Consider the following 72,089-nt stretch of genomic DNA (forward strand, 5'->3'; position numbering starts at 1 on the left):
ACAAATTCCCACCTTAGTCACATCCAAAAATATATGTCTTACCATGCATATAATTCAATCATCTCTCTGTCATAATATGGACAGAGTTTTCATTACAGGTACTCTGGAATCAGGGTTAGGTCTTCTTAAACTGTTTCTTTTTTACAATAGTGGAGTTATTGTCTGAACTTTTCTCCTCCTTTTGTTTATATAAATCTTAAGTTTCTCTAAAGCTTTCCTCTCATTTCTTATAATAGTATTCCATTACATTAACATATCATCACTTGTTCATCTATTCCCTAATTAATGAGTGTCCTCCTTAATTTCCAGTTCTTTAACACTATGAAAAGCTTCTGTAAATATATATCTATATCTATCTATCTATCTATCTATCTATCTATCTATCTAATCACCTTATATGGACTTTTCAGGGCCTAGTTACGCCATTACCAGGTAAAATAAGAGTATGCACACTTTAGTAACTTTTTGGCCATAGTTCCAAATTAATTTCCAGAATGACTAGACCAATTTACCATTTCAATAACAATGAATTAATGTGTCTTTTCCCATTGGTCCTTCAATATATATCACTTTTCTTTTTTGGCGGGCGGGGAGTGTTCATATTTTCCTTGTCTGATAGGTTTAAGACCTATCAGTAATTTTAATTTACAATTTTCCAGTTATTAGTGATTTGGAGAATTTTCTCATCACACGACTCTAGAGAACTTGGATTTTTTGCCCTTGAAATCCACTTATTCATATAAAACCCTGGGAATGGAGTTAGAGTTCAAATTCAGTCTCAGACACTTATCAGGTGTGTGGCCCTGCATAAGTCATTTCACCTCTGTTTGCCTCAGTTTCATCATCTATTAAATGGAGATCATCATACCACCTCCCTCCCAGATCATTGTGAGGATCAAATTGTTGCAAAATGAGATGACTGGAAAGCATTTAGTGCCTGGTATATATTGGGTGCTTAATAAATGCTTGCTTCCTTTCTTCTTCCCTTATGTTCATAGAATTAAAAGGTGAGTTCTTCCTTTTTTCTTTTAATTTATTTATGATGTGACCTTTTATATTTAGATTTGTCCATTGGGAGTTTATCTTATGATGGAAGTGGGTCATGTAATAATAATTTCGGACAGAATGCTGTCTAATTTTCTCTACAATTTTTGCCAAATATTACATTCTTATTCTGGTAGCTGAGGTCTTTAGACTTATCAAATATTATGTTTGTTTTTGTACCTAATGTGTTTCACTGATCATTGTAACTCCTACCAACCTGGTTTAATCATTACTGCTTTATAGTATAGTTTGAGATCTGCTCCTGCTTGGCTTTTTTTACACCCCTTAGTATTCCTAAATTGAGAATCCCAAGCAAACCAAGCCCATTACACACACATATATTTAATCAAGGCAAATTTTCACATTGGTCATGTACTAAAAATATTTGTCTCATTCCTCATTCTGAATCCTTCACCAGCCCATCAGGAAGTGAGGAGAATGTATAATCTGAGCTACTTTGGGCATGTCTAGTTCTAACATGGAGATCCCCAAAGAGGTCTTTTGAGCAAGCCCAATTTGTCTAACATAAAAGCCCCTGGTCCCTGACCATGTGTGTGTGTGTGTGGGGTGCCCTCCATTGATTGGCTGCCTGCATCTAATACTGGCAAGACTGAGTCAGTCTGGCTTTCTGTACCACTCTTTTCAACTGCTTTCTTTTTGGACACTATTATCTGTTATGTCCAGAGTGGGAAAGATCTCAATTCACCTACATGAACTGAGCGCTTTAACCCTGCTCCAAGAAATGACCTCAGAGCCTCTGCCCTATTTTATTTGCCCTTCTCAGTGTCAGGTGCTGGAAGTGATTCCTCATGGGACCTAGGATTTCAGGTCATGGAGACCTTGGAATTGGCATTCCAGGCAGTATGGTGTAGCCAGACAGCCCAGTATGGAATCCTGGAGCTTGAGTCTAAGAAGGGTTTTTAGACTTGGAACTGAGATTATGTTCTATGGGAACTGAGCTAAGCTATGAACCTAATCCCTTTTCCCTCCTAGGAAACTGAGGTGGCCTCCCACAGGTCAGGAGAGTAAATTTGTACATTTTTTATTACACTTTTTGAAGTAATTATTCCTTTGTAAATGCTGTTGTGTTACAAAATAGTATTCCATCATATTCTTATACTTTAACAGTTAGCTATTCCACAATGATATGTATCCTCTCAATTTCTAATGCTTTGCCACCACAAAAAAGCTGCTGTAAATAATTTTTATACATTCTTGGAATTTGTTTTGCTTAGGAATAAGTCCTTCCTTGACCTTAACTCCCTCTAATTCCCCCTTCTCCCTCTTTCCGCTCTCCTTTTTGTGCATTTCTGTACTTAACTCTTCCCTCTTTTGACCAGGTTAGATGAGAGTGAGGTCCAAGTGTCAGCCACTCTGCCCCTCATCTATTCCTCCTTGTTCGAATAGTTGCTTACTTGCATACCTCAATTAGGTGGAATAATTCTCCCTTATCTTCCTTTCCCTCCTCTCTCTTCATGTATTCCTCTTTCAATTCTTTTCTTAAGATCCTCAAGACACAACACAACGAGTTTCAAGTTTTGTGTAATGAGATTCCCTCTCTGAACCCTGATGATGATAGGATTCAGAGGGGACAGTATCACCTCTCCACATTTGAAGGTGAGCAATTTATCTTTGTATGATACTTTGTCATTGGTCATTGGTGTTTACCTACTTATATTTCTTTTCTCTTGTGTTTGAATTTGGAAGTCCTCAACTCTGGTCTTTTCATTCGGAATGCTTAAGAGTCCTCGATTTGGGGGCTCTGCAACATTTCTGTAGGGAAGGTCTGGACAGTTCCTGTTGCTGCTTTGTTACTGAGTGCTATATTACTTCAGGATGTCAAGGAGAGGTTGGGAACCTGCAAGCTTTCAGTGCTCCCAAAGTTAGCTTATCCAGGGCAAAGTCCGATTGCTTCCACACTACTGCAAATTCTTACTTTGAACTTGAGTCTAGGCAAGAGTAGACTGCCCATGTACTCAGGCCCCATCAATCAACTGGTTGGTTCATAATAGCAGAATTGTAGGCTCCCCTTTGGCCTGAGATTCCTGGCCTGGTTATTCCTTTGCAGAGTGTGCTACATGCTGCCAGTGAGATCCTGTTTCACAGCTGTAGTCTGAGCTCCACCACTGTTGCTGTTGCTACCACTGGCGTCTGAAATTCCTTCTTTCTTCACACATCACCAGGACATCCTTGTTCCATGTCTTCATTGACTGACTGACCGATAATGGTTTGCTTTGTTTGGGATTCTCAATTTACGGACAGGGAGGGGTGTAAAAAAGGCCAATCTTGTCTGATTAAAAGAAAGTATCAGGAGCAGATCTCAAACTATATACTAAAGCAGCAATGATTAAACCGGGTTTGTAGGAGTTACAATGATCAGTGAAACACATTACGTACAAAAACAAACATAATTTTTGATAATTTCAAAGACGTCAGCTACGAGAATAAGAACTTAAATTTGACAAAATTGCAAGGAAGATCAGCTTCTGTAAATATATATATATATATATATATGTATATATATATACATACACACACACACATACACACACACACACACACATACACATGGCACTTTTGTTCTCCTAATCCTGACTTTTTCTCTGTTTTCTCCACATCTCTCCACTGAGCCTAGCACAGTGCTGAACAAGCAGGAGGAGGTAGTCACCAAATGCTGTATGCTTGCTGTTTTCCTAAATAAAATTGATTTGAAATCCAGTAATCCAGAAATATTGAACTCAGTTTTTGTTCATCACCTCCTCAACAATGCCTTAAACGTTTTGAGCGTAAAAATATCTTTCCTCATGATCTGCAGATACCAATGTCTTTATGATTTTGCTTCTTCTCTGACTCATGCACAAACCCTTCAATCCTTACAGGCAACTGTAGCTTTTCTTTGGACAGTGTTCCTCTAGAGATGTCTGTGAGCACAGAATTGACATTAGAAAGCAGTGCTTTGGTGAAATTCACATAAGTTCTTTGTAAGCATAGTAGGTTCACTGTCAATGGGTTTTTTGAGGTTTGAGACTGGAAACATGCCCCATCAATGGCATCTTGGCCCATGTTCTTCCTTATTCTCTCCACATAGATCATATGAAGAATGAGTTTTTCTGGAAGATGAACACCCCGAACCCAGTCTCTGTCCTTTTGCTCTTTTCTGATGGGACTTGCTACCCTGATGCTTATACCTGTCCTCAGTTTTGTGGTACTTGGAAAGAAAAAGAAATTACATTTAAGCCAGATAGCATTTTCTATCCCCTCTAAGATCTATTTGAATATCATTAAAATGTGGATATTGTATCCAAGAGAAGAAAGAAACTATAGGATGATAACTGAATCAATGAGAATTGAATTTTAATGTTTAACGTTCTGTTATGTTCATATTGTGTTAGTTGAGTACCATTTCTAACCTCAAAAGGAGCAAAACCTCCCGCCTTCCCAGTGTAGACCATCTCTTAAGCTGAACTGCGCCTTCTCAAAGATAGATTCCCAGTTCATGTGACAGGACACCCACAGAGCCTTTCCATCTTCTTTGGTGCAGAAATTGTGACTCTTAGTTAACCTGCGGATATAGAAAGCTGTCATGAAAATCCTTTCAAATCTCTCATTTCCCCAAAAGGCAACGCAAGAGCCAAGGCATTTGTTCATTCAAGATAGACTATCACGTAATAGGCAGGAAGTCAAAGAACTCAAGTCAGCCCAACAAGTGTATCACCACCTGAGAGACTGAATTATATTCAGTGCTTACTACATGGGACTCTGTATTTAGGGAAGGAGATGGGATGGAATGGTAGGTAGGGGGAAGGTAGAAGGGTAGATTTGTCTCTCCCCGTGAGATAGGAATGAAGGAGATGATAGTAAAAGGCATCTGTGTGATAGCTGATGGAAGAGAGGAGAAGGTGGAGCTTATGTCAAACAGCTTCTATTTTTTCTGTAAAATATGAAGTAAGATTCTGAGCTGAGAGGGTTGAAGAGGGGAAGCCATGGGAAATTTTAGGAGGGATTCTTTAAAAAGTCACTGTGGAGAGGGGGAGAGTGAGTTGATAAAGGAGATGTCAAAGGATCACCCAGCAGCAGGGAGGGTTTAGTTGACATTGGGTAACACATTTGTAATAGACCCAGTCAAAACAATTTCCTGATTTTCCCAACCCACATTCGGCAGCAAGGGATGATGGAATGATCCAAGGGCCATCCGGGCTAGGCACACAAGAGAAAAACAGTGTAGAGTTGAACTGGTTCCCCAAGGTGCAAAACAGAGAGAGTGTAGCTAGTGCAGGGGAAATGATCTGGGAGAGAATGAAGGAATTAGAGATAATGGTCTGGAATAAGCATAGGGATTTGTAAGGGAAGTCAGAGGGAGAAGCGAAAAATAGGGAGATTTCAAAATTCTTGAATATGGAGGTGGTGTATTTGTGGGTGATGGCAAGATCATGGGTAAGACCATATTTGTGTATTACTGAGGTGGGGTGGGTCACGGAAACCGAGTAAGTTCAGGAAATGGGTGGTTCAAATGTTTGAGAGAAATATATACATATATATGTATTACACACACACGTACATATATGTGTGTACATGTGTGTGCATATATAATATACATGTATGTGTATAGGTATGCATATATACATATGTATAAATGTATGCATATGTGTATGTATGAATGTATGTATGCGTGTATGGAAGTCACAAAGTATGGGGGAGGAATTGAGGAGGAGAGTAAGACTGTGAATCAGATAACGAACTGAGCTGAGCAAGGAAGGGCAGTGACAGAGTTGGGGGTGGGGCAGGAGGAGGATGGAGGTTTGTAGATAACAGGTACCAAGATTTTGACTAGGTGGTAGGGATAAATTTCATTAACCTTAAAGGAGGTGAGGTTGCTGCCTGATGGAGGTAGGGGGAGAACCTGACCATCCAGAGACAAAGATTTCACAGTTCTCGCCAAGTATACAGAGCAGAGCATACCACTTTGTGCATTAAGGACAAACTTGAACTCCAACGGGGTAATCACAGCGTTCAGATCCAAACAGGAGCTAAACTCCAAGAAAGGCTTTGTGATACTCCAGGAATCATTCTCTCAAACTAATTGTATTTCTTTTATGATGCTTTCCAAAATTATAATGGAAGAAATCAAGCATAATATTGTCATAATAATATCGATTTAAAACATCGCCCACAAACAAAACTTATTGCCAGGCAAACGACATTATTTCATTTGAATGAATTTCTGAATTACCTTAGAGGAAAAAAAAAAACCAACCAAAAGTAAAACCCCCAAAATGTTTGTCTCTTCTATACTAGGCATGCTTGGAGACTTGCATAGATTAATGGAAACCCAGTTGCATGTATAGATACAAAATGGCTCTTATTCTTGATGTCTATAAACATTTGTCTGAGCTATAGGGGTGCAGTGTCTTCTTACCAAAGCAGGATTGTCAGGAGGAAAAGGCAGAAGATAAGTGTTAGAACAAAGGAAGAAATGTGTGTCCCTGTTAGCCCAGTCATTGACAGGAAGCTCCCACTGTAACTCTTCTTTGTCAGTCTTTATTCAGATCCGATGAGGAGAGGGGGAGGGACTTTTCTAAGTCTTCTCGCGTCTTCCAACCTGGCTCATCTCAGCTGATGCCCTCCAGGATTGGCATGGACGAGTTGGGGTTCCTAATTTTGACCTTTGGAAGCAGTCCAATACCTTATTCTCCAGCCTTCTCTGACAATTGCTGTTTTGTTTTTCCTTTTGGTCCTCCTGTGATTGCTCATAGTCTGGATTCTATGGTGGCTATAGGATACTATTGAGTGGAATGCCTGGTACCAAGCGGGCTCTTCAGGGACGTGTGTATTGGCAAGAACCCCTCCCCCACACCCACAATCTCTGTTAGCACAGGTTCTTTGATTTACTTTTGTGAAGGAAAGACAGCTTCAAAGGGTCAACAATCTTACTTTAATTGCAGATAAATAGAAAGAAGTGAATATAGAAAATGCAAGCAGAGAAATTACCCCAGAGATTCAACAGACAGGGTTCCGATTGTCTGGGCAAAGTAATACAATCGCCTGCATACAGCGGCACACCAGAGAGCACCAACATCCAAGGACCGGGGCTCTTAGCAGACGACTTCCCAGAGTTCAGTCTAGGGAATCAAAAGGTCCTTCTCCTGAGGGAGCCTCCAAAGCAAAATGCCAACCTCCTACAATACATGACAAGGACTCGGCTCCTGATTGGCTCAGAGCCCGTAGGCACAAAACCTAGGTGACTCAGCACAGCTGTGAATTATAAGGATTCGAAGGCGATCAGTCTTTCAGATGTTCACAATTTAGCCTGAGCCGAGGAAACTGAACTCCAGGGAGCAACAACAACAAATCCCACTTTGCTTGGGCTTAAAACGACCACGATGCCTGTGCAGGCTGTGCACTGGTCAGGACTGGCCTCTGGTCCTACCCTGTTGAATGGCACCAGTGGGTGGCGGGGACACCCCTAGAGCACCCTCTGTTTTAGAGAGCACGACTGGGATGTATTTCCTGCCTGCTTTTGCATTCGGAGAGGGCATCAACAAGTTCAGTACGTCTCTCCGTCTGACGCTAAAGCGGGACAGAGTGGCCCCGGGAAAAGCCCCTGTCTCCAAACTGGTGGGTTCTCTAAGCCCCTCTGCGCCTGCGAACAGCCGACTTGCCCCGTGAGGCCGGGCTCCTCCAAAATAGAAGCCCTCCCCGTAGGGAGACTCTCTGGAGACTCAGGGACTCAAACTTGAGGCGGCTTGCCAGCCAGCCTTTCCGAGGGCTGATCGGGAATCCAGAGATCCAACCAGCACTCTGCCTTCCCCTTGCCCCGCCCCCGCGCCCCGCGATTGCCATAGCGACCACCTGAGGAGGAGAGATTGGTGGATTCAATGTTCCAGACCTGACGCAGACAAAGGGACTCCTGCCTCGCCCCGCCCCCGCCCTCCCCGTCACCATGGTTACCACGACACTTCCATGCTTGACTTGGCTGGCCTGGCCTCTGCCAGTCTCCTTCCCAGGTTCTCGCGGGCCAAGGAGGCAAACTTCTCGGAATTTTTGTAGAGTGCGGTGAGTTGGACAATTGGCCAGGTGGCCGCCAGCCCCGCTGTGGTTGGGAGGAGGTCCCGGGAACTCACGTCCCTCCCGTCAGTTTCGGAAAGGCTAGTTTGAGCCCCTCCTTGTCTCTCCGCAAGGGGGCGACACTTCCCCCCTCCCCCAGCCCCAGCCCCCTTGTTCCACCCTACTCCCTGGCCTACGGACTTTCCCTGGGCTCTCCCCACGCCCCAGACCTGACCTCTGCCCGGGGTCTCGGATCTAGTTTGGGGCCGAGGGGAGCTGGGTAGGGAGCCCAGACGGGGCGGAGGGGGGCCGCCAACCCCAATCCTGGTTTGCCTGAGGGAAGGGAGACTGGGGTGCGTGTAACGATCATCCTGCCAATGCCGAGGTCGAGGAGGAGGGTGTTGGGAAGGTCCAGTCAGCCTCGGCCGAGCCTGGAAATGAGGATGACTAAGGCCACTGGTCAGCCAGACGATTCGCTCCTAGGCTTACCAGTCCAGGTTCACTACGGGCCCGGGGAGGCTCGTGGCAGCGGGGGCCATGCTGAGGGCCAGGTCTGGGCTTGGGAGGGAACTTTGAGTGCTCCACGGGTGACCAGGGCTGGGGCCCTCTCTGCTGGGGTATTTCAGACTGCCTGCTGAACCATGGGGCGGACAAACACTCGGGAACGACCTTGGACCGGACCGGGCCACACAAATTAACGATTGGATGGGGTTGAGACGGTTCCGATGATCTCACTCCTGGCGCTGTCCCTCGATTAGTGTCTGTTTCCCGGGATCCTGCCTGCTGGGGAGGGATGGGCGGGGTTGGACCGCTGGGCTGGTGTTCTGCTGGGACTATGGACACCAAGATTCTGCCCGAAATCCTTAGGGAAATTCATCCGATTGTCAGTTAAACCGTCTTTGGTGCCAAGAGGGCGAATTATGATCAATGCAAACTTTTTGTGGTGCGTGGGTACGCGTGTGTTTGCTGTAAAAACCTGCTTATGGCCCAGAATGATAATAAAGCTCTTGTATGTATCCCTTTTTCCCCAATATCAATTTTGTTCAAGTTCCTCAAAGCAGGTCTTTGCTTCAACCTGGACCTCCAGGTCCAATAAATCCCTCGGGCATTTCATGCCCCTGGGATTTTGAGAGACTCACTTAAGCTGTCTGGGTCTCACTTTCTTCCTTGGTGAAAAGAGGGAATTGGATTAGCTGGCCTCTAGGGTCCCTTACAGCTTTAAATCTGTGATCCAAAGATCCCCCTTCCTGCCACCTGTGTGCTGTGGACTGCTTAATCTTAATGACCATCTTTAAGGATGTAGCCTTCTAGCTTAAAAGCCTTCAGTGACTGCCTGTTGAGAGAAATACAAATGCCAGTTGAGTAGACTTTTAATAGAAAGGAACTTCACTCTTTTTTACCAAATTGCCTTAGAACTTAAAAAAGATATAACATGCAAATAAGCTTTGGTCCCTTCTCTCAGGGAATTTACACATCTCCTATGCAGATATGACATGCAAAAATAACTATAATATCCAATAACGTAAGAGAAGCATTCGAGGAAGGCAAAGATTCCTCTGTGAGATCCCAGGATGGAAGGTCTTTAGTGATGACATGTTAGGGAAAGATTTCTGGAGAAGGTAGACTTCTACTTGGGTTTGAAAAGATGAATAGAAATTTGAAAAATGGCATGTGATTCCACGGTCCAGAATTCCATAATGGGGAAGGGAGGCCTAGACAGCATACTGCACATGCAGAGCATTTTCATCTTCTTGGAATGTACAGTTGGCTGTGTGTGTGAGATCGAGATAATAAGGACGCTATTCTGTAGGACTCCCATGCCAGGCAGAAAGGGACCTTCACTCAGTAGGTAGCAGGGTACCATTGTATGTCTTGGAACAAAGTAGTGCCACGACCCAAAGAATGCCTAACCCTAACCCTAATTCTGGCAATAACATGAAATATAGATTGGAGGAGAAAGAGAATAAGACAGAAGATTCTGGTATGAGACAATTATTGCAGTAGTGAGGGCATATAATTTACGATTGACTTTGGGAGATTGATGATGGGGTGGGAAAGAGACTGATGTAAAAGGACTTGGATATTGACATACAGTAGGCACTTAATACAGGAGGTAATGGATGATTTGGGAGAGAACAGTTTGATTAGGGTCATAGGATTGGGAGCCAACTTGCAAAGAGATGAGAGACCCTGGTTATTGCCGAAGCAGAGTCCTCAGGCACAGACAAAGTTTCCTTGAATTTGGCTGGTTCAGGGTAGAAGGGAAGGGTTGTTTGTTGTTGTTGTTGTTGTTGTTGTTGTTGTTGTTGTTGTTGTTGTTTTAAAACGTGCGACAGTTGAGACTACAGACAAGAAAGGGAAAGACTGAGGATGATTGTAACGTCCATGGAAGTCTAAAGTTTGATAAAGTTGTCCTTTTCATAACCTGATCTCATGGAAGCACCACAGCCACCCTGTCAAGTAGGAACTTCTTGCATTCTTACATACCAAATTTTACAGATGAGGAAACTGAGCCCCAGAGAGGTTCCCTTCGCTCTCCATTTGTGAACAAGAGACAGTATAAGGCAGAGGGAAGACTGAGGATTTGTGGACAGAACACTTGATCTTAAACTTGGGCTCTGCTAAGTAACCCCTGTATTGTTACATTAAAAGTAGCATGAATAACTCCATTTTATTTTTGAACCACCACTTAGTGAAGTTAAGTTTCCTCTACATGTAAGTCACCTGGTTTTGGAAATGACACAAATTTATTCCCCCTCCTTACTGTCACCCAGCCCTGGGTGTCTCCAGATCTCCCCTACCAATAAGAAACCAGGTGGTTTAGACCTTAATCCTGTTAATCACTCTCCAAATTGTATATTAGCCCCATAGAAACATGGATTCAGCACCTCTTGTATTACTGAGAGCAGTGGGCCCAATTTGTTTCTGCAACTACATGCCTTGCTGAATAAGTTACTTGTCTGGATGATATTCAAGTCCTTTATCTCAGTTCAACAGGATGTCCTTGAACACATCATGGAGACTTTTCTTTGTATGCATTTCCTACTTTGCAAGAAAGGTTAGGGAATTTAAAAACATAAATGCCTGGGACAGAGGCATTACACCGGTGAAATTTGTCCAAGGTATTGAGTAAATGAACAGTGAGCTGCTAAGAGATGCTTGGGAAGATGGGTAGCAGATTGTGGGGAGACTTGAGGAGCAGATCTCCTGGGTCATTTCCCCTGATGACTGTTTCAAACTTTTCCCTGTCTCCTCAAGCCCTCAGTCAGAGCACTGGACACCGTACACATGCTCCCACTTGTAGACTTAGCCCCCTCCTTCACTAAGGGGATTGAGGGCCCCTAACTGGACTTTCCTTGATTCCCTTTTTCCACCGCTCAAAATGTCTCATTACTTACAACCATTTTCTCCCCTCTCCTGCTTGTCTCATGACTCCTCACTAAAGCAACCCCTCCCACCTGTGCCAGGTGAATTCTCACACTTTTGGTTGGTCCAAATACCCTCTCCCCGCTTTCGGAGTGCTGAACTTGTCAGAGGCAGGAAGGATTGGGCTCACATCCCAGCTCCAGGGCTTACTAGTTATAGAGACCACAGGTGGGTCTCTGAGGTTTTCTCTTCTGTGAAATGAGGCAGGTAACCACACCAGGAGTTTCCACTGAAGGGGGTGATTGTGAGGATCCTGTGATATCAGGTATGGAAAGGATAGATTGCCAGCCTTGGGGTTCCAGCAGTGGCAGCTGCTATTATTATGATCATTTTCAGTCTTTCCATCCATCTACAGCCTCATCTCTCTCGTCTGCTTGCCTCGTGGACCCTGCCAGGGACCTCAGTTCCACCTCCTTCTCCTCCTGTGTCCTGGGTGGGGGAGGGGGAGTGGTGCTGGTGATGCTGATTGGAGGATGGATGAGGCACTGCAGTGGAGGCTGCTGCAGGGCGCATGCTCTCCAGGGTGGGGGCAGAGAGAAGCCAGGACCGTCAGAAAGACGATGGATGGGTGAGACAGGTGCCCATCTGTTCCGGGTATTGTGAAGCTGGTGAGTGAGAAGTCGGGGGACTGGAGGCTGGGATCCGTGAATCCACCTCCTCCCCCTTTCCCCTCCCCTCTGCCCTTTCCCCTTCCCTCCTCTTTTCCCCTTCTTCCCTCCTGCTTTCTCTTTCCCCTCCCTGCTCCTCTCCCCATTCCTCCTCTTTCTCTTCTCTCCTCCTCCCTCTGTCCTTTATTTTATTTCCTCTCTACCTTTCCTCTTCCTCCTCTCTACTCCTTCCTCCCTTCCTTCTCTGTCCCCTCTCTTCTCTCCCTTTTCCCCTGCTCCTCCACCTTCTTCTCATTTCACCGTCCTCTTTCTTTTACTACTTCCCCCTCATCTGCCCCTTTCTGTTCCTCTCCTCTCCTCAGACCCCTTCCTTTCCTCTCCTATTCTCAGTACTCTTCCTTGAACGAATCTCTTCTACCCTCTCCCTCTCCCTTCCTTAGCTTCTCCCCTTCTCCTTTTTCTCTGACCTCCACTGTTTTCCTCGTTCCGTCCTCCTTTCTCTTGCGCCTTATCTCCCCTCATCCAACTCTCTACTCCTTTTCTGTCCCCTTCCTCTTCTCCCATTCCCCCATCCTCCACTCTCTCTCTTTTACTTCCCCTCCTTTTCTCTTACCTCCTCACCCCTCCTTCTTTCTCTAAACTTCTCTCACCTCTTCCCCCTATTCTTCTTCCTCCTTCCCTCTCTCTCTATTCCTCCCATTATCCCTGCTCATGCCCCTACTCCTTTTCCTTCCTCCTAACTTCTTCGCTCTTTTATCTCCACCTCCTCCCTTCTATTTTCCCTCATCCTCTTTCTCACTCCTCTTCTCTCCTCCCCTCTTCTCTGCCCTCCTTCCTGCTCTCCTCTCTTTCTGCCTCCCTTCCTCTTCCCATTCTTTCCTTTACCTCCTCCCCCGCCTTCTCTTTATTTTTACCTCAGACCCCCTCCTCTTCCTCGTCCTTCCTGCTCCCCACTTCTCCTTGTTCCTCCCCTAACTCCTTTTTCTCTTGCCTTCTCCCCCTCCTAATGTCTCTTTTGTTTCTCCCCTCTCCTTCCTCTCTGGTACTCCTCCTCCCCCTCTTTCTCATTTGTTCTCCTTCCTCCTTCTCTTCTCCCTTCTTTTTCTCTTTTCTTCTCTCCCCATCCTCTTATTTTAGCTCATACTCCTTCATCCTCCCCCTCCTCATCTCCAGGCTCCTCCCCTTCCTCCTCCTCTCCCTTCCTCATATCTCTCCCATGTTTTCTTTTCTCTAGCTCTTCTTTATTTTTTCTTCTCCCTCTTCTCCCTGCTCTTTTTCCTTTTCCTCTTTATTTGCGGTCCCTCCTCCCCTTCCTCTTTCTCTTACCTTATTCAACAGCCCTCTTCCCACCTTCCACCTCCCTTTCTCTCTCTCCTCCTTTCTCTTATCTACTCTCTTCCTCCCTTCCCTTTCATCCTAGAATTTCTAGCTTCATTAAGGCTGCCTTCTACATGAAGCCTTTCCTTATCTTGGGCAACCAATGAAATTGGCTGGAATTAAGGTCAAGGTGTTGGAATTAGGGTTAGATTGGACCTGGAGTCGGAAGATTCCAGATCAGCTATTATCTCAGACACTAGATAATTTACTTCACCTTCTAGGTAATTTATTTCACCTCTGTGTGCCTCAGTTTCCTTATTTGCAAAATCAGGATAATAATACCTCCCTCTAAGGGTGGTTGTGAGGATCAAATAGATAATGATTTGTAGAAGTAATGGCATTCTGATGTGATGAAGTGTTTTGAATGCTTTCCCAATGCTGAGCCATCCTTGCATCCCTGGTATAAACCCAACCTTGTCATAATGAATGACTTCTTAAGTGATTGACTGTAGTGTGCTTGACAGGATTTCATTTATTTGTTTGTTTGTTTGTTTATTTATTGGATCAGTTTTCATGAATGATACTGACATCTAGTTTTTCTGTTTCATCATTCCGTGGCTTAGGTATTAGGAGTCTATTTGTCTCATAGAAGAATTCTTGTATGGTACTTTCTTTCTCAGTTTTGGAGAATAATTTACATAGTACTAATTCTTCTTTTAAACATTTGGTAGAATTCTTTTGTCAAACCAGAAGAACCAGGAGGTTCGCCTCCCCCCGCCACCCTTGTTAATTCCTTTAAAGTAAGTTCTGTTCCTTTTCCTTAGAAATGGTTTTCAATATCTTTAATTGGTCTCTGTCAGCTTGGCATTTTTGAAAGTGTTCCTGTTTGTCTATTCTCAGTTTCGTTTCGTTTTTTGGGTTTTTTGTTTGTTTGTTTGTTTGGTGTTAGGGTATACGTGTGACTGCTTATTCAATAATTTTTTTTTCTGGTTTTGTTGTGAGTTTCCCTTGCTCTTTGACTAATTTGTTTCTTTGATTTTTCTGCTTTTTTAACCAGATTGGTGAATCAGTTCATAAGTTTTGATTAAGCACCTATTTTGCACCAGGTACTGTGTTAAGCGCTGGGGATGTGAAGAAAAAGAAAAAGAGTTCCTTGCCTCAAGGAGTTTACAATGTATTGCGAGATAATAACTTGGAAAAGGAAGCTGAAAACCTGGGGTTGGGGGTTAAGGGGGCTAGGGAAGTCAGTACAGAGTCCACAGAATGCAAGCTGGTGAGAAATAAAGAGATGGCTGGTCTGGGAGAGTCTTTAAATGGAGGAGTTCCTTGCTCCATCCTGTAGCCCTCCACTCACAGCGTACTATGGCAGTGGGAGTACCAAAGCTGCTGAAGTCTCCCTGATCGGAAGTTTCTTGGGGCCTGGTGGTGTCCAAACATTGCAGGATGGTGGGAAATTTTAGTAGTCTTTTCAAAGAGCAAATGTTTAGTTATCATTTCTTTTTTTTTCCCTCGCATTTCTCAGTATGGCCCTGAGATTTTATTAGGGAACATCATAGTAATTGATTTTGTGATTCACCAAGAGATCACTTTCAACCAGTTGTGGCAGATAATGGGGCTTCACAGCTGCAGAATACAAAACAATACACCTATCGGTTTGTAGTTGTACTTCTTGCTTTCTGTGTAGGGAAAAATGAAGAACCTTCTTTTCTAATAATCAGGTTTTATAAGAATAACTCCCTCTCCTTATTGGAAGCCAGATTGGTCAGCTAGTATCTCCCGCTGACATAACCATCAGTTTTTCAATGGCATTTCCAACATTCCTGCAAAGGGATTCTACAAGGTCCTTTCCAAGAAAATCATGATCTTTTTTTACAGCTTCGATGTTATTGGGAAATTGAGAATCCTCATAGAGGTGAGCATATTGGGGAAATCCAGCAACCCTCAACCAGTCACAAGCCTCCTTTGCTTAAATTTCTTGTTTTATTTTAGTCACTAGTTGTTGGCGCGTGAGGCTTCTGGTCATCCTGTATCGAGAGAGCCTCATCTTCTGATCAGGGGCAAATACATGTCCTGTCCCTCGGGTGTCATGGGATTAAGATAGAAGCAGCCAGAGTGCTGGGGACCTGCCTGGACATCTCCACTGCTCGCTCTCTTTCCTTCCTTCCTTCCTTCCTTCCTTCCTTCCTTCCTTCCTTCCTTCCTTCCTTCCTTCCTTCCTTCCTTCCTTCCTCCCTCTCTCCCTTCCTCCCTCCCTCCCTCCCTCCCTCCCTCCCTCCCTCCCTTCCTTCCTTCCTTCCTTCCTTCCTTCCTCTCCTTCCTTCCTTCTTTCCCTCTTTCTTTCTTTTCTTCTCTTATTTTTTTTATCTGCCACCCCCAGTCCCTTGCATGGCTGCTTCCATCTTTACTCACAGTAGTACAAAGGCAACAAGCCCGGGAGAGATGCACAGAACAAGCCTTTTTTTATTTTTTCAGGAAAGAATAATAAAAACTAATTATCATTTTTGTAGAGATTTCTCTTTTTTTTTTCAGTTTGCTTCCAATTTTTCACCTCTCTAATTTTAGTATCTCTTCTTATGTGATTATTTTAAGGTTTCATGTTTACTTTCTAATTTCCTAAACTTATATTCAGTTCATTAATCTTCTCTTTTTCTGTGTTCGTGGGTTTATGATTCCCCACCCTGGCTAAACAGAGAGGGAAATTGCAATGTCCTGTCACCATTGTGTAACTCTCTGTGTGTTCTTATGGCTCTGTTCATTTTTCCTTTGTTAATTTGGATGTTGGGAGTTGGAGTATGTAACTTAAACAGTGATATTTGTTTATTGTCTATGATTCCTTTCAGCATATTATATTTTCTTTGTTTTTCTTTTTTTATGTTTCTTTTTTCTTTTTACTTTGATAGCGTGACTGCTCTATTGCCATTTTGGATTCACTGAACACATAGTAAAAAAAAAAAATCTAAGCCCTCAGTTTTCTTCGATGTATCTCTCTTTTATACTGATATGTTCTGTTTGTCACATCACCCCAATTTTCTATGTATACTTTCCACATATACTCCCAGAGAGCCATCCCACATGACAAATACTATTTTTTGGAGAGGAAAAAAGAGTGGGGAGAAGAATAACTGATGGAGACATTGAAAAAGTTTGAAAACGTGTGGGAGTAGGTCGACTGTCTTCCCATCTCCCGTTTTCTGAGTCCTCCTTGACATTATAATTTTGTTACATTTACATTTTGTGTGTGTGGGGGGGGGAGTTGGTGTGTCATTTTGCTTTCCATTTACATTGTTGTAGTTACTGTGTAGATTGTTTTCTTGGCTCTGCTACCTTTCCATGCTTCTCTGTATGCATCATGCACTTCTTTTCTTACAGCGGAGGCAATCTCCCATTACATTCCCCTATAACATTCCCCCCATAACATCCCCTTAAATATATTCCCCAATGTATTCAGCCAGAAAATAAACTGCTGCTATGGACCTTTTGGAATACGTGGGTTTTCTTTTTTTTTTTTTTCATTGATGCCTGCTTTGTGTATGAGCCCACCAATGGAGTCTTTGATTCAAAGGATATAGACATTCCAGATTACTTCTCAAAATGCAAAGCTCTACCCACAGTGTATTAGTGTGCCTCTTTTCCCGTAACTCCTCCAACACAGACCGTTGCCATGTTTTTTGTCAATTTGTAAGGTGAAACCTCAACTTTCTTTTGCTTTGAATTTCTCTTACTATTCGTGATTTGGAATATTTTATTGTGAATACTTTGCAGTTCTTCTTTTAGAACTGTTGCTTTATAATCTTAAGTCATTTACCTATTGGTGAATGGATATTAGTCTTAATTATATGTATTAATTTCATATATATCTTGGTTATCAAATTCTTTTTCGGGAAATTTGATAGAATTCTTTTCCTTTAGTTGACCACTTCCTTTCTTATCCTATCTTAATTACTGTTGTCTGTGTTGAAGCTTTTCATTTTCAAGTAATCAGAGTTATTCATCTAAAACTTTTGTATTCTCCTGTATTTCTTGTTTAGTTATTAATGCTTTCCCTGCTCATTGCTGGAAGAGGTATATAATCCATTTCCCTTGTAATTATTTTTATAGTGTGATCTTTAACATTAAGGTCGGGTATCCATTTTGAACGAATTGTGCAGTGTATTCTAAGGTATTGCCCTAAGCCTAGTTTCTGCCAGACTGCTTTCCAGTTTCTCTAACAATTCTAATGGAATGGGGATTTTTTCCCTGGATGAATTATGCTGTCCAGTTTGCCAAACATTGGACTGAGTTCTGTTCTTTCTGATCCTTCCTTATTTAGGTTGTTCCAATGAGATACATACATACATACATACATACATATATGTGTGTGTGCGTATATATATGTGTATGTGTGTGTGTGCATACATACATATATATACATATATATATTTATAAAGATTTTTGATGACTACTACTTTATGATACAATTTGAAGTCTTGGAAGTGTTATTCCCTCTTTGTTCAAACCTTTTTTCAATAATTTACCAAGATACTTGATGCATTTTTTTTCAAATGAACTTTGTTATTATTTTCTCAAGGTTCATAAAGTATCCACTGGGTAATTCAATTTGCATAACATTGAAAGTGTAAGTAAATATGGATGATGTTGTCGCATTTTTGATGAGATAGTTTTATCTCCTCTTTTCCTATATTTTTTCCTTTAATTGCTATCTCTTATTACTGTTGCTAGCATTTCCAAATACTTGGGGAAGTAGACATCCTCATTTTATTCCCATATTTGTTGGAGATGGTGCTAGTGTATTCTTCTTGCATATGATGCTTGTTTTTGATTTTCCACAGATACAAGTTTAAGATGCCGCTACTTTGCAGAGGTTTTAGAATAAAAAAATGTTTTATTTTCTCAGAGACTTTTTCTACAAGTTTGGACATGATCATACGGTTTTGGGTGTTTTGCCTTTTATTAGGATTTGTTGTACTTTTTTTAGCTTTCCTAATGTTGAACTACCCTTGCATTTCCGGTATAAATACTATTTTGTCATAATGAGCTATTTCTTAGATAAATTTCTGCAATCTGCTTAATGTAATTTTTGTTTGAAATTTTTGAATCAATGATGGTTAGTCTTCTTTCTGTGTTTTATCTCTCTTAAGTTTAGGTATTAGGACAATCGTTGTCTCATGAAACAACTCTGATAAGATGCTTTCTTTCTCCTTTTTGAGAATAGTTTGTCAAATATGTGTATCTACTTTTCTTTAAATTTTGATCGAATTCTCCTGTGAATCATATCAGGTTCAGGAGTTTTATTTCTTGGCAGTGCTTTGGCCCTGCTTGTTGCTTCAATTGTTTTGTGACAGTTCTCTGACATAAGAGAGTCCCTCCTGGAAGGATATGTGATCCTCCTGTCAACCCTTGCTTTCCACAACTGGCCTCATAGTGTCCTACTCCCCCATTGTAGCTGCAGCTCTCAACAAGTTAAGTCCTTGTCCAGGGAGCACATTTATGTCTAAGGAGAGGCCCATGGGACAACCAGCAATGTCGGGAAAATGACCCCTTAATGAATTCTTGTGCTGAGAATAACATGTAAAGCAAGAGGAGTCAGTTCAATGGCAAGCTTATTGTAAACGACGTGGATGAGAGGGAATGAGAGAGAGAAAATAGGGACCAACATGCAACTCAGGCATGAACTCTAACAGAGTCCATGACTTACATATGGGCAATGCTGCATTGGGAAGTATAGCTACATGGGGCCAGTCAGCCAAAAGGGAGTACTCCAGCATGGAGAGGTGCTCCTACTGGAGGGCAGTGGGAGTGGCTGCTTCAGCAGGAAGGGATGCTCCCATTGAAGTGGAAGGGATGCTCCAAAGTACTCTTCTGAGAGTGAGGTTCTTATACTATGATTTTGAATGGCTTCTCTGTTGCTGCCTGAATTGTGTATCAGGGATCTGGGCAAAGTAATATTTTGGGGCATTTCTTACCAGGGAGAATTATAATTTGGGGGGCCTTCTGTATCAGGGGAAAAATGATCTCTTTGTAGCAAGAATATTATTTGTGGACTACAGCTATAACAACTTTGAAAAATATTATTGAGAGTATTTTATTCTTTTAACAACGGTTTCCATGCACTTAAGGTGAGACTGTCATGGTGGTCTGAGGACCATTTCGCTTAATTTTATAACGATGAGTGACACCTACAGTGGAAAAACCCGTTGTGGCAATGCCTGTTGGTAAGTAGGACTTACAGAGGCAGTGGTGCGTAGGGAAGCAAAGAAGAGGGTCTCACTCTCAACCCTTTATTTTCATGACATAATGCCCTGTCCAATGACCTAGAAGGGCCTCTGATTCAAGTTGGTTTGTTGGTTGGTTGTTGTCCTTCGTCTTCGAAGAGGACCAAAATGACATCACCATGATAAAGTGAAATTTCAGTGTGTCTGATCAAACCAATACGAGCTTGGAATGTTCTACCACAGGTTGGGCACAGATGGTCTTTGTGAATATTTGGGGTGGATATCCCAAATTTGCACGTCCTGTGTTTACTTTGTGCTGTCTCAATTCTCCTTTGCTCAAAGAGCACAGCACCCTTTCTGATTAAAGTTACCTGCAAACACAATAAAGAGAAAGCAATTTGGGCCCACGTTCTCCAGTTCCTGGAGAGGTACTAGGAGAACAGTTTATTCAGTTGGCCTGGGAATATGAAATGAGTTGGAGTTGACCAATTTCCCTGGCAATGTTCTTTTGCTTCTGTGCGTTCATCAACCATATGAGAGATATGTATCCACATGGGACAAGAGAAGTTAAGGAGGGTGCATATACCCCATTAGTCTGCACACAGGTAATCTAGGACTAATGATGTGAATTTTCTCAGAAAGATTCCACATTTGTCCCGATAATTCTTTGTTCTTTGTTTTCCACCTGCAGGCTTTCCTTTATATGGTCACTGGACAAGATCCTTGTCAGAACTGGAATTTGCTAATGTTTGACCTTGCTAATATATGAGGGGGTCCCCTCCTAACACGGCAGAGTACATGTATTTTGAGCTTGAAATCTTGGATTGATCTGATGTCCAAAGAATTTGAAGCCCAGGAGAATGAGGGGCAATAACTTAATACATGTTCTGGCAGAGCAGTTTATCCCATGAAGTGGAATTGAAGCCCAATTACTGCCATTCAAGTTATTTTACTTTCAGGATAATGGAGAGGTTCACTGAAAGTCAAAGGTAAGGTCAAGGAATTAGGATGTGCTGAGGACATCCAGAGTATCCCTATGATGTTAGGAAACAAAGTTGCTTTGCAGCTCTTGGTCTGCATCCTTCAAAATGCAAGGAAGCAACTCCGCATTATGTGAGGAGTCCTAATGTCGGCCAACCACACATTTGAGGATCTTCTGAGTGGAAAATGATTCAACCGCTCCTTTGATATCCCTAAGGCATGAGAGGTATGCATTGGAAAGTCAGCAAGTTTGTATCAGTAGCAAAGACAGAGCCCCTCTGGGCTCCAAGTACGGTAATGTGTGATTGGATTTTCTTTGCACAGTGGCATTTCTACAGTTACCAGGTAGCCTGCAATCTGACAGTGTTTCCAGTATTAAATAATGTTTGAAGACAGCTCTTTATTTTCTATTTGAAAGTATTCAAGTATCCGTTTCAGCTTTAACTTCCATAAAATTTTGAATTCTAAATTTTCTGCTCCTCAGTCCCCCACTTGAAAATGGCAAACCATTTGATATTGTCTCCACAAATAACTTCGTAAGAAACATATTGGCACATCAATCATACCGAAATGAAAAATTAGAAGCAATGGAAGGAATCACAAGAAGGAAGAAAGAAAGAAAACTGAAGAGAGCCAATAGTATGCTTCAACCTGCATTCCACCTCCATAGATCTTTTGCTTGATGAGGAAGGCATTTTTCATCAGGAGACTTGGTGAGTTCTCTTAGATCCTTGCATTGGTAAGAAAAGGGAAGCCTATGAAAGCTAATGGTCACACTGTGTTGCTGTCACAGTGTACGGTGTTCTCCTGTTTCAGCTCATGTCACTCGTCCTCATGTCACTTGGTGCCATTAGAGTTCCCTTCCACACTGCCGTATACTTTTGGTGGTTTCTAAGCGTGAGGTAACTGGATGGAGAACAATTGACATGCAAGAGGATCGAAACATGAGCATGCAAGGCCGTGTCATTTTTCTCCAGTAAGAGATACTATTTGCTGTTTATCCTTCTGTGCCCCACAGGTTCTCAAACACCTTGTTGAGAAGATGACTCCAGTTTCCATTTACTGAGAGCAGGAGCCCATGAAAGAGGGTGGGTTCACCCATTTCAATCAATATGGGAGGTGGATCAACAGATCGGTATGTTCTTCTCTTCCAGCAATGCCACACTGACCTGTTGTACATTCCTGCAGGCTTTCCAGGAGCGTTCACTGATGTGGAATGGGACCTGCTTGTCCAGTGGAGGCTGCCTCCCTGAAGAAGGTAAGCATAAGATGGAATGGAGTTTCACAACCATGTCTACCTGCTAACGTTGAGTCTGCTTGGATGGTGAGGCCCAAGAGATAGACAAATTAGAGTGGTACAACCCTCTTGGGTGCAGAGTGTTGATTGCAATTCTCCTTTCAAACTTTTCTCCCATCTTCCTGTGTGCGCCTTGAGTGAGCACGTACTCGTTGACATCTCCTTGGGTTCCAATAGGCAAGCTTTTCCTTCTTATGTGAGGAGAAAGTCTCCCGTTCCTCGATGGGAAGCCAAATGAGTGCCCTTGAATTGATTGGTGGGGACGAGGTCTCTATGGCCATGCAATCGAAATGCAGCAAATCTGAGTTATTTGACCAGGCTTCTCATTTGAATGTGAAGGTGTCTGAGAGTAGAATACTTGGAGGGAGGACTAGGACCTGGGGACTGGCCATTAACTCTAGGATATCCACACGAGACAGAGACCCATGCATGCTTCGGGTACCCACTCTGGACTTTTTAAATACTGCGATGTGGAAGATGGAGAGTAATCACTCCTGCATTAGATGGAAGAATATGGATTGGGAAGGGCTGTGGATTGAATCCTCTGGGACTTCCTCTGGGCTGGATTTCCTGCCAGAGGCCTTGCTTCAGGATATAACTTCTGGAAGTTCAGGATGTGGTGATCTGGGAGAGATGGAAAGATATGTGTATTTGCAGTTGGGCTCTCTGTGAAGGATAGGCACAGAAATGATATCAATTATAGGAAGTGCATATCCTCTGGAACATGGGCCATTGGCCCTGCTAATCCTTTCTTCCTTTCTTTTCCACCCGCAGGCTTTTCGCGGTAATGTACAAATCCTACATTTTGGTCACACTTGGAATTGAGTAACGGTTGACAGAGGATGCTCCCCCTGGTTAAATGAAAGGGGGCCCTTCATAAGATGGCAGAGAAGATGTAGTTGGAGTTCTAAATTGTGGGTCGCTGTGGTGTCCACAGCGTCTTAAGGTAAGACGAAAGAGGGGTGATCGCCTGATGCATATTCTGGCCAAGCAGCTTCTCCCATGCAATGGCACTGGAGGCCAATTTCTGCCATTCCAAAACTTTTGCTTCCCCAAACACAGAAAAGTTCTTTGCAATGTGCAGAAGGTACAGGCCAGGTCAAGGAAATGGGCTTGATCTCAGAGCACGCAGATACTTCCTGTGACATGAGGAAACACCAATCAGCTTTGCAGCTCTCTCTCTGCATCCTTCAAATTGCGTGGAAGCAAGTCCATGTCATCTGAGCGTTCTTCACTTCCATCAGCCTCCCAGTCGGTAACCTTCTAAATGGCAACATATTCCACTACTCCACTGACAGCAGTTAGGTATGAGAGGCATGCGTTGTCAAGGCCTCATGTGTGTATCAGTGGCAAAGAGAGAGTCCAACTATCCTCCTTATTTGGTCACGTGCGATCGAGTTCTCTTTGCACAGTGGCCTATGTACATTCCACAGACACGTACAATCTGACAGCACTTCCATTAGCAAACCTTGTGTTGAAGACAGCTCGTTGATTTGTTTTGTTTTTGACGATATTCATTTTGCCTTTCCAACTTTAACTTGCATGAAATTTTGAGTTCTAAATTTTGTGCAAACCGCTCCTACACATCAAGATGATGGGCCATGTGATATCGTCCATAACTTCAGAAGAAACATATTGGCACATCGGTCATGCTGCGAAGAATAATTTGAACCAGTGGGAGGAAAGGCAATAAGGAAGGGAGAAAGAAAGCGAAGGAGAGAACCAACAGGCTACTTCAATCTGCATTCCCCCTCGAGATCTTTGGCTTGATGTGGATTACATTTTCAGTCATGAGTTTCTGTGAGGTGCTTTAAATCATTGTATCAGCAAGAAGAGGTAAGCCTGTAAAAATTAGTCTACACAGAATATTGCCCTTATTGTGTCCAGCGTTCTACTGTTTCTACTCACGTCACTTGGCATGACTTCACATAATTTGTGGTAGTTTTTCTCAGATCTCAAGTATGCTCTGCCACCATTTGGTGCATTTCTTCTTCTGCTCCCCACTCGCATATTACTGTGGTGGATTCTACACGTGAGGCGACTGGATAGAGAACACTTGCCGTTGATGAGGTTCCAAGCATGTGAAGTCAAGAACTTGCCCTTTCATCCAGTAAGTTATGCTCTTTGCAGTTTGTCCTTCTTTAGCCCATGGGTTGTCAAATGTCCTGTTGACATAACGGCTCGGGTCTCTCCTCCTCCAAGCCCCTATCAGGCTTTTGACTTCTTCTTCACCTCGAGTCATTTAGCGAGAGAAGGTTACCATGAAAGCGCAGGTTCTCCATTTGTAATTAATATGGATTATGGCTCACGAGATGAGATTTCGCTGCCCTTCAAGCAGTACCCCACTGGTGAGATATACTTTCCTCCAGGCGTGCTGAAAGCGTTCTCTGATGTTGAATCGGACCTGCTTTCCCAATGGAGGCTGCCTCCGTGAAGAAGGTAAGCATAAGATGGAAGGAGCTTTCAGAACCTTATCTACCTGCTAAGGTTGAGTCTGCTTGGATGGTGAGGCCCAAGAGATAGTCAAATTACAGTGGTACAACCCTCTTGGGTGCAGAGTGTTGATTGCAATTCTCCTTTCAAGCTTTTCTCCCATCTTCCTGTGTGTGCCTTGAGTGAGCACGTACTCGTTGACATCTCCTTGGGTTCCAATAGGCAAGCTTTTCCTTCTTATGTGAAGAGAAGGTCTCCCGTTCCTCGATGGGAAGCCAAATGCGTGCCCTTGAATTGATTGGTGGGGACGAGGTCTCTATGGCCATGCAATCGAAATGCAGCAAATCTGAGTTATTTGACCAGGCTTCTCATTTGGATGTGAAGGTGTCTGAGAGTCGAATACGTGGAGGGAGGACTAGGACCTGGGGACTGGCCATGAACTCTAGGATATCCACACGAGACAGAGAGCCATGCGTGCTTCGGGTACCCACTCTGGACTTTTTAAATACTGCGATGTGGAAGATGGAGAGTAATCACTACGGCATTGGATGGAAGAATATGGATTGGGAAGGGCTGTGGACTGAATCCTCTGGGACTTCCTCCGGGCTTGACTTCCTGCCAGAGGCCTTGCTTCAGGATACAACTTTTGGAAGTTCGGGATGTGGTGATCTGTGAGAGATGGACAGATATGGGTATTTGCAGTTGGGCTCTCTGTGAAGGATAGGCACAGAAATGATATCAATTATAGGAAGTGCATATGCTCTGGAACATGGGCCATTGGCCCTGCTAATCCTTTCTTCCTTCCTTTTCCACCCACAGGCTTTTCGCGGTAATGTCCAAATCCTACATTTTGGTCACACTTGCAATTGACTAACGGTTGACAGAGGATGCTCCCCCTGGTTAAATGAATGGGGGCCCTTCGTAAGATGGCAGAGAAGATGTAGTTGGAGTTCTAAATTGTGGGTCGCTGTGGTGTCCACAGCGTCTTAAGGTAAGACGAAAGAGGGGTGATCGCCTGATGCATATTCTGGCCAAGCAGCTTCTCCCATGCAATGGCACTGGAGGCCAATTTCTGCCATTCCAAAACTTTTGCTTCCCCAAACACAGAAAAGATGTTTGCAATGTGCAGAAGGCGCAGGCCAGGTCAAGGAAATGGGCTTGATCTCAGAGCACGCAGATACTTCCTGTGACATGAGGAAACACCAATCAGCTTTGCAGCTCTCTCTCTGCATCCTTCAAATTGCGTGGAAGCAAGTCCATGTCATCTGAGCAGTCTTCACTTCCGTCAGCCTCCCAGTCGGTAACCTTCTAAATGGCAACATGTTCCACCACTCCACTGACAGCAGTTAGGTATGAGAGGCATGCGTAGTCAAGGCCTCATGTGTGTATCAGTGGCAAAGAGAGAGTACCACTGTCCTCCTTATTTGGTCACGTGTGATCGACTTTTTTCTTTCCACAGTGGCCTATGTACATTCCACAGACACGTGCAATCTGACAGCACTTCCATTAGCAAACCTTGTGTTGAAGACAGCTCGTTGATTTATTTTTTTTTTTTGACGATATTCATTTTGCCTTTCCAACTTTAACTTACACGAAATTTTGAGTTCTAAATTTTGTGCAAACCGCTCCTACACATCACGATGATGGGCCATGTGATATCGTCCATAACTTCAGAAGAAACATATTGGCACATCGGTCATGCTGCGAAGAATAATTTGAACCAGTGAGAGGAATGGCAATAAGGAAGGGAGAAACAAAGTGAAGGAGAGAACCAACAGGCTACTTCAATCTGCATTCCCCCTCGAGATCTTTGGCTTGATGTGGATTACATTTTCAGTCATGAGTTTCTGTGAGGTGCTTTAAATCATTGTATCAGCAGGAAGAGTTAAGCCTGTAAAAAGTAGTCTACACAGAATATTGCCCTTATTGTGTTCAGCGTTCTACTGTTTCTACTCACGTCATTTGGCATGACTTCACATAATTTGTGGTAGTTTTCCTCAGATCTCAAGTATGCTCTGCCACCATTTGGTGCATTTCTTCTTCTGCTCCCCACTCGCATATTACTGTGGTGGATTCTACACGTGAGGCGACTGGATAGAGAACACTTGCCGTTGATGAGGTTCCAAGCATGTGAAGTCAAGAACTTGCCCTTTCATCCAGTAAGTTATGCTCTTTGCAGTTTGTCCTTCTTTAGCCCATGGGTTGTCAAATGTCCTGTTGACATAACGGCTCGGGTCTCTCCTCCTCCAAGCCACTATCAGGCTTTTGACTTCTTCTTCACCTCGAGTCATTTAGCGAGAGAAGGTTACCATGAAAGCGCAGGTTCTCCATTTGTAATTAATATGGATTATGGCCCACGAGATGAGATTTCGCTGCCCTTCAAGCAGTGCCCCACTGGTGAGATATACTTTCCTCCAGGCTTGTCGAAAGCGTTCTCTGATGTGGAATCGGACCTGCTTTCCCAATGGAGGCTGCCTCCGTGAAGAAGGTAAGCATAAGATGGAATGAACTTTCAGAACCTTATCTACCTGGTAAGGTTGAATCTGCTTGGATGGTGAGGCCCAAGAGATAGTCAAATTAGAGTGGTACAACCCTCTTGGGTGCAGAGTGTTGATTGCAATTCTCCTTTCAAACTTTTCTCCCATCTTCCTGTGTGTGCCTTGAGTGAGCACGTACTCGTTGACATCTCCTTGGGTTACAATAGGCAAGCTTTTCCTTCTTATGTGAGGAGAAGGTCTCCCGTTCCTCCATGGGAAGCCAAATGCGTGCCCTTGAATTGATTGGTGGGGACGAGGTCTCTATGGCCATGCAATCGAAATGCAGCAAATCTGAGTTATTTGACCAGGCTTCTCATTTGGATGTGAAGGTGTCTGAGAGTCGAATACGTGGAGGGAGGACTAGGACCTGGGGACTGGCCATGAACTCTAGGATATCCACACGAGACAGAGAGCCATGCGTGCTTCGGGTACCCACTCTGGACTTTTTAAATACTGCGATGTGGAAGATGGAGAGTAATCACTACTGCATTGGATGGAAGAATATGGATTGGGAAGGGCTGTGGACTGAATCCTCTGGGACTTCCTCCGGGCTTGACTTCCTGCCAGAGGCCTTGCTTCAGGATACAACTTTTGGAAGTTCGGGATGTGGTGATCTGTGAGAGATGGACAGATATGGGTATTTGCAGTTGGGCTCTCTGTGAAGGATAGGCACAGAAATGATATCAATTATAGGAAGTGCATATGCTCTGGAACATGGGCCATTGGCCCTGCTAATCCTTTCTTCCTTCCTTTTCCACCCACAGGCTTTTCGCGGTAATGTCCAAATCGTACATTTTGGTCACACTTGGAATTGACTAACGGTTGACAGAGGATGCTACCCCTGGTTAAATGAATGGGGGCCCTTCGTAAGATGGCAGAGAAGATGTAGTTGGAGTTCTAAATTGTGGGTCGCTGTGGTGTCCACAGCGTCTTAAGGTAAGACGAAAGAGGGGTGATCGCCTGATGCATATTCTGGCCAAGCAGCTTCTCCCATGCAATGGCACTGGAGGCCAATTTCTGCCATTCCAAAACTTTTGCTTCCCCAAACACAGAAAAGATGTTTGCAATGTGCAGAAGGCGCAGGCCAGGTCAAGGAAATGGGCTTGATCTCAGAGCACGCAGATACTTCCTGTGACATGAGGAAACACCAATCAGCTTTGAAGCTCTCTCTCTACATCCTTCAAATTGCGTGGAAGCAAGTCCATGTCATCTGAGCAGTCTTCACTTCCGTCAGCCTCCCAGTCGGTAACCTTCTAAATGGCAACATGTTCCACCACTCCACTGATAGCAGTTAGGTATGAGAGGCATGCGTTGTCAAGGCCTCATGTGTGTATCAGTGGCAAAGAGAGAGTCCCACTGTCCTCCTTATTTGGTCACGTGCGATCGAGTTGTCTTTGCACAGTGGCCTATGTACATTCCACAGACACGTGCAATCTGACAGCACTTCCATTAGCAAACCTTGTGTTGAAGACAGCTCGTTGATTTGTTTTTTTTTTTTGAGGATATTCATTTTGCCTTTCCAACTTTAACTTGCACGAAATTTTGAGTTCTAAATTTTGTGCAAACTGCTCCTACACATCAAGATGATGGGCCATGTGATATCGTCCATAACTTCAGAAGAAACATATTGGCACATCGGTCATGCTGCGAAGAATAATTTGAACCATTGGGAGGAATGGCAGTAAGGAAGGGAGAAACAAAGTGAAGGAGAGAACCAACAGGGTACTTCAATCTGCATTCCCCCTCGAGATCTTTGGCTTGATGTGGATTACATTTTCAGTCATGAGTTTCTGTGAGGTGCTTTAAATCATTGTATCAGCAAGAAGAGGTAAGCCTGTAAAAATAAGTCTACACAGAATATTGCCCTTATTGTGTCCAGCGTTCTACTGTTTCTACTCACGTCACTTGGCATGACTTCACATAATTTGTGATAGTTTTTCTCAGATCTCAAGTATGCTCTGCCACCATTTGGTGCATTTCTTCTTCTGCTCCCCACTCGCATATTACTGTGGTGGATTCTACATGTGAGGCAACTGGATAGAGAACAATTGCCGTTAATGAGGTTCCAAGCATGTGAAGTCAAGGCCTTGCCCTTTCATCCAGTAAGTTATGCTCTTTGCAGTTTGTCCTTCTTTAGCCCATGGGTTGTCAAATGTCCTGTTGACATAACGGCTCGGGTCTCTCCTCCTCCAAGCCAATATCAGGCTTTTGACTTCTTCTTCACCTCGAGTCATTTAGCGAGAGAAGGTTACCATGAAATCACAGGTTCTCCATTTGTAATTAATATGGATTTTGGCCCACGAGATGAGATTTCGCTTCCCTTCAAGCAGTGCCCCACTGGTGAGATATACTTTCCTCCAGGCTTGCCGAAAGCGTTCTCTGATGGGGAATCGGACCTGCTTTCCCAGTGGAGGCTGCCTCCGTGAAGAAGGTAAGCATAAGATGGAATGAACTTTCAGAACCTTATCTACCTGCTAAGGTTGAGTCTGCTTGGATGGTGAGGCCCAAGAGATAGTCAAATTAGAGTGGTACAACCCTCTTGGGTGCAGAGTGTTGATTGCAATTCTCCTTTCAAACTTGTCTCCCATCTTCCTGTGTGTGCCTTGAGTGAGCTTGTACTCGTTGACATCTCCTTGGGTTCCAATAGGCAAGCTTTTCCTTCTTATGTGAGGAGAAGGTCTCCCGTTCCTCGATGGGAAGCCAAATGAGTGCCCTTGAATTGATTGGTGGGGACGAGGTCTCTATGGCCATGCAATCGAAATGCAGCAAATCTGAGTTATTTGACCAGGCTTCTCATTTGGATGTGAAGGTGTCTGAGAGTCGAATACGTGGAGGGAGGACTAGGACCTGGGGACTGGCCATTAACTCTAGGATATCCACACGAGACAGAGGCCCATGCGTGCTTCGGGTACCCACTCTGGACTTTTTAAATACTGCGATGTGGAAGGTGGAGAGTAATCACTGCTGCATTGAATGGAAGAATATGGATTGGGAATGGCTGTGGACTGAATTCTCTGGGACTTCCTCTGGGCTTGATTTCCTGCCAGAGGCCTTGCTTCAGGATACAACTTTTAGAAGTTCGGGATGTGGTGATCTGGGAGAGATGGACAGATATGGGTATTTGCAGTTGGGCTCTCTGTGAAGGATAGGCATAGAAATGATATCAATTATAGGAAGTGCATATCCTCTGGAACATGGGCCATTGGCCCTGCTAATCCTTTCTTCCTTCCTTTTCCACCCACAGGCTTTTCGCGGTAATGTCCAAATCCTACATTTTTGTCACACTTGGAATTGACTAACGGTTGACAGAGGATGCTCCCCCTGGTTAAATGAAAGGGGGCCCTTCATAAGATGGCAGAGAAGATGTAGTTGGAGTTCTAAATTGTGGGTCGCTGTGGTGTCCACAGCGTCTTAAGGTAAGACGAAAGAGGGGTGATCGCCTGATGCATATTCTGGCCAAGCAGCTTCTCCCATGCAATGGCACTGGAGGCCAATTTCTGCCATTCCAAAACTTTTGCTTCCCCAAACACAGAAAAGATGTTTGCAATGTGCAGAAGGCTCAGGCCAGGTCAAGGAAATGGCTTGATCTCAGAGCATGCAGAGACTTCCTGTGACATGAGGAAACACCAATCAGCTTTGCAGCTCTCTCTCTGCATCCTTCAAATTGCGTGGAAGCAAGTCCATGTCATCTGAGCAGTCTTCACTTCCGTCAGCCTCCCAGTCGGTAACCTTCTAAATGGCAACATATTCCACCACTCCACTGACAACAGTTAGGTATGAGAGGTATGCGTTGTCAAGGCCTCATGTGTGTATCAGTGGCAAAGAGAGAGTCCCACCGTCCTCCATATTTGGTCACGTGCGATTGAATTTTCTTTGCACAGTGGCCTATCTACATTCCACAGAGGCACGGAATCTGACACCGCTTCCTGTAGTAAACACTCTGTTGAAGACAGTTCGTTGATTTCTTTTTTTTTTTAAGGGTATTCATTTTCCCTTTCCAACTTTAACTTCCATACAATTTTGGTTTCTAAATATTGTGCTCCCTCCTCCCACACCTCAAAATGATGTACCATGTGATATCATCCATAAGTTCATAAGAAACATATTGGCACGTCAGTCATGGTGCAACGAAAAATTAGAAGCAATGGGAAGAATGTGAATTAGGAAGGGAGATACAAAATGAAAGAGAGAACCAACAGTCTATTTCAATGTTCATTGCACCTCCAGATCTTTGGCTTGATATGAATTGCATTTTCAGTCATGAGACTTTGTGCGTTGCTTTAAATCCTTGTATTGGTAAGAAGAGTTAAGCCTATCAAAATTAGTTGACACGCAATGTTGCTGTTATTGTGTCCCGTGTTCTCCTGTTTCTACTCACGTTACTCGACATGACCTCACATAATTTGTGGTAGTTTTTCTCAGATCTGAAGGAACCTCTTCCACCATTTGATGCATTTATTCTTCTGTTCCTCTGTCTCCTATTATTGTGGTGAATTCTAGCTGTCAGGCAGCTGGGTGGAGAACAATTGCTGTAGAAGAGGTTCCAAGCATGTGAAGCCAAATTCTTGTCCTTTTATCCAGTAAGGTATGCTCTTTGCAGTTTGTCCTTCTCTGCCCCATGGGTTGTCAAACGTCTTGTTTAGATGACGGCTCCGTTCTTCTCCTCCTACAGCCACTATCAAGCTTTTGACTTGTTCTTCAATTTGAGTCATTTAGTGAGAGCACAATATCATGCAAGTGTAGGTTCTTCATTTTTGAAGTAATTTGGATTATGAGCCAAGGGATCAGTTTTCACTTCCCTTGAAGCAATTCCCCACTGATCAGTTGTACTTTCCTGCAGGCTTTCCAGGAGCTTTCTCTGATGGGAAGTGGGACTTGGTATTCCAACGGAGTCTGCCTTCCTGAAGAAGGTAAGCATCAGATGCAATGAAGTTTCATAATCTTGTCTACCTGCTAGCTTTGAGTCTGCTTGGATGGTGATGACGAAGAGATAGACACAGCCCCCCGGTACAGAGAACTATGGAAAACATGCTTGTCATATGTGTTTGTTGACAGGAATTGAGGGGTTTTCTGAAGGAAATGCCACATCAGGTCGTTGTCAGGAGATTTTATAAACTCAGCTTCAGGGGCCCAGATTTTGCAGTCAGCAGAGACTGTGGAGGGAAGTGTTAGAAACTGAGCATCTCTTCATTGAAGTGTGAAAGGCATTAGTACTTAATGAACACTTAGCAAGACATGAACTGGTGGTTGGAATTATCTATCAGAAGCCTTATATTTTTCACAAGTGAAATATGACAAGTGGAGAACTCAGGATATCCTTGGGAATTCCAAAATTCATTGTACTCTAACTGTTACATTGTCTTGGAACAAATCTATCGTCCCCATTTCCTAGTCTTATCTGTGATATGTAAACATCCATGAACGGTATTTTTAATAGCATACTAAGTGTTACTATTGTCCAAGCAGCCTGGATGTAAAGCTTGACATGTACATAGACCTAGGGGAAGACCTGCAAACCACATGCGAACACCACGAGGAATATGGGACACCACAGTCTTGTCTCCTAGAGTATTCTTAAAGATATATTCTTGGAGCCTGCAGCAGGTGAGTTCCCATTCCAGTACTTTGATTGAGGTAGAATAGACAGTAATTTTGTGCAGTTATCTGAAGAACATTAAGTGGAAAAGAATCAGTAGCATGAAATGTAAACTCCATCAAAAAGACTAAGAGATGAATGGGAGTGATAATAATGACAGTAACGATGAACACTTCTATGTGGTGTCGTGGGTTGAAAAGTCCTTTGGAAACATCACCTTTGGACGGTGCAACCACACTGTAATTCACTTACCCTAGGTATTATTATCACCACTGTTTTACAGATATGAGAATTGTGGTTTACAGAGTTTAAGTAGTTTGCCTGTGGTGATGCAGTGGGTAGCGTAGACCTTTAGTGTAAGTCTGGGGTGGGGAACCTACAGCCTCTCTTGAGGCCACATGTGGCCTTCTAGGTCCTCAAGTGTGACCCTTTCACTTAATCGAAACTTCACAGAACAAATCCTGTAATAAAAGGATTTATTCTGTAAAACGTGAACTCAGTCCAAAGGCTACATGTGACTTTGAGGCCAGCGAGTCCTCTAGTCTACGTCTTGTGACTCAAATTCCAGGTGTCTCTCCACTATGCTAATTCACTCGGGGATGCTATGTGTCATTCCTCAGTCCATGTGTCGCCTGTCCTCTTCTGTGGGTGGCCATGTCCGCCAATTCAGCAGTGGCAGGAGGCCTGGTGTTGGATAGAGTAAAGCCCCAAATCTGAAATAGTTTCAGAAAGAAATGTATGAAGTCCTGTGGTACAGGAGACTGAGGCAGAAAGGAGAGGGTGGCTGCCTCTTGTCCAGTTTATATGACATAGGATTTAGACTGGGGCACCCACACACAAACAGGGGGAGCAGAGTCGCTTCTTCCCTGGGTGCTGCGCTGTCCCTCCCAGTCTGGCCTGATTTTGGTCTCCTCCTGCCTGGAGAAAAGAGGCTGTGCCTGGCCCCTTCCCCAGGCCCCGCCCCCCTTTCTTCTTCTGCTCTGGGGGATAGGAGGAATCCATGCCTCATTCAGGGGCTGCTAATTTGGGGAGACTCCTGCAGCTCCCGTGCTTTCTTCCCTTTTGTGGAGCCCAGGACAGCCCTTCCTCGACCTCCCCTTTCCCTCTTTGTCCTCCCTCTCCCAGTTTCTGTAAAGGAAGTCACCCTCCACAACCCCAAGCTGAGTTCAGCTGCTGCCCCTTGCCCCCAGCCCCAGCAGCCTGCCCTCAGGAACCTGGGAGCCCGGTCAGCTTGAGTCCCACCTCCAAGTGAAAGATGCAGTTGAGGTCCCCTCTCTCAGCCAGTGTGTCTCCAGGCCGGCCACATGATGTCCTGACCAGAACTGAGAGGAAGAGAAGGCAGGGTACAGACATGTGGAGGCTGGACATGGACACCCACAGAAGAGGAGAGGCGACGCATGGACTTAAGAAAGACACATTGTACCCTCGAGTGGATGGACAGAAGACAGACGCCTGGATGCCAGACATGGGGATAAATGGGCAGAGGAGCCAAAACTGTGCTCTCAGCACGGGAGATCTCAAGCCAAGCCCCGATCCTCAGGCTGCAGTGGTGGAAGGAATCACTCTGCAAGTCCAAAACCCTTTCTTTTCCCTTCTCACCTCTCCATCAATACAATGTAGACCACTGACCTCATTTAAAATCTTTTTTTTTTTTTTGGTGTTTTCTGTGTCTTATGTCATGATGTCCCATGTATCTCTCCTTCTCCCTCTCCTCCTTCCTGAGAGCCATGCCATGTGACAAATGGTATTTTTTTGGGGGGGGGGGAGGGAAACAGTCAGCATTAGTACGCGAAGGAAAAGATAATTGTGGCAGGAGACGCTCTGTCTAGGAACATTCCAGTTATGACAGGCTTACTCTCTGGGGAAACACATCAGTGGAAAAAAATGGATATTTAATGAAATAGAAGCCTTTAAAGTATTCCTGATGAACAGACAAGAGCTGAAGAGAAAATGTGACTTTCAAATACAAGACTCAAAACAGGCATTAATATATAAATTTGAAAGAAAAATCATAAGCAACTCAATAAGTTTAAACCGTACTTTTTTATAAGGGAAGTTGATACTCTTGTCTTTTAAGAATATTATCCTTCTTAGAGCAGGTACACTGAAAGAGGTTTAGGAAGTGAATCAGTTAATTTGGGATAATGTGCAATAAATGGATAGGGGAGAAATATGGACGTCCAGAGAGAAGGCAGAAAGGAGAGAAAGAATGAGGGGAGCGATTTCACATAAAATCCGTGTGCAAGGAAAAGTTTTCATCCTGGAGCGAAAATGGTAGGGGGGAGTGGCCAGTGCTTGAATCTCAGTCACATCTAAATTGTTTCAAAACGGGAAAATATCCATATCTTTGTTTATATCTGTATCGATATATACTTAATCAATTGGTCATAAAAATCTATTTTACTTTAGAAGTAAGTAAGTGAATGAGAAAAAGAAAGAAAAAGTGGCGATAAGAGGATAGGTTGATAAACGAATACAGTGTTCATCTGCAAAACAGAAAATACATTAGGGACAAAATAAAATGAGAGAGAGAGAGAGTAGGAGAGAATGAAGGAAGTGGGATGGAGGGAAATTCATAATCAGCAATCCTAATTGTGTAATTGGAATGAACTCACTCATAAAATGGAAGCAGATAGCAAAATGGATTAGAAACCAGTATCCAAAAATATATTTGTTTTTTTAAACAAGAGACACACTTGAAACCAAGAGATAATTAGAGCGTTAAAATAGGGGGCTGGAGCAGAAACTCTTATACCTCAGTGGAAGTAAAAATTGGAGGGGTAGCAACCATGACATCAGAAAAAGGAAAAGCACAAATATCCCTATTAAAAGGAGCAAGCAGGGAAACCACCTCTTGTTCAAAGAAACGACAGACAATGAAGTAATATCAATAGTGAGCATATATTTGGCTAATGGCATAAGATTCAGATTCTTAAGGGAAAAGTTAAATGAATTATAGGAAGAAATAGTCAAACTTTAGTACTGGGGAGCTCACCTTTCCCTCTGAGAACTAGATAAAGCTAACGATAAAATGATTAAGAAAGAAGTTAAGAAGAGTAATAGAATTGTAGAAAGCTTAGATATGAAAGACCTCTGGAGAAAACTGAATGGGAATAGAAAAGAGTACAGACACATGTCGCTTTCTGTAAATTCACATTACACAAATTGGACTTTATCAGTATTCCCCCCCAAAAAACCCATGTAAACTTTACCATAATATATTGGGATATCCTTCTGCTCCTGTCCCTCAACTTGGTGCTCTGTGGCCACCTACCACACACCCCACTCCCAAAAGAAAAGCTGAAAAAACCATCCTCCAAGTGAAAGCAGAAGAACAGACCTGCAAAGAGATGGCCACCACCACTGCAGAATTGGGACTTGGCTTGAGATCACCAGTGGTGAGAGAGGAGACCTTATTTTCAGCCTGCCCACCCTCCCGAGAGTCTGGTCACTGCATTGTAGCACTTTTTATTTGTTTCTGTCCATTCCCGTTGGGGTATTATGTGTCTTTCCCCCGCTCTCCACTGCCTGTGACCTCTCCTCTACTTTGGGGGGGGGGGGGGGGTGTTCTTTTCAGTTCCAGCCAGGTCCTCATGTGGCTGATCCCACCAGCCATGTGTTTCTCCTCCTGCACTTGCTTCTGTGAGCCCAACCCCCATGTGTCCTTGAACCATGTACAGATCCCCTCTCCACAGGAGTGCAGTCCCCTCCTGCCTCTCTCCTGTCCTTTTCCACATCCCTGAGTAAATTCACATTACGTAAAGTGTCTGTGGAATGATCCACGTATGTTCTTGGTGTTGTTTTAATATTTATTTAGCAATTTATATTTCACCAATTACATGTAAAAAGAATTTTTAACATTCATTTTTAAAACTTTGAGTTCCAAGTTCTCTCCTTTCATCCCTCTCAACCCCCACCCCACAACTGAGCAGGCGAGCGACTGAATATGGGTAATACATGTTTAGTCGTACAAAGCACATTTCTATAGTAGTCATATTGTAAATAACACATAGACCAAAAAATCTCTCAAGATAAATAAAGTTTAAAAAGTATACCTTAAATTCTAGTCAGACACCATCACTTCTTTCTCTGGGGGTGGACAGCATTTTTCGTCATAAGTCCTTCAGAGTTGTCTTGAATATTCATATTGCTGAGAATAGCTAAATCGTTTAGAGATAACCATCTCCTAAGGTAGCTGTTACTATGTACCTTGTTCTCCTGGTATTACTCATTTCACTTTGCATTAGTTCACGTAAATATTTCTAGGTTTTTCTGAGACCATCCTGATCATCATTTCTTATCACTGTATTCTATCACAATCATATACCACAACCTAATCAGTCATTCGCCAGTTGATGTTCATCCCCTCCATTTCCAATATTTTCTCACACACAAAAAAAGAGGTGTTATAAATATTTTGATATATCTTGGTCGTTCTCGTTTTCCTTTTTCAAAAATGTCTTTTGGAATACAGAGCTAATTGTGGCTTTGCTGGATCAATGGTATGCCTGGTTTTATTGGGCATAGTACCAAATTACTGTACAGAATGGTTGAATCTGTTCAAAACTCCACCAGCAGTGTATTCATGTCTCAGTTTTCCCACAACCCCTCCAGCAAGTGTTTTTTTTTCTTTTCTGACCTATGAGTCAATCTATTGCAGGTGAGGTAGTACCTCATAGTTTTTATTTTGCGTTTCTCCACGCAATAGTGATTTTGAGTATTTTTTTTTCTCATGGATATACACAGCTTTGATTATGTCATCTGAAAATTGACTGGTCATACTTCATCATTTATGTGGTGAAGAATGGTTCTTATTCATGCATATTTGACGCATTTCTCTATATATTTGAGAAAGGATATCTTTATAAGAGTAACTTGGCTTCAAGAATATATTTTAACCAGTTATGTTTGCTAACCGTATTTCTCTCCATCCTATTTCCCCCCCTTCTTTCTCTCTCTCCTTTCACCCTGTCACTCTTCAAAAAGGTTTTGCTTCTGACTACCCAATCTGCCCTCCCTTCTATCAACCCTCTCCTTCTCTTATTCCCTTCCCCTCGTACTTTTCTGTACGTTAACACAGATTTCTAAATCCATTGTGTATGTATGTTATTCCCTTTTTAAGGCAATTCTGAAGAGAAAAAGGTACAAGTGTTACCCACCACCTCCCCCTTCATCTTCCACTCCATTGTAGAAGCTCTTTCTTGCCTCTTATGTTAGATAATTTACCCCATTCCACTTCTTCCTTTCTCTTTCTTCCAGTGCACTCCTCTTTCTCACTCCTTAACTTCGTTTTTTAGGTGTCATTCCTTCATATTGAACTCACACCTCTGCTCTTTGTCTGTGTACACTCCTCCTAAGTGCCCTAATGGTGAGAAATTTCTTATGAGTCACAAGTGGCATCATCCAATGCAGGAAGGTAAATAGTTTAATCATAATAAGTCCGTTGTGATTTCCCTTTCCTATTTACCTTTATGTGCGTCTCTCCAGTCTTGCATTTGAAAGTCAAATTCTCTATTCAGCTCTAGATTTTTAAAAATTAAACATTTTATGAGTAATCTAATATTGAAAAATAATACAATGCCTAAAATTTGTTTAGCTTCCTTTGATGGTTTAATAATTTCAAAGAGTGAAATGTCATAACTTTTTTTTTCTTTTTCTTTGTTCGGCATTTTATTGTCCTCCAGTTACACGCAAAAGCAATTTTTAGCGTTCGTTTGTAAAACTTTGTGTTCCAAATTGTCTCCCTTCTTCTTTCCCCACCTCCCCTCATTGAAAAGGCAAACAATTCTATATAGGTTATGCATGTGTAGTCATGCAAAACGTATCCCTTATAGTCGTGTTGTGAAAATCGTAGACAAGGAAAAAAACTCAAGAAAAATACAGAAAGTATAAAACAAATAGGTATGCTTCGTTCTGGATTCAGACACCATCATTCCTTTCTTTGGGAATGGACAGCATTTTTCAGCCTAAGTCCTGCAGAGTTTTCTTGGATCATTGTATTGCTGAGAATAGCTAACTCACTGACACCTGATCATCTGACAGTATTGCTGTAATTTTGCGCACAGTACACTTCACTTTCCATCAGTCCATTCAAGCCTTTCCATATTCTTCTGAGAGCATCTTCTTCATCATTTCTGATAGTACAACACTATTGCATCTTAACCACATGCCACAACTTGTTCAGCCACTCCCCAGTTCGTAGACATCCCCTTAGGTCCTGATCCTTTGCCCCCAGGAAAGAGTTGCTGTAAATATTTGAGTACATACAGGTACTTTTTTCTTTTTTCTTTTTTCACCTCCTTTGGGATATAGACCTAGGAGTGGTATTGTTAGGTCAATGGGTATTCATGGTTTTATTGGGTATATTTGGGTATATTTCCAAACTGCTCTACAGAATGGTTGAATCAGTTCACAACTTCACCAGAAGTACATTGATGTGTCATTTTGTCCCCATTCCCTCCAATATTTGTCATTTCCCTTTTCTGACTTATTAGCCAATCTGATAGTTATGAGGTATTACTCATATATATGAGGTTTTCATTTGCCTTTCTCTAATCAACAGTGAATTTAAAAGTATTTTCATATGCCTGTATATAGGTTTGAATAGTTCATGTGAAAAGTGATCATATCTTTTTATCATTTATCAATTAGGGATTGGCTCTTATTTTTATACATTTGACTCAGTTTTCTATACGTTTGAGAAATGAGGCCTTTATCACAGAAAATTGCTTCCAATTTTTCACAGTTACTATTAATAACTGAATTTCCCTCCATCCTATTCCCTCCTCATTAATTCTATTCCCGCTCTCCTTTTCATCCTGTGCCTCATCAAAAATATTTTACTTTTGACCACCCCCTCCCTTAATCTGCCCTCCTTTTATCACACCACCCACCTTCTGTTATCCTCTTTCCCTCACACTTTCCTGTAGGGTAAGATAGATTGCTGTACCCAGTTCAGCGTGTACGGTATTCCCTCTTTGAGTCAATTCTGACGAGAGTAAGGTTCGCTGACTCCCCCTCAATTCCCCCCCTCTTCCCCTCCACTGTAAAAGCTTTCCCTTGCTTCTTTTATGTAAGGTAATTTACCCCATTCTACCTCTCCCCTTCTCCTTCTTCCAGTCCACTCCATTCTCATCCCTTAATTTTATTTTTTTACATATTATCCGTTCGTGTTCAACTCACTCCTGTGCCCTCTGTCTACTCCTTCTAACTATCCTACTATTGAGAAAGGCCTTAGGAGTTACAAATATCATCTTCACGTGTAGGAATGTAAACAGTTTAATCTTAGCAAGTCCCTTATGATTTCCCTTTTCTGTTTGACTTTTTATGCTTCTTTTGAGTCATGCATTTGAAGGTCAAATTTTCTGTTCAGCTCTGGTCTTCGCATCAGGAATGCTTGAAAGTCCTCTGTTTCATTGAATACTCATTTTTCCACTTCTCCATTTTGCATTTCTCCAGCTTTGCTCAACATGAGTGTAGAGCTGGTGGTAGTGGATGGGTGGAGTGATCCAATACTGAGTTAGAATTACAACATGATTATTTTCTAGTTGAGGAAAACAATTTGAAGTAACTGTGGTAGTACTGGGCTTGAAAAGAGGGACCCACCCTGCAGAGATAGTAAAAGGATTGGAATGACAGGAATTAGTAACTGATTGGACATTGAATGGGGAAGAATGAAGAGGCAGCCCAGCTGTGCAGTGAATGGTGGTGGTTGTTGTCCTTCGTCTTCCCTGCTCTGTGAAGGAATTAAGCTGCTTTCCTTTCACAGCCATTATTACTGGTTATTTCATCAAATTCAGGCAAGTGAAAACGTGGGATTTTTGAGATCCTCTGATAGTTCTGTTCTTGTCATCCATGATGTAAAATATTTAATGAAGAGATGCAAACAACTCCAGGGTGTATCACAGGAAAAGGGTGAGCAGCTAGAGTTGGAGTGGATAGGAGCACAGCACCAGGCAGTAACTGATCCCTTAATCAGGGAAATGGCCTTTTTCAAAATGAGGGAAAAGTTCTTTAAAGATCACATGGATTATGGTGAATATTGTGGCCCCTTGCCTGGACTTAGCTTGTGCTCATGTGATGAGCCTGGACTCATAATCACAAGGCATGCACATGGGGAAACACCCACAAGCAGTCACAATAGGAAAAGAAAAACAAGACTTTATTTGCAGCTATACATATACCTGTATATAGGTAGTATCTCCAATTAAATCCCTGAATGATTCATTGCCAGTGAAGATAAATCAAAAATGCAACCGAGACGTAAACATGAGAGGGCAAGTACGCAGGACTGACTCTGGAAAGTGGCCAAAACCCTTTGAATCAGCCCTTTGGACAACGTCTTTTTTCTCTTGCCTTGTGTGACCATTTTCTCTTTTGTCTTTCAGTTCTGATGAGGACAAATCCGGCTACAGATTCTGATAGAGAAATTTTGAAGTTAAACTTGGTTCTTAATTAATCTATCTGTGAGAAAATATGTATGGCAGAGGGAAAAATTCCTATTCATACCGAAATCTGTTGGTGAACATATCCACTTGGTGTTATTTGTATCGGTCTCTCTGCTCCCGTTTCCAAATGAACACGCACAGAGTTTATAATTTGCTCCTCTGTTTCATGTCAGTCCCTTCCAGTATGCAAGAATTTTTGATATTTGACATTGTGGACGATCAGTTTTGCCCTTAGAAACAGCTCGTCTCTACACTTTGATGGCTCGGGTTTTCTTGCTTTTCACCTGAAAATGGATCATGTCTCGGTTTTACTCGGCCTTCCCTTGTCCTGTCCAGGGGAATGGAGTGAATTTTTTTTGCCACAAATTGTTGACTAAGCAAGGCTAATGCGAAAGGAAAAGATAAACTACTGAGAAGCTTAGCCTAGAACTCCTGTTGCTGGTATTTCATCTTCCAAAGACATGCAACGTCAATCTCCTCTGAAGTGGTGCTCCCATTTTTTTGGAGACTGATGAAAAGTTTCAGACAGCTTAATTCCCTTCAGCAAACTCTCAAGTCCTGGAACTTGCCAGCTTTGACTAGCTTCGTACAATCTGTCAAGGAGATGCCATCCAAGGAGCATAAGCCTGCAGGTCCATGACAGTATCTTTCCCTTGATCCACTTCTTGGCCCCTACTCCCTTCTATGTGGTCTTATTTTATGCTATGTGCTTCTGCAAGTCAACTTCATTACTGTGAAGTTCAAAGAGAAACTCTCACCTTAGGTCTCCTTTCTACCAAATTAAATGACAGGAAATTAGATCGTGTCTTTGCTAGTTTCATCAAAATAAAGATTAAGAGATTTACTGAACAGCCATAAGAGGTTTACAAAATGAAGAGTGACTGAGAACAAAAGAAGATAAAAATGCTTGTTCATTCTGTGCGTGTGTACTTTTTCGCCATGCAGTTTCTATATGTGGTCCTTCCACATTGAAGAAAAATTGCTTGCTACCACTTACAGCATTTTCTAAATGTAACTACAAAGACAGACATATTTCTCAGCACTACTTGAATCTTAAAAAAAAAAAAATGCTGACTAGGATTAGGGCACAGACACATTGAAAACAATTGTAAAAAGGGGAAAATATTTACTACCTGCTTTAAAAACCCTTCACACCATAAAAATAGTCATTGCTTCAGGGACCAGTAAAAATAGACACAGATCCAAATGGAGCCTTAACCAATAAAATCCTAAGGAAGGAAAAAGTCAAGATAGATGTCAGAGAAACAATGAATAATGAAGTTACAGAAAATGATGGTTGATCAATTAGTAAACATTTATTAAGCACCTATATTGTATCAGGCACTTTGGGAAGCACTACGAGTACAAAAAGAGGAAAGACAGTTCCTACCCTCAAGGAATGTAATTTTTTTTTTTTTTTTTTGGTGAAGGAGGGGGTGGAGTTGAAGTTTTACTTTAAAAGTTTTTTTTTTTATTATTTTGTTGTTTTCTCTAATTACATATAAAAATTTTTAAGCCTTTTTTTTTTTTAACATTTTGAATTTCCAGTTCTATCCCTCCCTCTTTGCTCTCCTCTCCCATCTCCCTGACGCAGTAACTGATCTGGGGTGCAAATTGGGGGAAAACCATGAAATACACTAATAAGTGAAAACCCATAATAACTTAGACTCTGTGAAAGGTAGAAGCCCAAACATGGTGACCTGTTAAAAAAAAATCATTGGTTTCGGGCAGCTAAGAATCTCAATGTATAGAGGACCATCTCTTGGGTCAGGAGGACCTGGGTTCACATGCGGTCTCAGACACCTGACCCTTACTAACTGTGTGACATTATGCAAGTCACTTATCCCCAATAGCCTTGCCTTCCGCCCTCCAAAAAGAAAAAAAATCCATGACTTAGATACTAATTATCACTTAAACAATGAGTCATAACTCAAGATACTATGACCAATGGAGCCTATAACGAGATTATTGTTGCCCATAGGTGACTTGTACATGATTACCACACACACTTATGTTTGGGTATAATATTGGCTTAACATCAAGCCCGTAACTAAGCGGAACATAAAAATTATCCACTAATCAGTACATGCACTCTCTAGCTTCTCCTCCCTTTTTCTGCTTTCTGTAATTGCCAGGAGGATTTTGGGGATCGTTTGCAGAGATCCATTGAATGGTCTAGCCACTGTGCCAGACTGAAGATTGGCCCTGTCTTGTAAGTATGCCTCATGATTGATTAAACTACTACATATCATTAGTCTGGAGATTCTTGGCCACTTCCTTTGATATCTGAAGAAACACCCCTTGCTTATGGGACATGTACAGGGTTCCCCAGCCAGGGGTTTTCCGGATCTAACAATTGGCATTTTGGCAAGATGCCAAAGAAATGCCAAGGGAGTAGGAGATAGGCAGAGAGTGGGGAGGGAAATCGCTGGATGGTCTCCTTGTGGCACACATTTTGATCCCCACGGAAGTATGGGGACACCATGAACATGCCAGAATCCCCAGAGTCCCTTCTGATGGAATTATGTTCCATTATGTTGGGAAAAGAAGACAGACAAGAAGAGGTAGGTATGAGACAGCTATTTGACATACCATTGAAAACAAGCAACTACCAAATTCCTAGACTCAGAGGCTGAGAACAGAAAGTTGCTGGAGGAATTCCACTTACCAGAAACATGTAGAAACACTGATTTTCCAGGTAGCCAGGTGGAAGGGAGTTAAGCTTGTAGACAGGAAAGCAATAAGGCATGCAGTTTTGAGAGAGTCTCCTTCTTCTTTCCCTCCATCCCTGAATGACTGCAGCAGCCTGGGTGGGTGAACAGAAGAGAGAGAAATAGAAACTATTCTCAGTGAAGTGAAGATTATTTGAATAGAAGTAGAATTTCAAAGAAACACGACATGTGCTGGCACCACCTAACTTCCCTTTCCAGGCCTAGTAGAAAAAAAAATAACCCTAGTAGAATACAAAATCTGATAGTGAGGTTACAATTTTTGTCATTGCCCTCAGTGGAAGGGCTTGGATTCCAAACTCGCTTTTCTAATTCCATATCTCATCTTCTTACGGAGAGAAGTGATTTTTCTATTATATTAATAACCAACTATTAAACTAGAGTTAGAACTTTTTCTCTCCACTTCCCTATATTCAGGGAAGCCCCTGTATTATAAATGAGATTTTCAAATCTTGAGGAAACATGCTCCTTAATCCTTTACCGCAACCAACTAAAAGACCTTAATCCTGTTTAGAGTGTGAACGTCATGTAATCAAAGTGAATTGAAGCCCAAGAGCATTAAGTCTCAGCTTTTACAGCACTCCCATCATGGGTTAGGGTAACCCAGCTCATGAAGGAGGCAACTAACCAGAGTGGTCCAGATTGCTGAAGGTGACTGAGTCTCATGCTCAAACCATGTTCTCACCGGGAGGAACTGAAGACTTTGAGGCCCTCTCCTCACTAATTGTTCACCAGTGAGGGTTGATTTTCACCTGTCAGGGGCACTTCCTTTACAGAAGGGATTTAAGCATTCAGTGATCTCTATAGGTTCATCTTTGGTTATGGGGACAGATTACTCACCCTCAATTTATCGATCATCAGATAGCTTAATTAATACATTCAGTATTAGTTATCCAAAAATTCTGTCTCCCAGGCTTTTCATTCATCTCATTGCCCCTGAGCCATGTTCTCCATCCGTCTCCAACTAGTAAACTCCATTTTGCACAAAGCTATCTTTCTCGTTTCAAGCACTACACACGTACCCAAAGATATGGTGTTTATCTGTGGCCTTAGGTCTCTCACTTATCAGTCATTCCTTTGCTTTCAGTGGGTCCACAGGATCATAGGACCCTAGATCTAGAGATGGAAGGGACCTCGGAGACCATCCAGTTCAATCCCCTCATGTTACGGAGGTGATTTGGAAAAAGCTCATGCACAAGAATGTAGATTGAGAGCTGCAAATGATATCAGAGGTTCTCTATCTGAACTGCTTAATTTATAGATGAGGAAACTGAGACTCAGAGAGAAATAACTTGTTAAGATCACACACAAGAATAAAGATTTGGTGCTGAAAGGGATCTCAGAGGTGATGCAATGAAACCTTCTCATTTGATCTGGGAACTGAAGCTCAGAGGCCTTAAGTGATTTGCTCAGGATTACACAGGTCATTGGTGACAGGCAGGATTGGAGCCAAAGCCTCTTTCACTCCAAATCCAAGCTCTTTCCATTCTCCCACATAATGGCCCCGTTGCTAATCCCCTCTTCCTCTGTCTGTGTCCGGGTAAGGAGTGTTGTTGTTAGAAAGCAGTGCCTAATTTGGTGACTCCGAGGTGAGGGGAAATGGGAAAGAGAAGAGAAAAGCAAGTCCATTGGGTTCTGAAAGCCAAGTGGAGATAACCCTTTCCAGGGAGTTCTGTTCCTTTAAACCTCACGCTTCCTCTGTCTCATTCTCTACCTTCCCCTCTCCACAGAGCCTAGCCCTGTACTGGAAAGGTATTAAGGGCTCAAGAAACGGGGTTTTGTAGAGTGAACTGACAAAATCCAATGAACAAGGAACTGATAACTCAGATTTTCTTTGACCATCATCGTCTCAGAGCTTTCTCAAAATTTTTGAGCCTAAAAAATCTTTGCTATTTGTTGCATCTCTTCCACACAGACAAAGTTCCTGAAGATTTTCCAAACGTTTCGGTCCACTGCTGGGCCTTGGAATGGAAAGTAGAACAAACTACTCTTTCGAAATTCTCACCAACCCTTTCCTAAGCATGGCAGAGCCACTGTTAATGGCTCCGTGTTAATTGGAGGGTGGTCTCCTGGCAGCAAATGGCACGGGGGTTGAGATGTTCCATTATTCTGTTTCCTTAGCAGAGCAGCTGTGGAAAGGAGGAGTTTTCATTGAAGAGATCATCCCAGAGAGAGCTTTTATACACACTCTGTCTTTTTGCTCTTCGATGAGAGTACTCTATAAGCCTATGGTAATTCTCAGATAGGCGGAGATGAGTGAGAAGGAGAGGATGCATTCCCATCAGATTCTGGTAGACAGAATGTTTTCCTGAAAAGCACAGGGTTGTGAAGCTGCCACGTCACCTTAGTCTCCCTCTTATGCATAAGTATTATTGGATTCACATTTTCTTTGATAGGGTGCCTACAGGAGATTTATATTATCTTTGGGACTGAAATGTTGATTTTATTTATCTGTTCCTATCTCATAAACTAATCTGCTGTATAAATCCTTTCAAGCCTCTCGTATCAGCAAGAGGCAAAGGTAAGTAAGGGAATAAGTAAGGTAAGTCAGCAAAGGCATAAAGGAAGTGACACCTTCAGGATAGAGGATTACGCAGATAGGAATCCAAGGAATTCAGTTCAGGCCAATAAGAATCTACTGAATGCTTTGCAGAGGAATCTTTCCATTTACGGGAAGATTTTTTTTTTTCCTTCAGCATAAAAAACTCGAATCCTTGATCACGCCTTTGTTCTTAGAAGTACTAGAGAGATGAGAGTAGCCTAGCAAGATGAGAGAATAGAGACAGCACGAACTAGTGGACACAGAACTGAATTTCAATTCAGCAAAACCCAGGGTCAAGTCCTGCTTCAGACACTTACCAGCTGTGCACTCTCCGATGAGTTACTTGACCTCTCTGCTTTCAATTTCCCCCTCTGTAAAACGAGGGGGGTGGAAGTAGACAGCTTATGAGGTCTCTTACAACTTTAGATCTGGCATCCCATAATCCCATGGACTCACTGAAGGTCTTAAAGGAATGACTGGGCAGAGAGGGAACTGACACAAGAGATACACGGTATATAAGCTTGGCAGAGCCAGAAAGGAGAAACAGAGTCAGAGCCAGAGCCAGACAGAGACACAGAGATGGAGGGAGAGACAGTTGACTTTGTTGAGATGGAGTATAGCAGTGGAAGTCAGACTGTGAACATCTTTTAGGATTTGGAAGTCGAGGAGCTGAACCGAAATTACAGCCCTGCTACTGAACACCACTACAGCTGTAGTTTCACTTACTATTTGATTTTTTACACTCCCAGAGGTATTGTTTCTAATTTATTAGGCCTGCTCTCAAGTGTGAATATTTACCTGCATGCCTGATTTCACGATGGTCGTCTCACTCAAACTTTGATATCTTTTTCCATAAATTTCCTTCATTTGGGTGTTTATTTTCCCTGCATATTTCTCTGGTGAGTGGGTTATTAGCTGGTTTTTATTGTGTTCATCCTTCATTGCCAAAGAAGACCATGCCATCAGAGAAATGATGACATGATTTGCACTTGACTTTATTTTGAGTGAGAGAGGCCTCTACACTTATCCTCTGGAGCCATCTGGATCCAGTGACCAGATATTCATCAGGATGACTGGAGATAGCCCAGGATGCAATAGGAGACCTTGGGCCCTTTAAGTCAAGGCCTATCGGTAGTCATTTAGGGTGAGGTGATTAACTGGTACATTGATGGAGGAAACCAAGTCGGTGGTGACTCCACTGCTATGAATGCTGATCCTATATCAGGTGGACTTCGCTATAACAAAGAATTTTATAGATTATTGGATATTGATGGTTTAGCCTGAATTTCTATTTGTACTGAAGAAATTTATTATTCACATCTTGTCATAAAGTTAGGACTTCATGTAGCTCCATTTCTCCCTGTTCACCAGGAGGAGTTTCACAGGTTAAAATCCAATAAAAGTAGACTCTGGAACTCATCTGACTATAATATTAGGAGTTGGACACAAGATGGCACTCTCAAAGTAACCATGGAATAATGATATTATTTGATGTCATTAAATGATTAGCTCTGCAGTATTTTTCCTTGTCTTCAACTTTTAAGTTAACTGCGGTATCCTGTGTGAATACAGGATGTCAGGGAAAGACTGTATTATGTTCCTCAATGGAAATTAATTTCTCAGGAAGAGAAATTTATTATGCACCCACTTTCAATTTAATTCCATTCAATAACCATTTATTGATCACCTGCTATGTGTGGGGCATTTTGTGCAGTCATGGGGGACTTTCTGAAATTAAGTTGCATATGTGAGGAGCAACAAGTAGGCAATTAAAGTAAAGAACATGAAGGAGGCTAATATATAATGAGAGCAACAAGGTAGGATATAACTAAAACGTGAAGGGCTTCAAATGAGAAAGAGAGGACTCTCTGTTTGCTCCCAGATGTATAGGGGAGAGAGACACTGGAGTTTTTTGAAGAGATGAAAAATGTAAATGTGTTCGTCCTTCGTTGCCGAAGAAGACCATGACATCAGAGAAATAATGACATGACCTGCACTTGACTTTGTTTTGAGTGAGGGAGGTCACCAGCCTCATTTCTCCTCCAGAGCCATCTGAATCCAGTGGCCAGATATTCATCAGGATGACTGGAGATGACCTAGGATGAGGCAATTGGCGTTAAGTAACTTGGTCAAGGTCACACAACTAGTGAGTGTCAAGTGTGGGAGGTGAGATTTGAACTCAGGTCCTCCTGACTCCTGCTCTGGTGCTCTATCCACTGCACCACCTACTGACCAGAGGTCTAAACGTTTCAGGAAACTGCAGCATCACTTTTGACCTCTAGAGGTCACCCAAAGACTGCATTATCTTGTTCAGTGACAACTAATTGGTCCACAAGCATTTATTAAGCGCCTCCTTTGCACTAGTCGTGGGGAGCAGCTTTTTCAAAGGCATGGAGATGGGAAATGAAGTGTCACATGTGAGGAAGAGTAAACAGGCAGATCTTCCTGAATGGAGCTCCTGGAGGGGAATCACCCTCCTCCCTTTCCAGTCTTCTTGCCCCTTGGTCTCTGAACCAGTGACACTGGCCTCCTGCCTATTCCACAAACAGGACCCTCCATCTCTCAGCTCTTTCCATTTCTCTGGCTGTCCCCATGCTTGGAATGCTCTTCTTTCTCATCTCTGCCTACTAGTTTCCTGGCTTTCATTAAGTCCCAACTAAAATCCCATCTTCTAAAAGAAGCCTTTTCTAACCCCTCTTAACTCTAGTGCCTTCCCTTGGTTAATTATCTCCTATTTATTCTGTGTGTAGCTTGTCTGTGTATATTGGTTTGTAGTCTCCTCCTTTAGAATTCAGGCTCCTTGAGGTCAGGAATGGTCTTTTGTTTCTTTTCGTATCCCCGGCTCTTAGCACCGTGTCTGGCACATTGTAGGCACTTAATAAATGTTTATTGACTAACAGAATTATTATTGAATAATATATAATAAAGATATAATGTAGGCAGGGTGGGAAGGGCTTTAAATGACAAACAGAAATGCCTATATTTAGTCCCAGATGTACTGGGGAGCCACTGGAGTTTATTGAACAGATTGATTGCTTGAACAGGGCTTTTGGAATATCCCTTTGCCTACTGAGTGTACGATGAATCAGAGATGTGGGAAATCTGACGTGGGAAGTCCACTTAGGAGGCTATAGAAACAGCAGAGGTGAGAAATGATGAGGTCTTGTGAGAGGAGAGGCAATGGATGCAAGACACACTGAGGAGGTGGTAATGACAAAACTTGGCAACTGATTTGATAAGGGGTATGAGGAAAGTGAGGATCATGGGATAGAGCCAGCATCCAGGGAGGGGGATGGAGGCTGGTGTCATGCAAATTTAGAGCAGACTTTGGGTGATTCTTTGCACTGCATATTTGCATCCAGCAGCAGCAAAATGTATGCAAATGTTTTGATGACTCTCAACTAATTACAGTATAGGAGGACATGGACAGAGGAAGAGCAACTTCGGCAGACAGAGGGTCACATGGGAACACAGACGTGTAGCAAAAGAGATGTCCCTCAATATTAACCAAGAAGGCCTATTCAGGAAGGTGGGATTAGAACTGTGACCCACTGGCAAGTTTGTTGGACGGTATCAGCAGCCTATCCTTATTACAACCGGAAATAAGCCTTAAGTCTACCAGCCTTGAATAACAGGGGCCCTTCCAGGTTTGGCGCTGGGGGTGAATGCTTCTTTAGGACAAGGAGAGCATTAAAATTTTGGTGCTAATTTTCCCAAAAGCACCAGGGAAAGGCAGGCTTCACATTAGTCTGTGTCATTGCTTAATATTTTGGACACGGTATTTGTATAAGGGAATTAACAAAAGCTGTGTTTGCTGCCATTAATATATCTGCTAATTGTACCCTCCACCCCACGGGAGATGGCTTCTTGGCCAACATCAGGTAGTGGGATTGAAATCCTGTTTGTTTGAGACCATAAATCAGAGGTTAAGTATTCTGCTGGACGAAGGGCAGTGTGTGTGTGTGTGTGTGTGTGTGTGTGTGTGTGTGTGTGTGTGTGTGTGTGTGTGTGTGTCTGACCACCCAGGGTGGAGTTAAATGGAAAACCTAGCACCAGTCTTTCAGGTACTCCTGGGTCACAAACTCAGCATACCAAAGGTTCCCTGCTGAGGGAACCACCTCTGTGAGCTTCAGTAGTGTATCCTGCTTTTGTGGTGGAGACGCCTGGAGGACTCAGACCAGGGCTGCCCCAGGAGTATTCATATCCTCAATACTAACCTCATGGTAAGGTGATGAACAGTTGCCACTGTTGAACTAACGGGACAGGTCACAGTATAAAGAAACGAAAGCAACAAGAGAAAAATCAAGAGGCAAGCATTGTTGATCAATCAAATAATTGATAGCCAATTAATGATAATCTCCTTCTGCCCTGTCCCAATTCCTTATCTTCCTCTGATGTTCAGACTCCCGTGGTTTCCTGTCCCACTAATCTGAACATCCTTTTTCATTCTTTCATTGGGAACAGTATATTGTGTGTCCTCTGACCCACTATCTCCTTAGGAATCCACCTCTCACTGCCTATATCTTTCCACCATATTCCTCCACTCACAACTGAGGGTGGATGAACAAGAAGAGAGTAGTTTTCTAACTAGTTCCTTGCTCCCTCTTCGGTCCCCTGATTGCAGGTCTGGTGCTTGGGGGAAAATGAATGATTCTGGAGGGAGAAAATACTATGCACACCTTACCCACTTGAGTTATTGTAATAATGCAGCTGTGAAGGCTTTGGGCATCATAGTTGTTGTTGGCACCCGTGTGTTTTGGAGGTTTGCCATCAAGAAGTTGCAGCCCCCATTTTCTCGTATTTGGGCTTTAAAAAGAGGGGGACGTTTGGATACGGATTTATACGCCTGGAAACATCTGTCCTCTAGACTATGAAGTCCAGTATTGACTTCCTGTGTTCTTTCACTCCTTTTGCGTCCTCTGACATAGGGTTTCCAAGGATATAAGAGAGAGGTAACTTCTTGGAATTGCCTTGTTGAGAGTGAAGATTGCTCTTGGCAGCTTGCTGAACCAGCATTTTAGGCTTTTCTAAGGGTCCAGTGTCTTTAGGACTTAACATGAGTAGACTCTGCCATCATTCCAGAGACCGTACTACTTGTGAGTGAGGTGGGACATGGAATAGACATCTGATACATCTGGCGCTTTTGTTCATGTCTGAGTGGCTGCTGATGTGAAAGCTCCAATAAGTTTTAAATTGTGTCTTCTCGATCTATTTTCCAGGTCAATTGTTTTTCCAATGACATATTTCACGTTGTCTGCTATTCTTTCATCCATTTGGCTTTGTTTTTATAATTTCTTGATTTTTCATAAAGTCATTAGATTCAGTTCCTCCGAAGCCTCTTCAGATCTCTTTTGTGCTGGCATAGTCCACCCCGGACTGTGCTCTGCTCCCAGGGTGGTGTGATAGACACTTCTCGTTGATCTTCCAGGCTGCCTTGGGCTGGAGATTTGCTTTACTCCGTCATTCTGTGGGTTCTGCAGATCCAGAATTGTTTACTTTTTATGAATATTTGCCTGGGCTTGGAGGGAGAACTCTAGAAGTCCTTGCTTCTACCCTGCCACCTTGATTCCACCCTCCCATGCTGATGTGAAAGCTGTGACACTTTCTGAGCTCAGCAGCAGCTTGGGGAATTAGTGTGGCAGTAACCCCTCCTCAGCCAATCGTCTTGATAGGTACACACTGCCATCAGAATATACAAGAGGCCTCTTTATTGTGGCCTTGGTCATATATAGTTCATTGGCCAGCAGGATGTTGGCCACATCCTTCATGATGTCTTACTAGCCGAGGACTTTTTATGTGGCATTGGAGCTGACATATGTCACAGTTTTTGTGGAGAGGCACCACAGTTATCATGGGTGATGTGGAGGCTTCGCTTATGGGTCCCTGTTGCATAGTTTTCATATTGCCATGGACCAAAATTCAATAAACTCTTTCAGGACCTACTATGTGTGAGGTCCTGTTCTTTGAGCTGCAAATGCAAAGAAAGGTATAAGTCAGTCTCTGTGCTCAAGGCACTCATAACCCAATAGGGGAAGACAACCTACTAAAAGAAATGGGAAAAGAGACTGGGGAGAAGGTTATCTGGGAGTGAGACGTACTCCATTGATACAGCCAGGTGGGAAATGATCTGAATTTCTGAGTAAGAGTTTCTGAGTAGATTTCATCTAAAGATAGATGAGTTTTAGGAGATCTCGAAGCCTGGGACAGCAATGGGTGAGAAATGATGAGGTGTATTCTCTATAACCTCCTTAAATGGTGGAGCCCCCAGATGTCCACCCCACTACCCCCTCCAACCAGAAGGAAGGAGGGGCCCAGGAGCAGGGTGTACTGAGGAGGTGGGAGTTTCCTCACTGATTTCATTTTATGATGAAATGATGAGTTTTGGGAGATGATGAAGTCCAGGAAAGCACTCAAGGGGGAAATGATAGGAAGTATTTGAGTTTCACAGTCCTCGACAACTTCCTCACTCCAGTATATTCTCATGGGAATGGTCTTTTCTCGTGGTCAGAGATATGAGTCATATAGAAAGTCCAACTACTGAGTTTGGAGGAGATACTACTACACAGTGAAGTTCCTCAAGGAGGTGGTGAATTGGTCATCCGGTTGGTAGCTGGTCACTGGCCTGACCACAGCAAGTCCACCAGCTACTGCACAGGAATCAGTAAATAGAAATATCTTCTTTGTGGAGGACCACTCAAGCAGCAGGAGAGCTTTCTGTGGTTCTGCCCATGGGTAGACTCGATGGTGCTTTGGGTGGAATAGATGGACCTATCTGCTCAGTGTACTGCTCTGGCATTCCAATGAGTTTGGCCATGTTTAAGGAGGTCTCTCCATTCTGAGAACCAGGTATCTCCTGCTTCTGGGAGCTCAGCAAACCAAGGACCCCAGGTTGCAAGAGGGGATTTCATTGGAGGTCCAATGGCTTGTGTGGCAGCCTTTTGCTAAGCCTTTTGCTATATCTCATAGGCCTGATTTGGCTTAGCTTTGAATGTATCGCTTCCATTTGATGATGGATGACCCCAGAGAATTCACCTCATCATTTCTCACCCACTGCTTTCCTAGGTTTCACGATGGCCTAAAAATCATCAGACCTTAAGATGAAATCTACTTAGAAACTCTCATTTCCTCAGATTACTTGTCACCTGACTTTAGCATTTCAGCATGTCTCCTCATCAAGGGAGACTTGAATGGGCACCATAGTCCACCTTAATCTATTTTTATCTCCCTCAGAGGTCAGAGGAGTGGGCATAGACCTTGGTGACACACTTCCTGTCCTCCTCTAAAATCAATGGTGTGCCAGGGGACATCAGGGATTACATGAGCTCGTCACTGGATGAGACACTTCCCTTGAGTGGGCCTCGATTCCCACAAACGTAAAATGAGTGAGTTGCTACGGGGATGCTGAGAACACTTTGGGCAGTCCTGTCTTCTCAATACCAGCTGTCACTGTCCCACATGGGCCACTTATGAGCATTCCTGTGCACGTTTGACTCAGACCAATGTCTTTACACAGTCACCCCCTTCATCATGTGTCTTAGACTTTTGTGGGCAGTCAAAGCCATGCTCAGTGGCTTGGAGTTTGCAGATACTATTCTCTCCCTTGGGAGAAAAATCAGGAGGACCTGTGGCCTTCTCCCGTCCTGCGTAACCTCTCCTTTTCTCCAGGAACTTTTCAATATCACTAACATTTGGCTGATCAGCCATCACATCTGCCAGTTCCTTCAGTACATATGGGTGAAGAATGTCCCATGGAATAGCTGGCCCTTGTGTGTCCCTACTGCCTCAGCCTCACAGCTCTTCTTCCTTCCCTGGCATCTCTCCCACTCCACACTCACCCCTCTCCTCTGACAGCAACTCCCATCTGCCAGTGCTTTCCCTAACTGCATTATGGAGCTTACTTGGGCTATGTGAGCTGCCCTCAGCAAGAGCACCTGGGAATTCTCTTGCCGTCTCTTCACTTGGTTTTCTCTGCTGCCCCTTAGGGACCATTTTTGGTCTGTGCTTCCCCGACCAAAGGTCATGTTCCTGGGCAGAGAAAATGAAATAAAAGTCGAGGAGTAACCTCTGCATCTTCCATTAATTATCACCAACCTATTCGTCCTGGAATGAGGTCTTGGCCTTTCTTGTTCTTCCTTTCTCCATAACAGAGGTAAGGAGACTTTTTCACAATTCCTTAATTATCTGACCAGCCTCAGCTCCTTCTGAATTCCGGTAGGTCTGCCACTGTTGTGACAGGATGCTGACAAGCTTTGGTATTCATGAGACAGTGTGGGAAATCAGAATTTGCACTGGACCTGAGGTCAGAATAGAGGTGTGCCTTCATTCCCCTCAGGCACGTTGTCCTTTGACCACTTTGGGTTGCGGGTTCCTTACTTGTAAGATGGAGCTAATTATATAGTAGCAGCTGTCTTGACTGGGTTTTGTGAGACTCCAATGAGACAAAGTTTGTAGATAATTTGGATAGATAACCTCTGATATCAGTTGCAGTTCTCAATCTAAAATCTTGTGCATGACCTTGAGCAAATTACACCTGGAAAATGAGGAATAAATCGTGTCTGAGGTCCCTCCCATCTCCACATCTAGGATCCTGTGATCCTGTGGACTCCCTGAAGACCTTAAAGGAATGACTGGGTAGTTAGAGCACTAAGGCCACAGATATGCACTGTACATTTGGGAATGTTGGCAGTGCCTGAAAGGAGAAAGATGGCTTTGTTCTGAATGGATTGTTTCTGTCTGAAAGGGATGGAGAACAGGGTTCAGGGGCAATGAGATGAATAAAAAGATAGAGACAGAGTTTCTGGGTAATCAATAACCAGTTTATCAATTAGTGTAGCTGCTAATAAATTGGTGGTCATTAGTCTCCCTAACCAAAGACCAAAACATGGAGATCACTGAATGCTTAAATACCTTTGGAGAAAGAGTTGCCCCAGACAGGAGAAAATCAATCGTGACTGGTTCACAGTGAATGAGAGGATAGACATATTAATATGAGGAGGGGGCTAAAAGTCTTTAGCTCCTCCTGCTGAGAATATGGTTTGATCGTGAGACTCAGCCACCTCCAGCAAACTGGACAAAAGAATTCATTCCTACCCAGACCACTCTGGGTATTTCACTCATTCATGAGCTAATTTACACTAAACCTCAATGGGAGGCTGCGTGGGCATAGACTTAAAGGTTTAGGGCCTGAATTCACCTCGACTAGTTTCTGTTCACACTTTGAACAGAAGTAAGGTCTTCTAGTTGGTTGAAGTCCTGCCCAAGTTCAAGGAGCCTGTTCCCTCAAGACTTCACTATCTCATTTAACAGCAATGTCCTTCAGAGAATGACTTACAGGGGCTGCTCTGTGAATGAGGAAATAGAAAATGACTAAATCCTAAGTTAATAATTGGGTACTCTTATACTTTTCTCAGCAAGAAGACAAAATTTGGAAGTAGGAAAGTTAGATTGGAATCCCAGAAATACTACTGAAGGCAGTGACTACGCTTGTAGCTTCGCTATCTGATTTTGTATACTCCAAAGGTTATCGTTTATTTTTTTTTATTAGGCCTTGACAGCACAGTTAGGTGGTGCAGAGGAAAGAACACTGGGCTTGAAGCCAGGAATATCTGGCCTTAGAAACTTACTGTGTTACCCTGGGCAAGTCACCTAACCCTTACATGCTTCAGTTCCTCATCTGGAAAATGGGAACACATTGGACAAGGAAATAACAAACCAATGTGGTATCTTTGCTAAGAAAACTACATCACACAAAGTAAGGCATCACTGAGTGACTACACAGCAATGCCCCTGGGCAACTGGACAAGTATTTCCCTGAGTGCCTGATTTCACATTGGCAAAATCTCAGTCAAACTTTATACTTTTTTCATAAATTTCCTTCAAAACAAAGATCAGTTTTTTGCACTTAAGTCCTCCAAATTTTTGAGTTCAGCATTGGATAACATTAAGACTTTATCGTCCTAATCACATTGGAGGGTAAAACCTGCTCAGTGTTGTCCCCACTGCTATGAAGCCTTTTCCTGTATCAGATGACTTTTGGCATGATGGAGAATTTAACACATAATTTTGATGGTGATGATTGAGTCTGAATGCATATTGACCCCAAAGGAATTAGGTACTGTCCTCCTTTCGCAAATTAAGGATTTTATTTACTTCCATTCTGCCTGCTTAACCAGAAAGGAGATGTAACATGGACTAAAATTCAATAAAAATATGGTTTAAATGAATCGCTGTCTTGGACATGATATGGCAGACTAAAATGATAATATCTGCATAGTCCCCAAGACAAGGATGTCCGTTGTATAATATATTCATTTCTGTCTTAAAACTTTCATTGCCATGCAATGTTCTGTCTCTCCGCAAGATGGTGCCAGAAGATGATAAATTCTGCAACGTCCAGATATCAAAAGACCATGCTACAATGTACTACAATATTTATTTGATATAATCTGCAATGGCACTGAATTGATCAAAAAATATTTACTAAGTGCCTACTATGGGCCACACACTGCTCTAGGTGGTAGGAGTTCAAAGATAAAAAGGAAAGAGTGCCTAGCTTTAGAGAAATGCGCATCTTATTGACGGAGACCAGCTCTGCATGATTAATCCAACACTCAGTACACATGGCCCTTCAAAAGGGGAAGATAGTTCTCACTGCTCCATTCCAGAGGGGAAAGGACCACAGGAATGGCAGCAGGAATTTATTTCCAGACTTTTTCAACGTCTTGATTCATTTTACTAAATATTTCTTCATTTTTTCTTCTGTAGGATGGCTCTATATACACTTTTTCTTTAGTCACTCCTCAGTCATGTCAGACTTTCGTCACTCTTTGGGGGGTTTTCTTGGCAGAGATCCTGGAGTCGTTTGCCATTTCCTTCTCCAGCTCATTTTACACGTAAGATAACTGATGGGAAATAGACTAAGTGACTTGCCCAGTGTTACATAGCTAGAAAGTGCCTGAGGCCATATTTGAGCTCAAGTCTTGCTGACTCTGGTCTAGAGTTCTATCCACTGTGCAACCAACATGTCTTTATCTCTGTCTAACAAAGCACTAGAAGCATATGGACCATGTATTAATCAAGTGTGTTAGAGTGAATGGCCGGGGGCCAAAGGGTTCAGCTCTGATGGGAGCTCTCCCTTCCAGCAGCAGGTGACTCACAACGTTTTTTCCAGCCCCCCCCCCCCCACCTTGTGTGCTAATCTTTAGCGGCCTCACCTTCCTCTTTTGTAAAATGGGAACAATCTTGGAATTCCCTTACTGACAGGGAAGGAAAGCACTATATCCATCTCTGATGTGTACGGATATATCAGTTATTCTGTCATTATTATTGTCTCAAGGGATCTCTGTCCTGGGAATAGGGGAGAAAGGACGGGGAGGCACCTAAGAGGAAGCCTGTTCCAGGACCACAAATGGCGGAAAATTGAGTACCCCATGTACAGCAAATACCAGGGGACACAAGGCAAGCGGGGACACAGATACTGGGAAGGATGGCTTTCCCAGTGAGGTGGGAAAGGAAGCCGAGAGTCTGGGCCAGCAAGAGAGAGGCAGTGGCAGGTGGGAATGGGAGCAGGAGAGGTGAAAAAGGATTTCCTATACTTCTCCCAGGAAGGGAGCCAGAGAACAAGGACAGAGAGAAAGAAAAGTCTCCCAAAACCAGAGGGGAGACACTGGTGCTGCCTCAAGGCCCCCTGGGGACACAGACCCTGCAGACATTAAACTAATGATGTCCTTCTAAGAAGAGTAAGGCAGAAAAGTGATGGGGAAGTTAGGAGATCATGAAGATATTTCAGAAAAGACCCTATGGGTAGCAAAATCCCTCTTAGGAACAAACTCTTAGACCCAGCAGCAGCTCCCCTATGGAGAAGGCTTGGAGCAAGCACACTAGTGTATTTGCTCTTGAAAGAGACCTTGTCAACTATCCAGGAGAGAAAAGTAAAGAAATGGAGATGCTCCTCCCCATAACCCCATCAAAACTGTAACAAAGCAGACATTTCCAAGGAGCCTTGGATTTTACAAGAGGCCATGCAATCTCTGCTTGGAGTCCTTCAGTAAGCAGGAACTCACTACCTCCCAACCTAGGTCATTACGCTTTGGAGAGTTTAGTTTTTCATTAAGTTAAGAGAAACCTGCATTCCTGTAATCAAGTCATTAATCAATCAGTGCCAGAATTATTTATTAAGCACCTGCTATGCAGCAGGTTCTGTATCTTTCCCCTTGATTTTAGATCTACATTCTGAAGCCACACCAAATCTCATCCCTTCGTGCTGTGACAGCCTTTGAGATATGTGAGGACAGCTACCTCTGCCTCTGCTGTCTTCTCTTTTCAGAGGGAAGTGTCAACCCACTGATAGATCCATGGAATTTAGAGCTGGCAGAGTCCAATCCTCTCTGCTTAAACTAGAGGGAGCAGGCTTATACAGGGAGGTTCATTGACTGGTCGAGGGTCTCACAGGGTTCTCCCTGTGAGCTGGAGTTCAAACCGAGGTCATTCTACCACAGGACACTCCTCCTTTCATCTGTTCCTCACAGAGTGAGGTTTTCAGGTCCCCTCACTGTCCCTGTCAATGTCCTTCCTAAATGTGGAGCCCAGAAGTGAGCATGATATTCCAAGTACGGTCTGACCAGGACTATGTTTATTTGCCTTGATTCTTTGCGTGATGATTTATCGAACCCTGTGATTTCACTGGTGTGGGGGCATTCCGGTTTGGAGAGCCCTGCTGCTCATGTCAATCAGCTTGGGACACAGAGGGGTTAGATGGCTTGTGTATGGTCAGAGGGCCAACCCAGTAGGTAGAACTTGAACCCAGGTCTTTCTGACTCCCAGACTTGCCCTCCATTGTCTTCCCCAGGCTCCACCACGTGCTTGTATTAATTCAACCCGAAATCACCGTAGCTAAGGCAGCCAGACACTAAATGGCCTGGGCAGGGGACAGTGGGTTCCCCAGTACTGAAGGAATCCAAGCAGAGATTGCATGGCCAGTTGTCGTGGATATTATGGAGGATTCACTGTGTCTCAGGTTGGAAATGAGAGGTTAAGATTCAGTCCCTTCCAGGTCTAAGATTCAAAGGTCCTGTCAACTGTTTGCTTTGGCACTCTGGGGTGGGGAGGGGTATCTCCATCTTTTACTCTTCTCTCCGAGAAATTTGGCAACTTAACTTTTCTTTTCTTTTCTTTCTTTCTTTCTTTCTTTCTTTCTTTCTTTCTTTCTTTCTTTCTTTCTTTCTTTCTTTCTTCCTTCCTTCCTTCCTTCCTTTTTCTTTCTTTCTTTCTTTCTTTCTTTCTTTCTTTCTTTCTTTCTTTCTTTCTTTCTTTCTTTCTTTCTTTCTTTCTTTCTTTCTTTCTTTCTTTCTTCCTTCCTTCCTTCCTTCCTTCCTTCCTTCCTTCCTTCCTTCCTTCCTTACTATTTTATGTTTATTTATTTATTTTTAGTTTTCAGCATTCATTCCCACAAAATTTTGAGCTCCAAATTTTCTCCCCATTTCTCCGCCCACCTCCCCCACCCCAAAACACCGTGCATTCTGATTACCCTTTCCCGCAATCTGCCCTCCCTTCTATCATACCCCTCCCTTCCCTTATCCCCATCTTCTCTCTTTTCTTGTAGGACAAGATAGATTTCTATACCCCATTACCTGTATTTCTTATTACCCGCTTGCATGCAATGACAATTCTCAACATTTCGTTCCTAAAACTTTGAGTTCCAACTTCTCTCCGTTCCTCTGTCCCCATCCATCCCCATTGAGAAGGCAGGCAATTCAATATAGGCTACATATGCTTAGTTTCACAAAAGACTTCCATAATAGTCATGTCGTGTAAGAAAAACCATATTTCTTTCCATTCTGTCCTGCACCTTACATATTTTATTATCTCTTTTGACCTTATTCCTCCTCAAAGATGTTTATTTCTAATTACTCCCTCCTCCCATTTGCCCTCCCTTCTAAGGGGCAAATGGGAGGAGGGAGTAATTAGAAATAAACATCATTTGAGGAGGAATAAGTTCATACCAAATTGAGTGTGCGTGTTATTCCCTGCTTAAGCCAGATGTGATGAGAGTAAACTTCACTTTTCCCCTCTCACCTCCCCCCTTTTCCCCTCCATTGAAAAAGCTTTTTCTTGTCTCTTTATGAGAGATAATGTACTCCTTTTCATTTCTCTTTTAGGGGAAGATGGACAGAAACCATCACTTACGGTTACCCTCAAAACCAAAAGTTCACCTGATCAGAATAAGACTTTTTAATGACTGTCTTTAATTTGCAATAAAGAAAACAGCCAAATTAGCCAAAGTAAATGATCAACTGAATCACCTTCAGTTTTCTGCCTGACGTCCCACAGCTCATTAGCGTGCTGCTTAGTCATTCCTGTAAACTAGCAGATACTTGAGAGAAGTGGGACACCTCTTTTCCTGAACTCAGGGAATTGCACCTGTTTGCTTCTCAGGTTCTAAGAACATATAGGAAAACAATACAAACTTGGTATAACATAGAGTTATATGAAGAATATCAAATGAAGACCATATAGGTCATCAGAAACATCAGGGAATTTCAGTTGTCACATCCTGATGGCCTGCATTGGAAAATGAGTCCTCAAAAAATTATCAGATAGATGCTTCAAAAGGAACATAATTTCAGCCTCTTCGCAATTATCAATGAAATTTTGCATGTAAAATTCTTAATCCACTTTTTGAAAACTGTGTGTCACATGTCTCACTAGGTTCCTCTCCATGAGGATATTATTATATGGACACAATGAAAGGGTGTCATAGGATCCATCTTCCACTAACTAAATACCCATGAATTGTAAGACCCTCTCGTCTCCATTATTTGTAAATCGAATTGCAATTTAAAATAATTCCTCATAGGGTTTATTTCTTATGTTTGTCACAATGCAAACAATGAGGTACCATTGTACACTTGTCCTTATCAATGGAATTTGCTATGTGAAGAGAAAAGGAGCGATATGGTAGCATTTATACTATTCATTAGTTCTCTTTGATTTCAGGTATAATTCACAAGCAGCCAAATCGTGTGAAAGCATGTCACAGTCAGGCTCAGAATTAGCCAGATGGAAAAGGACCTTCTATGGGAAAGTGAGTCAAGAGCGTCCTTATCTGAGTCTTCCTAGGGTCACCTCCCCCAATTTTTCCCAAGAGAAGACATTCATTGCTGTGAGTTCACAGATGCCACTCACCCTTCAGCTGCTGCCATCTTTGCTAGTGACTTCATGAGAGGTCAGACACTGAAACCTGGAATCAAAACTGAGAAGTATAGCAAATTATAGTCCCAGAAATTCTGCCTCCAATAGGAAAACTTCATTAATCACGTTAGGGCAGGATATAAGTATTGTGTTCATGCGTAGTAGTGTTGGCTCAAATTCATACATTATTCATTTGAAAATAAGGTTTTCACATATTCAGTAAAGTTGCTGTAGGAAAAATTCACCACACATTTCCTAAAGAATACCTAAACAAATACTTGAAAGGTTTTAAAACCCCTCCCTTGCTCTGTTCTGACAGAAAATTCCAACCATCTGTAATTCACCATTGTCTCCAGAGGCTCATCTTCTTGCAAGATCAAATCAGTTCTGCAACTCCCATCTCTTCAGTACTTTCTGCCCATTGTACCCCTCCCTCCTCCAAGTGGAGAGAGTCTAGGGTGGGCATTGGTGATCTTCATTCAGATCCAATCTTTGACGGGGGAGCGGGGCCTGAGTCATCTACCTCACAGATTCCTCACTGGCTGCTGGACTGCATTATACTACGACACTAGGTACCCTCCCTGCCTTTCCTTTTACTTTTTCTATTCCCTACCCCACTCCTCCCTGCATTTCTTCTGCTTTTTGTGCGTAGTGTTCCCCAGTTAGATTTATGAGCTCACTGGGGCCAAGGACTGTCTTTTGCCTTTTCTCTGTATCCCCAGTGTTTAGCCTGATTACTGGCACATAGTAGTTGCTTTCAACATGTCCATTGAATGACTGATTTATTGCATGTCACTACCATGCCTCGCTTGCAGTCTCATTCTGCCTGGGGCCTCCTCCTCGTGAAATATCCTTGCATTCCTTCAGGTACCTAGACCTGAATCTCCCCCACCCAGCTACTCCCACCTCACAATCAAAGCCACTTTTTCCAAATGTGAGTTTCCTTCTTATACTCCATTTTGGTGACTAGGCCAGGCTACCCATGCTGCTTTTCATTCCAGGAACTGCTACTGACTTTCCTGAAATCAATGACGTACTTCAAATGCAGCCCTACCATGGAAAATGCATTCGGGGATAGGTCCTCCTTCACATGGAGCATCCATGCTCTCTTGTCCACTTCTCATCCTGCAACATCCGTGCAACATTATAGTTCCTTTCTCCAATGGATTGATCCCTCAGGGGCCTTTCTTTTGTTGAGGGTCCCAGATTGGACAACTTTCAGGCCCCTTCTTACAATGCTTAGGACATCACATATCTCTGCACGCTATGATGCCTACAGTTTTGTTCTGGAAATTCCTTCTCTTCCTGGTGTTTTCTCAACCACGCATGAGGGCTTCACAAGTGGAATATATTTTTGCAGTTCTCCACCATTCTCTAATTAGTAAAATTCTCCTGGGATTTGCATTTTGACTTGGTGGCCAGGGATCCTCAATTCCTGTCCCCTTGCACCTGTGCTTCTGAATTGCTGGACTTTCACACCATTCATTAGCTGCAGTCTCATCTTACTTACAAAGACCTATCATGTCCCTGACCTTTTCTGCCCCCAACCTCATCCCTCCAGATAATACGGAACTTCAGCACTTGACAATCCACTCCCACTTCCACCAGCAATATCAGCTTTTGTGACAAACACACAGGCTCAGAAGACTCAAAACAGAAGTAGTTTTATTGAAAAGTAAGTGAATGAACAAAGAAATGAATGAATGAGAGAATGAGAATTGGTTAAGTGTTTCCTTACTATGTACCATGAACCATGCTAAGAACTACCATTACAAGTAGATAAAGAGAATCGGAGTTCTTAAGGATCTCTCCCTCTAACTGGGGATGACAATACACACAGGAAGTATTCTCTTCAGGGTGGATGGAAAAGCCAAAGCCGTTAAGGGTGCCAGTGGCAGGGCAGAAGTCAAGGGCCAGAATTCCCTACAACACATCAGGGAGCCTGTTCTGGAGAATTGGGTTTCTGGAGGGTACTGCCCCACTCAGGAAGAAGGGGGAGGAAAGGAGGCATAAGGGTCAGAATGGAACACGGCTTCAGGGTTTCCTCCAGCAGGGATGATAGGGCATGGGAACATTGGCAGAAAGGTTGGGTTACAGTTGATATAAATGAACAATTGCCACCAGTGAGCTATTTCTCTTCTTTTACCTTATCCCTTCCTCCCTAGCAGCCCCTACCCCCACCCCTGCTGGTATACTCACTGATCTCCATGACATGCAGTACTGTCATAGATAGGGCTCTGGAAGATAATGTTGCTTGCCAACACTGTCCCTTTCATCCATAGCTTGTTTCAGTGGACGGTGGTTGACTTCCTGCACTAAAACAAAATGAAAAGAATGAAAAAATAGAAGAAAATATGAAAAATTCATTGGAAAATCAATTAAATTGGAAAGTCGATGGAGAGATAATATAAGGCTTATTGAACTACCTGAGACCCCATGATCAAAAAAAGAGCCTAGGTATAATTTTAAGAAATTATTCAAGAAAAGTGCCCTGATATATTAAATTCTGAAGGTAAAATAGAAATAGAAAAAAACATACTGATTAACTCCTGAAAGAGATAACAAAATGAGCTCCCATGTGAAAGAGAAAATATTACAAGCAGCTACAAAGAAACAATTCAAATATCGTGGAGCCAGAGTCAGGATCACACAAGAGTTAGTGGCTTTCATGTTAAAGGAGCAGAGAGCATGGAATACGATATTCAGGAAGGCAGAGAAGTAGGATTACAATGAAGAATAAAGCTCGTAGCAAAACTGAGTATAATCGCTCATGGAGAAATGGACACTTGATAAAACAGAAAGAATTTTCAACATTCCTGAATACATAACTCTAGCGAAGCAGAAAATCATAAACGGGAAAAGAGAAATCATAAGGCACTCAATGAGGTTAAATTATTTACACTACCACATATAAACATGCAACTCTTAAAATCTTTGTCAGTATAAGGACAGTTGGAAGCGGTCTACATAGACAGAGGCCGTGAGAGTGAGTTGATTATGTTGGGGTGATCGCAGAAAAAAATTGAAGTGAGAAATTGGCAAGCACTAGGAGAAGGGGGGAAGAGAGAGACAGAATGGGGAAAATATTCTTACATAAAAGAGGCATACAAGGTAGAGCTTTTACAATGAAGTGGGAAATGGGGGGAGTTGGTGGGCAGTGCTTGAACCTCACTACCATGAGAATTAGTTCAAAGAGGAAAGAATACATATATACAGCCAGGTCTATATAGAAATCTATCTTACACAAAAGAGGAATAATAGAAGAGAATGGAATGGAAGGAAATAGGTAGTTAGGTATAACTGTAAATTTGAAGGGGATAAACTCACCCATGAAAGAGAAGTAGATAGCAGGATGGATTTGAAACCTGAATCCAACAATATGTTGTTTACGAGAAACACAGTTGACACAAAGATGTTAAAACAAGGGACTGGAGGAGAGTGTGTTATGCTTGGGCTGAAGTAAAAAAGGCAAATGTACGAATCATGATCTCAGACAAAGCAAATATCAACCTAATTAAAGAGATCATCAGGGAAACTACGATTTTATTAAAAGGTGCCGCAGACAATGAAGTAATACCAAAATTTGTACAGCAAGTTTCTCTGATAAATACTTCCTATCGCAAATATGTGGGGAATTTAGTTAAACTTATAAAAATAAGAGCCGTTCCCCAATTGATCAATAGTCAAGGGATATGAATTCATCAAGTCAATCTTTAGTCATATTAAAGAATGTTCCAGGGGACAGAACCATGATGGCTGAGTAGAAAGACGGACCTCCTGTAGCTCCCCTTCATAGACCATTAAATACCTATAAAAATGACTCTACATTCTAGAACAGGAGAAGCCACAAAATGACAGAGTGAAAGAGATTTCCAGCGCAAGGTAGCCTGGAAAGCTGACAGAAAGTGTCTATTGCGCTGGGCTGGGAGTGGAGCACAGCCCAGCCTGGGCCATACAGTAAGGATAGGACTGGAGCAGGCTTCAGGGCACAGAATCACAGGTAGCAACTGTGAATCCCGGATTTCTCAACCCACAGATACCAAAGACAACTAAATAGGTCAGTGAGAAAGCTCTTTCACCTGGATTAGCGGAGTGTTTGGTGTGACCCCAGCCCCACGGTGTCAACAGCCAATGTGGCAGCAGCTTCCCCTTTTGGAGCCCTCTGCCTAAAGGCCATGGGGGAATCAAACAGCCAATCTGGCTCTCCGTCCTGAGTGGCAGTCCTGGCGTGAGGAGGAGCACTGGCATGGTGGAGCTGTTGGAGGCTCCAGAGAGGGAATCCTACTCACAGATCCTGGGCAGAAAAGAATGTTTGTAGTTGCTCCCAGACAAGAGCATAGGCTAGGTGAGGAAAAAACTCCTTTCTCTTGGTTGTGCCACCTTGGAGGAACTGAGAACTTACAGGCCCCTGGAGTATACCCTCCACTTGACAAAGGACTTTGAAGTCAAGTAAAAGGCAGGGAAAATGCCCCCAAAAGGGAAAAAAAAACCTAAGACTATAGAAGGTTGCTTTCTTGGTGAAAAGGTATTTTCTTCCATTCTTTCAGATGATGAAGGATAAAGTATACCATCAGAGGATGACATAAAACTCGAGGCTTCTACATTCAAAACCTCCTAAAAATAGCCAATGTTCTTAGGCCATGGAAGAGTGAAAAAGGATTTTGAAAATCAAATAGGAGATGTGGAGGACAAATTAGGAAGGGAAATGAGAGCGATGCAAGAAAATCCTCAAAAGCATTTCCACGTCTTGCTAAAGGAGGCACACACACACACACACACACACACACACACACACACAAATACAGAAGAAAATAACACCTTTTAAAAGTGGCAAAAGAGGTCCAAAGAGCCAGTGAGGAGAAGAATGGTTTAAAAGCAGAATTAGTCAAATGGAAAAAGAAGTTCAAAAGCTCACAGAAGAAAATTTTCCTTTAAAAATTAGAATGAAGCAGATGGAAGCTAATGACTTCATGGGAAAGCAAGAAATTATAAAATGAAGCTAAAAGAATGAAAGAAGAAGACTATATGAAATATCTCATTGGAAAAACAGCTGACCTGGAAAACAGATCCAGATGAGATCATTTAAAAATTATTGGTCTACCTGAAACCATGATGAAGAAAAGAGCCTAGACTTTATCGTCCAAGAAAATATCAGGGAAAACTGCCCTGATATTCTAGAACCAGAGGGCAAAATCAATATTGAAAGAATTCCCTGATCACCTCCTGAAAGAGATTCCTAATGGAAAACTCCTAGGAATATGGTGGCCAAATTCCAGAGATATCAAGTCGAGGAGAAAATATTACCAGCAGCCAGAAAGAATCAATTCAAGTAGTGTGGAAATACAATCAGGATAACAGGGTTTAGCAGCTTCTACACTAAGGGATCAGGGGCTTGGGATATGATATTCCAGAGGTCAAAGAAGATGGGATTAAAACCAAAAGTCACCTACCCAGCAAAATTGAGTATAATACTTCAGGAGAAAAAAATGGAATTTCAGTGAAATACAGGACTTCCAAGCATTCATGTTGAAAAGACCAGAGCTGAATAGAAAATTTGACTTTCAAATACAAGAATCAAGAGAAACGTTAAAAGGCAAACAGGAAAGAGAAGATTTAAGGAACTCCTTACACTTTAAGTGTTTACATTCCTACATGGCAAGATGTTGTTTGTAATTCATGAGATCCTTTTCAGTATTAGAGTAGTTAAAGGGAATATATACATATATATGTACATATATGTATATGTATTTGTATAAATATGTAAGTGTATGGATATGTATGGATGGGTGTATTTTATAGGTGTAGGCATGCATATGTTCATGTGTGTATGTGTATGTGTATATATGTATGTATGCATGTATGTATGCATGTATATATATGTATATATATGTATATATATACATACATAGACGGAGGGCATAGGGTGAACTGAACATGAAGGGAGAACACCTAAAAAATAAAATTCACTACTGAAAGAAATATACTAGGAGTAAGAGAAAGGGAAAGGTAAAATGTAGCAAATCATCTCACATACAAGAGAAAAGAAAGAGCTTCTACAATAGAGGGAAAGAGGGTGGAGATGAAAAGAAATAATTGAGCCTTGCTCTCATGGAATTTGGCTTAAGGAGGGAATAACACACACTCAATTAGTTATGGAAATCTATTTTATCCTGCAGGAAGGCAAGGAGGAAGGGCATAGGAGAGGGAAGATAATAGAAGGGACAGCAAATTAATGAAAGGGAAAATCACAAGCTGACACTGTTGTAGGACAACAGATCATGGGAGAGAAAGGAATAAATGAAGGGCAGGATAGGACAGAGGGAAATGTGGTTAGTCTTTTACAACATGAATATTATGGAAGTGCTTTGCATTGTTACACATCTATAACCTATACTGAATTGCTTGTTTTGTCAGTGAGGGTGGGTGGGGAGGGATGGAGAGAATATGGAACTGAAAGCTGTAAGAATGAATTTTAAAAATTATTTTAGCTTGAAATTAGTAATTAAGCTGTATAGGCAATGAAGTATAGAAATCTATTTTGCCCTACAGGAAAATAGAGGGGAAGGGAATGGACTAAGGGTGGATAATAGAAGGGAGGACAGACTGGAGGAAGGGGTGGATGGGATTCATGCTTTCCTGTGGTGAGAGTATGGAGAGATGCGGAGAAAATTTTGAATTCAAATTTTTGTGGAATTCAATGTTAAGAACTGAAAAATAAATAAAGGAAAAAAACACAAAAATAAGGAAAATGAGAATAGCATGCTTTTAAAAATATAAAGAGTTTCTAAGTCACTTATTTTTAGAGAAATGAAAATGAAACAACTCTGAGGTACCATATCATATCTATTAGTAATGACAAATGGTGGAGGGGATCAAAGAAAATAAATACACTCATTAATTGGTCATAGAGTTGTCTGCTGGTCCCACCATTCTGGAGAACAATTTGAACCTATGCCCAAAAGGCTATAAAACTATGTCTATCATTTGACCCAGTCAAGACCAGTTCTGTATTCCAAAGAGATGAAAGGGAAACGACTATATGTGTAAAGTATTTATAGCAGCTGTTTTTGTAGTGCCATAGAATTGGAAATTGGGTAAATGTTCCTCAATTGGGGAATGGCTGAATAAGCTATGGCATATGATTGTAATGGAGTACTATCGTGCTATAAGAAATGACGAGGGCGATGGTTTCAGAGAAACATAGGAATACGTGTATGAACTCATGCAAAGTGAGGTGACCAGAAACAAAATATTTTCTACAGTAAGAGCAGTATTATGTAATGATGATCAATTGTGAAGAAACTAGCTTCTCTGATCAATAAAGTGATCAAGAAAATTCTAAAAGACTCATGATGAAAAAATGTCATCCTCTTCCAGAGAGAGAACTGATGAATTCTGCATGCAAATTGAAGCACATTTTTCACTTCCTTAATTTTTCTTGCATTTTTTGATATGGCTAATATAGAAACAGGTTTTATCCGGTTTCACATTTAGTAATTATATCATATTGCTTGCCTCTCAGTGGCTGGAAGAGGCGTTAGAAGAAGGGAGAAAATTTGGAACTCAAAATTAAAAAAAACCAAAACATTAAAAATAACTTTATGAAGGTGATGATGTTGCTACTGGTGCTGCTGCATATGTTGCTGATGATAGCGAGAAGGGGAGAAGCCCAGACCACATTCTCTGTTTGGATTTTGACCTTTCTGGGAATTATCATCTGGTTTTACCCTCAGGAGAAATTGTGTGGCTTCCCTTTTTTGTGTCCTGCTGGAGACATAGACCAACTGTGTGCCAGGAGAACAGACGGCCAAAGTCGAGGAGACAATCAGATTGAGTTTGGCTGTAGAAAATGACAAAGCCAGGAATCTGGCCTGGCCTCAGCGTAGCAGGAAGTGTTTGGAGTCACGCCTGGGCTCCGTGTCCCTCCTCCTCTGTGCAGTGGATCGGATGACTGGTTCAGAACAGGGATTCCCTATTTTCAGGCCCCATATCCCTTGCATTTTCAGTAAACCTTCCTGTGCCTCTTATTCAGTGAGAAATGCAATAAATCCTACTGTGTATAGAAGCCATTTTCCTTCTCCAATGGTACACCAACAGTCTCCTCCTTCTGACTGTGGTTGAGATGAATTACAAGGGCCTCTTTCACTTTAAATCTTTAAATATTCAATTCTCCTTCTCTGCTCTCCCCTAAAACCTCTCTAGAGGTCACTGCCTCACTCACTAAGCCAGGGTTGAGCTGCCAGGCTAACTGGGACCAGACCTGCTACTCCCACCTGTAGCACTCAGCCTGCCACCTCCCTTTCTGGCCTGATTGACCTTTGAGCCTTGGTCCTGCAGGGAACAATGGTTAGATCCGATCTCATGGAGAGGAGGCGCTTCCCTCCAGCACCCCCACTTCCTCTTCCCCATTGCTGTTCCTGGTCAAGGTTTCCCATGGAGATACGAAACATTGTTTATATTATTGGACATTATTTATGCCTATCTATCTCTTCCTACACTCCCTGAAGGGACAGACAGCAGCCGTGTAATGGACAGAACACTGGAGTTGGAGTCAGAAGGCCTGGTTTCTCATCCTGCCTCTGACTTTCTAAGGTTCTAGTAACCTGGGTCACCATGACAACTCACTGGACCTCTCTGGGGTTCCAGACCCACCTCTGACATCCCTAGGCCCTCAGATGGATCCCTGTGGAAAAGTTGCCCTGATATCCAGGGATGCCACTTGTAGCCCCCTCTGTGGGCACAGGGGAGAGAGAATTGAGAGGCTCCGAGGACTCTCCCTAGTTGGGAGGAGGGAAGAGGATCAGGCTGAAATCACTGCTCTCCCTCCCTGAGGCAGCTGCCCCAACGGGGAAGAAACTGGCCCAGGAGGAAAGCATTTAATTCTCCAGCATTGACTGGGTGCTCATAAATCCTTAATGTTGTCCAGGGGATTGGTGCTCAGGTCTGCGCTGGAACGCGGCATCTGCAGTCCCCTCCATTTCTGGGGGCCTGTGACTGGAAGATTCCATGACTCTAGGAGTGCAGCCCTGGCAGCTGTAGCTCTTCATTGCCCTCCCAGCTCTTCACCCTCCCTTACTGCGCCACCAGCCTGGTCTGCCACTTGCAGGGATTGACTTGCCCTGCCCTTCTTCATCTGTAGATCTCAATTCTTTCCCCAGTGCTGCTCCCGCTGATTATCTCAATCGTCCCAAGACATTTTATCTTCCCAGAGACTCCCAGTTGGACTCTATGCTCCCTGCTCAGCCCTGGTTCCCACAGGAGCAGCTCTTTGGGAAGGTCTGCTTGGTAGACTCCTTCAAACAATTTTCTCTAAGTACAAACTTCAGCATATCTAATTCACTATGTAAGTACTGCTTGTTCATGCCCCAGACAGACTGGGGGACTCTGGAACCAACTTAGATTAGGATTGGGATATTTTTTGGTCATGTTGATGAATTGAGAGACCTAGAAGCCGTCTTCCATTCCCAATAAAAGTAACATAGTCTCCATTCATCTAGGGGTGGAGAGCCATAAGGTAGGTGGGAGGGTCAACTTACATGGTTAGAGGAGGAAAGGACTGTGGAATATACAGCTGAAAGGGACCTTAGAGACAAGTGAATCCAGTTCCCCTCTCATGTGGCAGATTAGAAATCTGAGGCACAGAGTGGTTAAGTGACTTCCCTAAGGTCACACAGACTTGGTGTGTCTGGTCCCACTAATTTCCTCTTGCAGTTATTTTTGATTCTCTCTTCCACTTTCTTCATGTTTTTCTCATCCTTTTTCTAGCCAGTTGGTGATTCTAATGGGAACTTGGCCCCTACCTGCATATCTCAGTGAGACACTGGCATCAGATTGGTGATCTTCATGGGAGTCTAGCTCCTGAATGATGCCCTTGGAGGAGTTCTCAGCAGCTTACACTGCAATGCCAGGAATGTGAGATTAGAAGGATAAACCCAATCAAAACCTCTTCCACTCTCTCATCCTCCCAGGAGCTGCAAGGCAGGGGTAGTGTCTGTCACAGTTATCACACTCATGGAGACATTTGCAATTAATTGTCAGGCCTCTATTTAGACTTCTACTTGTCCACCTGATCCTATGAGAGTGACATATCAAATCTCAGGCCCCAAATGTGACCACCACTTTTGTTCCAGGGACTCCACGAGACCCCACTCATATGATGGAGCCCTAGCCAAACCACTGACTGTAGCCTCAGAAGCCCACTGAGATCGCCACTTGAATGCTAGGTCCCCATCAAGATCACCAGATGGATAAGAGACCTCCAGTTAGATCATCTACAAAGGCCTAGACCCCCTTAAATGAAACCACAAGCCAAAGTCTAACCCCATTGTGAGACCACCAACTGGTAAGCAGTATCTTAGCAAGGTCATCTATTGAATGGCATTATGATTTTGCTCAAAATCCATCCCTTCTCCCCTACTTATTTGTTTTGAGGAAATCTATATTCTTTAAAAATGCAGCTTTTCATTTCACTTTTATTCAATGAACAAATGTTAATTTTCTCTCCCTTCTAGCTACCTGACATCTCTATGTATCCAATTTGTGGTGATGCTTTTACACCGCAGCATATTTCTGATACAAGACATAAAGCCTCTAACCTGCCTTTCTCTGTTGATGGAGAGTTTCTCAGAAATCCCTTATTTTTCTCACCAATGGTGACAGAGCAATTTGATTTCTGAGCCCTGGGCCC

General features: G+C 42.8%; 2 long non-coding RNA genes across 10 annotated transcripts; both read left to right on the top strand.

Moving 5' to 3' along the window:
- Nucleotides 1–7,921: 7,921 nt before the first annotated feature.
- On the top strand, nucleotides 7,922–24,443 carry LOC140516147 (uncharacterized). Of its 4 annotated transcripts, none has more exons than XR_011971303.1 (4): nucleotides 7,922–8,097; nucleotides 20,343–21,720; nucleotides 21,821–21,890; nucleotides 22,704–24,399. It is a non-coding gene; the product is annotated as an uncharacterized lncRNA (long non-coding RNA). The 4 variants fall into 4 exon arrangements; XR_011971302.1 differs by lacking the exon at nucleotides 7,922–8,097 and having other exon boundaries at nucleotides 15,734–21,720; nucleotides 22,704–22,875; nucleotides 22,992–24,443; XR_011971301.1 differs by lacking the exon at nucleotides 7,922–8,097 and having other exon boundaries at nucleotides 15,734–21,345; nucleotides 21,651–21,720; nucleotides 22,704–24,438.
- Nucleotides 24,444–27,058: 2,615 nt separating this feature from the next.
- Nucleotides 27,059–41,861, top strand: LOC140515194 (uncharacterized). 6 transcript variants are annotated; one of them, XR_011970882.1, is made up of 5 exons: nucleotides 27,059–30,315; nucleotides 30,432–31,484; nucleotides 31,740–31,809; nucleotides 32,366–32,503; nucleotides 40,883–41,861. It is a non-coding gene; the product is annotated as an uncharacterized lncRNA (long non-coding RNA). The 6 variants fall into 6 exon arrangements; XR_011970885.1 differs by adding an exon at nucleotides 37,793–37,911 and having other exon boundaries at nucleotides 27,074–31,484; XR_011970883.1 differs by having other exon boundaries at nucleotides 27,089–30,682; nucleotides 31,400–31,484.
- Nucleotides 41,862–72,089: the final 30,228 nt, after the last annotated feature.

Source organism: Notamacropus eugenii, chromosome X (genome assembly GCF_028372415.1).
Source record: "Notamacropus eugenii isolate mMacEug1 chromosome X, mMacEug1.pri_v2, whole genome shotgun sequence".
In the NCBI taxonomy this organism is placed as follows: Eukaryota; Metazoa; Chordata; class Mammalia; order Diprotodontia; family Macropodidae; genus Notamacropus; species Notamacropus eugenii.